General features: G+C 33.5%; 2 protein-coding genes across 36 annotated transcripts; both read left to right on the top strand.

The window, feature by feature from the left end:
- Positions 1-44,712: 44,712 nt before the first annotated feature.
- On the top strand, positions 44,713-57,004 carry LOC145641654 (putative disease resistance RPP13-like protein 1). 25 transcript variants are annotated; one of them, XM_081692553.1, is made up of 14 exons: positions 44,713-45,373; positions 46,387-49,953; positions 50,449-50,545; positions 50,641-50,765; positions 50,975-51,064; positions 51,172-51,429; positions 51,517-51,615; positions 52,265-52,479; positions 53,521-53,567; positions 55,242-55,334; positions 56,020-56,096; positions 56,207-56,279; positions 56,401-56,535; positions 56,639-57,004. In XM_081692553.1, exons 1-2 carry the CDS (start codon positions 44,984-44,986, stop codon positions 49,936-49,938), a joined length of 3,942 nt encoding a protein of 1,313 aa, XP_081548679.1. In that variant the 5' UTR covers positions 44,713-44,983; the 3' UTR covers positions 49,939-49,953; positions 50,449-50,545; positions 50,641-50,765; positions 50,975-51,064; positions 51,172-51,429; positions 51,517-51,615; positions 52,265-52,479; positions 53,521-53,567; positions 55,242-55,334; positions 56,020-56,096; positions 56,207-56,279; positions 56,401-56,535; positions 56,639-57,004. The 25 variants fall into 25 exon arrangements, with proteins under 25 accessions (XP_081548679.1, XP_081548666.1, XP_081548678.1 ...); XM_081692540.1 differs by having other exon boundaries at positions 54,746-55,334; XM_081692552.1 differs by having other exon boundaries at positions 53,507-53,567.
- Positions 57,005-60,995: 3,991 nt separating this feature from the next.
- Positions 60,996-70,922, top strand: LOC145641651 (putative disease resistance RPP13-like protein 1). 11 transcript variants are annotated; one of them, XM_081692520.1, is made up of 10 exons: positions 60,996-61,776; positions 62,095-65,866; positions 65,949-66,010; positions 66,610-66,812; positions 67,681-67,771; positions 68,055-68,151; positions 68,649-68,861; positions 69,427-69,574; positions 70,165-70,271; positions 70,447-70,922. In XM_081692520.1, the coding sequence occupies exons 1-3, from the start codon at positions 61,420-61,422 to the stop codon at positions 65,954-65,956; spliced, it is 4,137 nt and encodes a 1,378-aa protein (XP_081548646.1). In that variant the 5' UTR covers positions 60,996-61,419; the 3' UTR covers positions 65,957-66,010; positions 66,610-66,812; positions 67,681-67,771; positions 68,055-68,151; positions 68,649-68,861; positions 69,427-69,574; positions 70,165-70,271; positions 70,447-70,922. The 11 variants fall into 11 exon arrangements, with proteins under 11 accessions (XP_081548646.1, XP_081548647.1, XP_081548656.1 ...); XM_081692521.1 differs by lacking the exon at positions 65,949-66,010 and having other exon boundaries at positions 60,997-61,776; positions 68,664-68,861; XM_081692530.1 differs by lacking the exon at positions 65,949-66,010 and having other exon boundaries at positions 60,997-61,776; positions 70,194-70,271.
- Positions 70,923-72,089: the final 1,167 nt, after the last annotated feature.

Genomic DNA, 72,089 nt, shown 5'->3' with positions numbered 1-72,089 from the left:
CGAAGTAAATATTTTAATTAGTAGAGAGTAACAAATTAATTAACTCTATTCAATATAAATAATTTAAATTTAATAAAATATGTCCAATCAATAAAATGTTGTTAGTCCAGTTAAAAATAGTACTCCTTCCGTCCTCGATAGAACGACCCTTAACAATATTATGAATTTGTTAATCAATAATAATATTAATAATATGTTATGTCGTAAGATGACATAGCCTTAGGATGTTTCTACTATGGTCATCTTAAATATGACTATAGCTATACTTAAATGTCATTGATTGATTTTAGATATATTTTTTTAGCTTGGTCAAACCTTATTTAAGGGTAATTAAGGTATTTTGCTTCTTTAATTCATTTTCTTATTTTTCAAATTTCAATTAATGAATTTATGAAAATATTATTTTAATTTTCGAATTTATTTTATCTAAATCTAATTTTAATAAAATCTAAAATTAAGATTAAAAAAAAATTAAAAATCAAAAATTTGTTCTTCGTCGTTCTTCGATGTTCATCAATGTTCTTCCTAGTTCATCCAAATTTTTCATCAAATAATGAAATCAACCACGATTTTATGTTCCATGTACCTTAATTTCAATCGCGCATCAATGGAGACCGAAAAAATAGGCCAGATTTATACAGCCATTGCGCAACTTTATGGTACATATAATCGGTTTCTTTCATCCTGTGGGTGGGTTCTTAATCTTTGAATAACATATTTTAATTGTACAAAGTCAAGCATCGGGTTCGAAAATAGCGATTTAAGGTATAAGAAATCAAAAATTTTAAGTTTTTCGGTAATATATGTTCGTCATGAAAATCTGAGAAGAAACTGTAACACATTTTTTTCACAACTTTTTTTGATCCAAAAAATCGAAGGTCGAATTATAAACACTGTTTGTGATATAGGTATTGACCCAAATACAAATATGACATAACCTTAACTGAATTTTATTAATTATAAAAAGATAATGACCAAACGTAACATTGGACATTTCCAATTATTATATAATAGAATTTACTTCGATGGCAATTTATAATTCGATGAACCTGGACAATGATTCGAACTAATCAATAAACAAAAATTACGGAATCGATATATTTTAAGTATAGAAATTGCATTTTAATATTGGAAATCACTTATTCTAATCATGATCTTTTCCTAAATTTCTATCTTTTTAAATTTTGAATAGATTATATATTGGAAATCAGTTACTCTAAATAGGATATTTTCCTAATTTATTATCTTTAAATTGTAAATGATTTTTATCTTTTAAATTTTAAAAAATCTTTACAAACAACAGTGTTAGGGTTCTTTGCTTCACATCTTTATCATCCTCGCATACTCTTTTCAACCGAATTTGTTTCACAGTTTGCACAATTATTTTTGGTATTCAAATCATGGTTAAAAAAGCAAAACCCAATGTAAGTATACTCGAAATTGAATTTGTTTTTTTGCTATGTATTTTTACCAATATTTAAAATTAAATTCAATTTTATTTTTATGCGTTTGTAATTGGTTCAAAGATGAACAAATTTTTATCTTTTTGAAGGAATTATTTATGAACATTGATTTCGTCTATATAGGGTTTATGTTTTAAGCAAATTAAATTCATTCATAATGGTTTAATTCCATTTTTAAATCACTCATGATCTCTGGAATTGATTTATGGTTGCAGAAAAGTAAGGCAATGGAGAAAAAAGTAACTGATATTCACTGCAAACTGTCAAACATAGAGTTGACACTGGCTAAACTCGTTGCCGATGTTGCTGCTAGTATATCACAGAGTTCAACCAAGGTTCCAGAATCAACTAATTGTAGGACTAACGGAGAAGCAGACACTGTTGGTAAAACTCCGCATGGAAATCGTTCGTATTCTCCTTTCCTAAGCTATGATGGCGAGTTGATGGTTAGCTCACATGTCTCGACAACTAAGCGAAAGCTACAGGTTAATGACACTGGCGACGAAGGCGAAGAAGTAGAGGAAAAACACTTTGCTGGCTTCGATGTTAACTCATTCGACATTAGAAATATCCGTTTTACCGAGCCTCAATTTCCACCGGGTCTGGAAACACTCCAAGATCTTAAAGAGGATGAAGAAAAAGCGAAGGAGAAAAAGACAAAAGATAAAGTTAGAAGCCCTGATATCAAAGTGTTGACTCCAAAGTCAAAAGCAATAACAACCACTGATAACGGTGAACCACAAACGAATTCGGAGAAGAGGCCGCTTAGGAGGCCAAGACTAAGGCAATTGAGTCAGATTGATGATAACAGTAATGTGAATATGAAAAAGGTAAATATGTAATCACTAAATCAAATATTGGTCATTACATTACTGTTTTTTAACGACTGACCTATTAACTATTCCTCCCCATTTACAGACACAGGAATCATCATCATCAAAGCCAAAAAAGGGGAATAAAAGCAATTCAAAGGCCCAAGGTGCACAGATAATTTCATCATATTTTCACTGAATACCATTTTGTGTGCCGACTACAAACAAAATGGTTTTCAGTAATATAATTAATTGTAATTACATATTAAATTAGTACTAATCACATAGGCCCAATTATGCAAATCAAAAATGCGGAAGGAATGCACTTCTAATGCAATACCTGAAGAGGATCATACTAGTGATGATGATGAGGATGTGTTACGGTTTAATAAGAACATTCAACACAATTTTTATTTCTTGAATATGTATCACATTTGGACTCCTTGGAGAAACAAATATGTGTGAATGTTCACAAAGATGAGAACAGTGAGGAATTTAATTGTGCCAAAAATAAATCAATTATCAGGTTGACTGTGGGTGAATCTTGGTGTTTGTATCCGGATAATGTGATTACTAATCAGGTATACTATTATTACTAATTTCAAATCGAATTTTTTTTCTAGGACATTATTTGTTTTGTGGAACATGACATGACACTTTTATTTTAACTATTTTAATTGCAGCTTATAAATGTCTATTTGTATGATATACAAATGGGGTTACATGACCCAACTAAGCTGATATTGCCAGCAGCATTCTAGGTACATTGGCTTTTACATAAAATGGGAATAAAAGTTTTATTTGCTAAACTCATAAATTATAAATTATACATGATGCGTGTAGACATTAGTACTGAAGTCAGACAAAAGGTGCTCGCATTACATGACTCCATCTATTCTCAATTACTGTTACAAAGTGTTTGAACCATTTATACCATCTGGGGATCTCAACAAGATTGAACAGGTTTGAGATATTTAACATATACTACAAGTTTTGTCTAAGTGAGCCACAAAATGTTGTTTGATGATCTTTGATGATAAGTGAGCCACAAAATGTTGTTTGTTCATCAGATATTCATACCTGTTATGGAAATAGAAGAAAACCATTGGTTCCTATTGGTGTTTCATGTCAAAATAAAAAAGGTATGGGTAGTTGATTCACTACTGGTCATAGACAATAGATACAATCTTGCTACGGATATGGTAATTGCTTGACTATATGGCAATACTTTTATTGTTACCGATTGTGTGATTAACATGGTTGATAAAATTGTGATTAGATTAAGTGTGCCTGCAATGCAATGCGGAGAAATCCATTGGGTCAATTTTTTAAAGATTTCAATAGTATTACAATTGACGTTTTATCTTTTTTAACACAGTCAAACAAGTATATCCAACAACATTCCTTTTACTAGATTGTTTTCATTGTTCTAATTTAAATAATCCTAATTTAAATAATTTTTGGTATACAGTCATGATGGTGGAATGTTTGTTTTGAAATACATCGAGTGTAGTGATATCAACGCCATGAAGGACATTACTTACAGAGTACGGATCAAATTTTATTCTTTGTGAAACTTATATATCATTTATGGCACAATTAATAACTCTCATTTGTGTCATTGACCAGACAAATGACATGCGTGTTGAACGATTAAAGTACCTAGCAAGACTTCTGCTTAGCAAGAACAATGATGAAAGTAACATCGAGAGGTTTATTGATGCTAAATCTAGCTGAATTTCATGCCAATGTATCTTTTAGTTTTGGAATTGTTTTACAAGTATTTACCTTTATTAACTATGGACAACATAAATAAAAGTTCAAGCCTTACAAATTTCATTAGTGTTTACAAAGTGTTTTTTTTTTTACTTTATTCATATGCAAGTTGTGTAAACTACTTCTATCTTTCCATTAGTAATGAGTGATGTCAAATAATAATTATACATATTACACAAATACAATTGAAGCAATTCTGCAAACGATTTTATACCACAATAGAACTATCAAAGCGTAACTTTCATGCCAATCAATATTTTTTTACTGCTAAAAAAAAAAAATTGAACACGGAACTTTCGTACTTTTACTCTGTTAAACTTTAATAACATATAATACGTATATACCATTCACTTATGTAATGACCAACCTTTATTCTTGCCATAACACAAATATTTTTAATTCCAACAACATTGTAAGAGTTGTAACTTGTAACAATTAACCAAGTTCTTTGTATCTTTCTTTCTTCTTTTTTTTATTTTTTTCCTTTTTTTAACAAAGTTCATTGAAATTATCTCTTGGGTCCAAAGCGTTTTTGTAAACAACTTTAGAGATCAATAGTAACATGTAGTCAATTGAATAGGTTTTTACCTAATGCGATTAATGATATTGCAAAAATAGTCGTTTCCCCAATGTACCTATTTGAGTAATCAGTATTCTAAATGAGTCACAAACACATGTAATGGCCAACTTTTATTCTGGCCAAATCATGTGCTCCATTTTTACAGATATTAATAAAACCTATTCATATAAAAAGGATATGTGATTAATGATAATGCAAAAATAGGCTTTTCCCTAATTATAAAATACATTGATAATTGAGTACTTTACAATGGCTTTAATGATAATACAATGATTAATGATAATGCAACAATAGGATTTTCCCTATTTGTTAATTATGCAAAAATAGGTTTTTACCTAATGTGATTAATGATAATGCAAAAATAGGCTTTTTCCGAATCAGTATTCTAAATGAGTCAGAAACATTATGTAATGGCCAACTTTTATTCTGGCCAAAACATGTACTCCATATTTTTAAGTAAGTCAAATGTTTTTGTGAACTACCATCAAATAAAATTCTAAACATATTTATAAAACACCATCTAAATGTATTCTATTACAAATACTACTTTATATTAAAATTATAAACCAAGTACTACTACCTTGTTCATGTCAGCATATTAAATAACAAACTTGTCCAAAATATTAAACGAAATAACACATCAGAAATACTAAATAGGTAATGTTCAGAAATAGGATTTGTTAATGCCATCACATGTCAGCCTCATGGTCCTTGTTTTCAGTGGTTGAGGACCCACCTTCAGGCTGAAGTTCACTTGCGTTGCCCACATTTGCAGTAGGGTCTTCAGGCACACCCTCATTTGTAGTTGGGTTCACATCCGCAGCATCAGCAGCAGCTTCAGGAGTTGGTTTTTCCTCCGCTCCATCAGCAGGAACATCAAGACTTGGTTCTTCAACCTCAGCAGCAACAGGAGATTTAGGTGTTGATTCTTTAACGGGAACAACTCCCAGATCCTTTTTTTCAGCACCACCAGCAGCTTCTGGAGTTGGTTCTTCAACCGATGATGGAAGACGAGAAATCACCAATTTGATGCTTGAATCAACGTCCTCCATGATCTTGTTCTCACTGTCACTACCCTCTTTTTCACTCTCTCCCTCTCCCTCCCCACTACCATCCTCTTTCTCACTTTCTGTTTTTTCTTCACTCACAATTTGCTTTTTCTTTCCTTTGTTTTTTTTTGGTTGAAACTTCTGTTTCAACTGCTTTGTCCTTTGCTTTTTTTTTTTTCAACTGATACAATTTCAACGTCCTTCTCTTTCAACCCCTTCTGTTTTTTCTTTGGTTTCTTTTCACCTTCTTCAAAAATGATCTTCTTCTTCACCGTCCCTTTCTTTTGGTTCACTTTCTTTTGCTTTGTTTTTTTTGGGTTTTACCTCTTCTTCATCACTGTCTGCATAATCACCAGTACCAGAGTCCTTCTCATCTTCATAATCACTGGTCTCATCCTCTTCTTCTTCAGATTTTGCTCTCCTCTTTTTCCTCCTACCTTCTTCAACATCGTCTTCGCTAATTCCTGGAGTAAAGTCTGCCAAAAAATTAGATATCAGCCTCCACATTTGATTCACGGTTGCACCCCACCTGTCAATCTTATCGTTTATGCGATCAAAGGCTCTCTCAACCATCTCAACATGTGGTTGTGGAGCCTTTGCTACAATAATCGCTTTCTCCTTGTCAATTACCCCCATCATCTGAAAGAAAAACAAATATCCGTTCATACAAGTAAGAGAAAATATGCCTAAAAAAAGCACAAACATGTTTTGGACTCACCTTGCTTGTGAAGTAGCCATCTTTTAACTTGTTGATCAATTCATGCAAATTCTTCGTGTTCACATCATTCCAGTCCCTAATCCTTGGCAGATCATACTTCCAAATGTTGCGTAGTCCATCCTTAGGGGAATACTCACAAAATATTCCCTGCATACAGACCCACAAACTAATTCTTATATACAGGCATAGAATTAAATAGATTCTGCCATATACAGGTAATTACCTAATATGATTCAGGACAGAGACAAATCTATAATTATTTTTCGATAATGATTTACATAAACATTTGTCTTTACCTACATATACTGAAAACACACCAACAGGCTGCTAAAAAATACTCTGCCATATACAGGTAATAACCTATATACAAAGATGTCAACACACACATACATAGGACACTCCGGATAATAAACAGTATATATTAGGAATCACCAACATCACTCTTTGTTAATACTTTATCTGATTGAGGACATACACAATTTTTCATCTTTTTGGTAATGATTTACATAAACATATGTCATTACCTACATATATTGAAAATACAGTACATAATAGCAAAGTCAACACATATGATTTATATAAACATATGTCATTACCTACATATATTGTAAATACACCAATAGGGCCACATCAAGACATGTACTAATCATAAAGATACTCTGCCATGTACAAGTAATCACCAATATACAAATATGTCAAAACAAACAGACATAGGGCATTCAGCATCATAAATAACATATATTAGTAATCACCTATATTTGTTTTTGTTAATACATAAAGAATCAGAAGACAAAAAACATAACAAATATTGTTCATCTGTAATTACTTTCTTAATTACTTGTAATGACATAATAATAAAAACGCTTAAAAAAAAGCTTACCATTAGAAGCAGAGTACATCCTCCCAAATGTGTAGGATTGGTCTCGGACTTGAAAACTTTAATCGCATCAACGAGACTATCCAACACAAATTTTGCAAAATTCCAATGTCTTACATAATCATCTTCAATAACAAGATGTAGCCATGCTTTTTCTGGCTTTTCATCTATGTTTGGACAGATTAGGGCAGTCATAACAAATATTGTAAACATACGTATAAAAAGAGGATTATCATGTGTTATCCTCTTTAGTTCAGCCACCATTCCTTGAACTTTAAGTGTCGTAAACTTCCACATTTTTTTATCTAACACATCTTCATTATCTAACTCTGAACTGTCAATCTCAAATCCATGGTCACTAAACCCCAAAAGGTACTCAACATCCCTAGTTGTAATCTCAATTTTATCCCCATAAGCCCCTAGTGTTCTAGTAGCCGGATCAAAATGAACAATGACCCACTTGCACATTGTTTTTCTAGTTGTTTTAGTGTTGTACAGTAACAAAAAACCAAATCCCATTTCCTCTAGCTTATCTTTTTTTTCTCTTGGAAATCCCTTAACTAGTGAAACAAATTCTTCAAGTTGACATAAAGGTTTCCACTGCGCCTACACAACACAAATTTTCAAATATTTCTAATTAATAAATGAGTGAAGGGCATGTGTAAGAACAATATGAGTAACAAGTACAAAAATTCAATTTACCGTGGTGGTGGTTGAACTTCTAGAAGGGAATGGTTGCAGTTTCGGTTTCTTTTCTGATGGTGCACTACTACTAGTGCTTACTGTTTTCCTTTTTCGTGTATTCATAATTCACTATATATAAAAAACAAAAAAAACAATTGACATTTCAATTTTGACAGTCTAAATCGAATAAATAGTCATGCAACTTCAAATTAACTCACAATTTTGACAGTCTAAATGGAAGAAATAGTCATGATACTTCAAAATTAACTCACTAACATCAGAACATAACCCACAAACATCAGAATAATAAACCAATTCTCATGCAACTTCAATTCTCATGTCATTGCTCCCATATTTTTTAATTGAGAAAATAAAAAAACATCACAACAATAAACCAAAAAATCACAAGTTTGTTTCCAGAATTAAACAACAATTAAGACAAATTCGTAATTAAAAAAAATCAGAATTTCAATTTTAAAATAGTCAAGCATATTATAACAATATCGACTTTATAAACTCGAAATTAAAGACAATTAGTCAAGTACACTTACAACGTATGTTTTGAAAGGAATGGTGTCCTTCGAACAAGTGTATTATTCTGATAGCGGGTTCAGAATTATTAGAAAGCTAATATATTCAGTAAGGTCAAGTGATCGGAATGCCTGGGTGGAGGCCGCTTCCGATCAGTAATATTAATATAATTAATATTACAACTTAATCTTGACTGAACCCTTCGGGTCACACCCAAGCAAAATATACGAACCAACTCGACGAATTAATTCGGAAGAAATTAATTCGTCGCCCGAGTGTTAAACATTTAGACGTAGGAAATTCGAGCTTGGAGCGTCGAAATCGAGCGTCGGAGAATCTCAAATGTCGAGCCAAAATTTAGGATTTGGCGAGACGGGAAAATGCATCAAGTAACAAGTAAAATCCTAGCCACGCAAAAGGCTAGGAGTGCATGCCCAATAGGAGCATGCCACGTGGCAGCACACATGGCAAAACGCCATGTGGCAGCACACGTGGCCGCCGCCAAGTGGCAGCAGCCACGTTGGCAGCCGCCACATTGGCAGTCACCTAGTGGCAGCCACCAAGTGGCAGCGTGCCAAGTGGCAGCGCCATGATGGCGGCGCGCCACGGTGGCGACACATGTGGCAATGGCCGTGGACCTGGGTTGATGGGTCATGGACACGGGCCAAAATAAAATGGGCCAACCGAACCCAACTTGGGGCTCAAGGTTGGGTGACACATGGTTAGTTCACATTGCATGTGAAATGCCTTGGGGACCAAGTGAGAAAGTGGTCCACACCTAAACATGTGACACTTGTTACTTGTTCCTTTGTTTATTTAACTAAGGGTTGAATTCACCAATCTTTCCATGTGGGATCTTTTTGTGAAAAGTCCCACATTGAAAGATGAGTGAAATTCACAAGGCATACTTCCTTATAAATAGTCATGGAATGGCTTGAGAATTCTTTGCTTGAGTGGGAGTTAAAAAGAGCATTCCATAATTTTTGGGAAAACTCTTAAACTCATATAACACTCGGGTTTTGGTCGGACCTTGCTAACCCCAAGGTAGCGGACCTTAAAGTTGTGTTCGCCCTTTTTGTGGGTGGATACTGTCGGAGGCGCGGCGCTTGACGTGCTCGTAGCTTTCAAGTAAGAGCCCCGGGTTTTGGGCAAAGCTCGCTTCGAGGGTAAGATTCGTTATCTTTTCTTTGTGATTATTTATTTATGCTTTATGATTTTAATTATTGCGAGTGGTTCCTCGGGTGGAGTTGTTTCCGCGGTGAGTTGGACTCTCCAAAACCTAACAGTGGTATCAGAGCCCCGCTCGTTTATTTTTATAATCATGTTTTTCAAGGTTTATTTTGGCTTAATTTTCTAGTTTAAGTTGCTAATTAGATTAGTAGCTCGATTTTATTTATTTTAATCCCGTTTTAATGTCGATTTTGGCCCAGAACCCAGATTTTCGCCCAAGACTAGTGAATTTTGGGTGGAAAACGTGTTCTGGAAAGGTTTTTTTCCCCATGGGACCTGTGATTTTAGCCAAATTCTGACCAGAAATGCCTTTTTCGAGGGGTTTTTCGTTTTTGACGAAAAATTTTAAGTCTTTTCTAACCTTGAAATTAATGGCATAAATTGTTGATTATATGGTTGATTATTTGCATTATTTTCTGCATTTTTATGTCCCCTTAAAGCACACTTACTTGGTAGTATTTGATGCTTAAAGGTTGATTTATTTTCACATAATTGCAAACTAATTGTTTTTTAGTGTGAAAGTTTTATTTTTGAGGCTTCCTAAGTGTTAAAGATTCAATCTTTATTTGTGATAAGTGATTGAAACTTTAAAAAACCACTAAATTCCATGTTATTTTGTGTTAAACTTTGATGTTTTAATCATTTTGAGTTGATTGGAAACATAAAGTTTCGGTTTTTGTGATAGAAATTTGGTTATCTTCATGTTGGAAGATATAATTTTCAAGGATTCACAAAATTTAGATGTTGGAATTTTCATTTGAACATTAAAGTTCATATTTTTCCAATTTCCCTTTATTTTGTCAAATTCTCAAGTTTAATTTAAATTGATTAAATTGAAAGTGAGAAATTGCCTCAATTTTATGTTGCACCAAGCTAAACCAATTTAATTAAGAATGGTTCTTGGAATTATTTTGGTTATTTGCACTTTGAAAATTTTATTAAGTTAGACTTGTTTAAAATTTTATTTTGCTCTCTAAATTAGTTCTAAAATTAATTTAGAATTAATTATTGTTGTCTCGCGAAAAGGGATCAAATCCCGAGGTCGTGGCACGCAAAACGAGGCAAGGCATCACCTTGGCGAGCCGGGCTGCATAGCAGCCCATATGTGGCTGCCAAGGTGGCAGCGCCGCCTTGCTTGCGGCCACACGCGCGGCAGCAGCCACGCACGGCAGCAGCACACGCGCGGCAGCAGCACGCGGGCTGCAGCAGCCACGCGCGGCTGTGCCGTGGCAGCAGCACACGCGCGGCAGCAGCACGCGGGCTGCAGCAGCCACGCGCGGCTGTGCCGTGGCAGCAGCTCGCGGCCGTGTGCTGTGGGTCGTGTGTTCGTTTTTTGGCATGTGCGTATGGTTGGTGCGGTGAGGTGACTAGCCGTAGTAAGGCTTGATGTTAATTATTTTGCCGTTTTACTTATTTTAATTAATTTTGTTTATTTTAATTAAAATTTTGGGAGGCTAGGCCTCGGTTTTGACCGGCATTGGCAAAATTTCATTTTGACAAGTTTGGGTGCTACCGACTTAATTAATTAGATTAATTAAGGAAATGCGGAATTTAGTGGGAGCTTCAATTATTAATGACGTAAAATTATATAATCGGTTAAACGACTTTGACTAGTTTTAATTAGGCGTATTAATCGGATTAACCACCTAGATTAGTTACTAGTGCGCGCGTTGTTTAAATGCATTTTACTTTGTTTTAAATTTGTAAATTGCATGGGCCATTCACAAATAGTGAATGGATGAATGGAATATATATATTCTCTCTCACAGGTTTTATGAAATGGCAACTAGTGGGACCCGACTAGGATAGAAAATACGGACTACGTACCGTTATGTATTTTTGTAAATCTAAATACGGTCTACGCACCGTTAAGTATTTTTGTACTTTAATATTTAGATTATTCCTAGTTGTAGACACTAGTTTTTGCATAGTTTGGTTAAGTCTTGAAGACGGCGTATCTTGGAAGACAAAGCCTTGAATTGCAAATGAAGACCTTTTGAAGATATGAAGATCTCAAGGGGTCATGCTAGTTGCCAATATGCATCTATAATTTCGCTTTATATTTTATGCTTATATATATGTGTGAATTATTCGTTAGGTGCATGTTTAGGTTTTCTTGATGTTGCGATGATTAGTTAAGTTCACTTAAATCAACCAACATAGAAATCCTAGGTCCCTAATAATATTGAGTCAAACTTGCCTTTCCAAAACAACACTTACTAACCGGACGATGGTGATGGTAGGCTACGCCAAAGCGAGGTGCCATCACTTCTCTAAGGGGCATAAGGCACACCGGGTGTGCACGTTGGTTTTGGTTTAACTCATCGGTATGAGTGAGGAGTCCTCACATACCGTGGCAAAAGAGATACATCGTCAAAGATGCATTAGATGCGACGATTGTCTAACCAAGAGTGGCTTAGAGCCATTAGCAAGGCAATGCTTACCCTAGAAGATTGAGTTTTTAAGACAAGCCAAAGCATGCTTAACCACTCTTTGTTTCTTCGGATCTTGGAATCGCCTTATTTTCGCCAAATAGGGACAATTATTATGCGTAAATAAGACGTTTAATAAGGTTGAAGTTTGCATGAATGCTATTAAATTTCAAACTTATTATGTTCTTGATAAATGGTTATACTTTGCACTTATATTTATAGTATTCTAAATCAAATAATATTGTTTCCATGATTGGTAAAGGAAATCCTTGAGAATAGTTCTCAAAGAAAGGAAAAGCATTTCTAAAATACAATTCTCATAAATGACTTTTATAATTAAGTCCGAAAGGACGGTTGGACATCATGTATTCAAAATACTAGGTAGTTTTGATAAAACATGAGGTATTGAGTTGCAAACTCAAGATTGTCAATGTTTGACAAACAACGTATCTTTTCGCATCACAATTGAGTAGGACTCATTGATGTAGTAATTCGAGTAAGAATTAATGGAAAAGATGGAACTTTGTTTAACGGCGCACTAGATGCTTGATTATGCCTAAAAAAGTATAAGAGTCAAGGTACTTAAAGAAATGATTCTTAAAGTAAGATTATGAGATATTGTATGATAAGAAATATAGGAAAGAAGGAACGAAGAAAAGGAATTATATTTCATTTCAACTCATGAGTTCATGTTATTGTATTTTACTTAGCAATTTGTTATCTTCACAAGTATCGGATACTGCTTGAGTGTTCCACTATGATAGTGACCTCAAACTATTGAAGTTAAGCTAAGTTATCGACTTACAAGCTTAGAATGAAGCAAGAAGAGCTACATCAGTTGTAAGGTCGTATGTTTTGTTTAAAGACCTTTTAAGCCAAAGGCTGGAACAAGTAATGGTTATTATGTTCCATAATCAGCAACTGATCCGTTTACACACGGAAAGACTCACATTCAAAGTAATGAGCAATAGTTGCGAGAATTATTTGAATGGCATGGTTATCCAAGCATTGGGTCAAGAATGCCTGATTATAAACAAACATTTCCCTAAACATGATAAACTCACTAAGTTCAAGTCATGGGCTTGATTTGCATTCCGAACATCTTTAATAATGTCACATCGACAAGAACGTACTCAAAGGCTCTATTAGATAGACTCTTGATAGTTGCTCGATTTGGAATCGTTCCAAGACAAGCAAGTCTTACTTGTTGAAACCGACAAAACAGAGAGCTATTGTTCTTGGTATAGACAGTTGACTCCGAAGGCTAAAGATGATTCAATTACTTCAACGTTTCACAAAGAATTTGAAAGGATATGGCTATATTCATCAAATGTGAACAAACTTGACTTAAGTAGCTCAAGAGTTCAGTGAAGTACAGAATTGACTTGGCAAGATATCAAAACGTCTAGATTAGATCGAGCGATGTTTGCTTGAGCCAAGCATGACTATCTCAAAGTTATGAATGGAAATTTTCATAAATAACTCCACAAAGAACATGGTGTGTCTTCACGGAGACCTCGGTGTCATTTGAAAATGACTCGAACGATGATGGTTCACAACCCATCCTATAAAGTTCTTAAAGATTTGCACAAATGACTAATGTTACACTAAACAAAATGTCGAAGCTAAGAAAGGACGCCATATTTAGTCATGGATAGAAATAACTTCTAAAAGTCTTTTCAAGTATATGTCTAAGGCTCTTAGTCTCAGTGGGAGTTCACTAGCTCAGTGGAAGCAAAGTGGCTCAGTGGGAGCTAGGTGACTCAGTAGGAGCTGAATGGCTCAATAAAGACTAAGATAGCTCAAGTAGGAGCTAACTGTTTGTTTCACAACGAACTTTTACCCAAAGACAATATACATGTCTCTTTGTAAGCATTCAAGTGAGACTACGGGTATTACCTCCACATCCTAATTGAGAACAAAAAATTGTTTGTTGCTCTAAGTAGTGTCTTTCTGGAAAGTAACACGTTTCCAAAACGACAAGTGGGAGGAAAATGAACTCGATGACCATCGATCTTAGCAACAAACTAGAACTGAGAATCTCGGAAGACCTTAAAGGACTTCGTGATAATGCTTGATCAAGAATACTCAAAAGGACTTTACAAGTGCCTTAAAAGAGAATTCATTACTCACAAAACATTAAAGATGTTGGAGTAAGATCAACATAATAAAAGGGCTTTGAAAGCGCCTTAAAACTCAGTGTTTGATGCCCCGTATGGGTATAGAATTCACCAAAGGCTTGGATTGAATCCTATAAATTTTCTATTAAGTTAGAAACAAACCTAAGACTTACAAGCATACTATTTACTATTAGATAGTAAAGGAATAATGTCTTGTAAGATAGCTACGACAAATCCAAATTCCGAATAATGGTTAAAAGCCATGAAAATCCGAAATAGACTCCATGTTTGAAAATCATGTTTGAAACTTGATTAATTTGCATGAAAGGTGAAAGACCCATCAATTGCAAATAAGTTTTCAAGGAGAAAACTAACAAATGTGGAAATGTATATGCATACATAGCTAGATTGGTTGTAAAGGATATAATTAATTTCAAGGAGTTGATTTTAATAAAATCCCATTCACCAATCGGAATGCTCAAGTCTTTTCGTGATTGATCTAGCAAAATTACGCATATGAAATATGGCAAAATAGATACCAAAACCGCCTTCCCAAAATGGAATTTTGGAAGTGACTATGGAATAGTCTAAGGGTTTTGAAAATCTAAATAATGCTAGATTTGAAAGCAAGCACATGGAATCCGTCATGGGATTAAAGGAAGTATTGCATGAAGGAATTGGAACGTGTTTTCTCATAAAGTTAATAAGAGGATTGACTTATGGAGAAACATAGAAATTCTAATGAACAAGAAGTTTAGTGGGAGCAAAAGTAATGGTCCAACAAGATGTTTACGAACTCTATTGTGAAACAACTATCAAATGCTAAATGCTTAGATTTGAAAGTATTTTCGACAATGGACCAAGCTAAAGACGATACTTAGTACATGTTGGGAATTAAGTTCTATGGTATAGACTTAATTAAAGTGTTTAAATGAGTAAAGGAAATTACCATGTTAAACATGAAGGACTTTGAAAGGCTTTCGACCCATATGTATGAAGCTAAGTAAATGTTTGAACTAAGTATAAGCTAGGCTAAGTACTAAATCAAACAAGAAAGACTCTAGTAAGAGACTTTCAATCATATCATATAGCGAACAATTTGGCAAGACTCAGTGTAACTATATGAGCTAAATGTCACATGGATGGAATAAAATTGAGAATTAAATCCATCATGTAAGGCTATGATATGGAATCGTCAGATGACTTACATGCTTAGAGCATGTGAAGTACGTATATAATACCAATCGACATTAATCTAAGTATTAGATCATTAGATTATAGTCAAGAACATCCATAGAACTTAGATAAGTAGTAGGATGAAGTTCTTGACGCATGGAAACAAATATAATTTGAGTTTTGATGTTGCAAGCACAAACCTTAACAAGGATTAGATCCTTAGCAAGGAAGCCATTTATAAGCACGAGGCAAGAAGTGTCGTGGCTTGAGAATGGTAACATGGATGTGCATCCATGTATAATGTGCGGGAATTTAAGGAAAATTTCCATGCTCACAAGTGATTAGAGTATCCCAAATCGTTGTGAGTCCCTTGGAGTGAAACCCAAGCAAGGCATCATCAGGGAGTCTACTAAAATATATGTTGAGAATATTGTTGCCTTAAAGGCAATAATAAAGAAAGATGTTAAATGGAAAGGTTCGTTGTTGAACATTAATGATTGTAGGTTGTCAAGTAGAAGGTCTCAAATCATGAAAATGAGTGGGAGCCATTGCTTGGACAATAAATCCTGAATCACATGTAATCCATTAACACTCTCAAAATTTTATCATCTTATTATGGAAATGGTGGATAATGAAGGTGCTAAGGTTTGCAAAGTAATTTTAACTAAACCTTTGCAATAAGTGAACGACAACATTCATAATTGCATGAAAGAAATCAAGCATATCAAATATCGGTGTGATTTCTATGAATGTTTTATGAAGAATATTACTCTTTAAACATTTGGGAAAAACCATTTATCATAAGATGAAACATTATGAAGTTTCATAGTGGAATAAAATATTTCTAAATATTCCACAAAACTATTTAATTGTGGTTTAGAATTAAATAATGAGTCCATTCGATTTTAATAAATATTCAAAATAGGGTATCAAGTCAATGGCTTGGATAAAGAAACACCTATTAAGTGAACATTTAAAATTTTAATCGAAAATTATCCCTAATCAAGGTCATATTTTGTGGACGATTGATGACCATCAGAAATTAGTGTGTAGTATGATTTGTAGCACCGTTTCTTGTGCTATGAGGATATAAATCATTTGCACAGGTATTGGTTTAGAACCATACTGGATCGACCTATGAGGATACTTTAAGAGATTTAAAAATCGTCATAAGTATTTTCTCATTATTACTATCGGAACTCTTTTCCTTTGACCATGAGTAGTGGGAGATCTCTTGTTTGAGCACTGGTCCGCTTTGGTATCCACCAAACGTCTGCCGTAACTGGGGATTATAAAGACGGATATCAGGTGGGTGAGTCCTCTTAGTAAGAGAAGCTACATTACAAGACTGGAAATGTCCCCCTACTAACAATAGGGAACATGTCTTGTTGTTTTACAAGGCCTCTCGAAGAGCGAGACTGTGAAAAATGCATGACCGTGCTCAGATGGATTTTAGAAATCATCTGCTTATTAACAGTCAAACTCGGATTTCGAGAAACACTTCTGGACGTAACAGAGATGACTAGTAATCTTACTCTGTAGTTCATGAAGAGACATGAAGAGACATAGGATAAGGGCTATACACTAAATGCACACTTGTCCGGAAGGACAAGTGGGAGATTGAAAGGAATGGTTTCCTTCGAACAAGTGTATTATTCTGATAGCGGGTTCAGAATTATTAGAAAGCTAATATATTCAGTAAGGTTAAGTGATCGGAATGCCTGGGTGAAGGCTGCTTCCGATCAGTAATATTAATATAATTAATATTACAGCTTAATCTTGACTGAACCCTTCGGGTCACACCCAAGCAAAATATACGAACCAACTCGACGAATTAATTCGGAAGAAATTAATTCGTCGCCCGAGTGTTAAACATTTAGACGTCGGAAATTCGAGCTTGGAGCGTCGAAACCGAGCGTCGGAGAATCTCAAATGCCGAGCCAAAATTTAGGATTTGGTGAGACGGGAAAATGCATCAAGTAACAAGTAAAATCCTAGCCTCGCAAAAGGCTAGGAATGCATGCCCAATAGGAGCATGCCACGTGGCAGCACACATGGCAAAACGCCATGTGGCAGCACACATGGCCGCCACGTTGGCAGCCGCCACATTGGCAGCCACCTAGTGGCAGCCACCAAGTAGCAGCGTGCCACGTTGGCAGCGTGCCACGTGGCAGCGCCATGATGGCGGCGCGCCACGGTGGCAGCGCCATGATGGTGGCGCGCCACGGTGGCGACACATGTGGCAATGGCCGTGGACCCGGGTTGATGGGTCATGGACACGGGCCAAAATAAAATGGGCCAACCGAACCCAACTTGGGGCTCAAGGTTGGGTGACACATGGTTAGTTCACATTGCATGTGAAATGCCTTGGGGACCAAGTGAGAAAGTGGTCCACACCTAAACATGTGACACTTGTTACTTGTTCCTTTGTTTATTTAACTAAGGGTTGAATTCACCAATCTTTCCATGTGGGATCTTTTTGTGAAAAGTCCCACATTGAAAGATGAGTGAAATTCACAAGGCATACTTCCTTATAAATAGTCATGGAATGGCTTGAGAATTCTTTGCTTGAGTGGGAGTTAAAAAGAGCATTCCATAATTTTTGGGAAAACTCTTAAACTCATATAACACTCGGGTTTTGGTCGGACCTTGCTAACCCCAAGGTAGCGGACCTTAAAGTTGTGTTCGCCCTTTTTGTGGGTGGATACTGTCGGAGGCGCGGCGCTTGACGTGCTCGTAGCTTTCAAGTAAGAGCCCCGGGTTTTGGGCGAAGCTCGCTTCGAGGGTAAGGTTCGTTATCTTTTCTTTGTGATTATTTATTTATGCTTTATGATTTTAATTATTGCGAGTGGTTCCTCGGGTGGGGTTGTTTCCGTGGTGAGTCGGACTCTCCAAACCCTAACATGTTTAACCTCCTTTGTAGTTGCTAGGGCCGCTGTCGTCACCGTCGTATGCACCGTCTTGAACGTGATTTGGTGTAGAGAAATGTATTATAGAAGATGAAGAGAAGGATGAATGAAGTTAGAGAGAGAAATTTAGAAGAGTAGAGAGAGAGTGAATAGTGAATAGTTTCGATTGCCGTGAAAGTAAAAGTAACCGCCATTAATTTGGTAAAAAATCAAGCGGTTGAGATTGCTTGTTTTTTAAACACTTTTTTAATTTTTTTTTTAAAAAAAATAGTTAAAAACACAACTCCTTAAAACACGTAAACCAAATTCGTGCAATTCGGTAATTTTATTTAATAAAAGAAACAATTTTATTTTTTTTCTTAAAAGGAAAAAAAAAGAAATCAAAAATGGAATCAATATAATCTTATGATATATATCATAACCATAAGATTATATTCTTATGATATTAATAAACTTTATAAAATATTATTTTTAATAGTTTTTTTTTAAGGATAAACATTATAAAAGATTATTTTTTATAGTTTGTTTTATTTTTCTCTTTTTTACATTACCTAAAAAAATTGATTCATCAAAACAAAAATAAAAAAAAATAATAAAAAAATTCAAGAACTAATACTAAAATTTTGTCACAATACAGAATTAATAGTCACAAAATAAAAGTTCAAAACATGAAAAGCTTATAAGATTAAAAAAATAATAAATAAATAAATATTCAAAACATGAAAAGCTTATAAGATAAACATGTGTCGAAGGTATTTTATTCAATTCAAAACTTAGGTAATCACCAAAACTAAAACAGGTAAACTCCAAACAAAAAATCTTCAATAAACCAAATCGAAAACTACAGTACTTGTGCAAAAACTGTAAGCACTTATTTCAGTCTAAGAATTAAGATTTATATTAAAACTAATAATCAGTGTTCGGATCCCAATCGAATATGGTTGGCACTTTCTCGAATTTACTGACTTCATAGCTATCTGTAGCAGTAGCTGCATCTCCAACATTGTATGTCCTTGGCATGAACTTTTTCAAAAGGTCAACAAAACCACCACGTTTGATGACTGGTGGAGCAGCTCCTTGGGATCCAGCTTGGCAATGCGTACCCTGATGGGTAATGTCATGAACAGACTGGCCAATATCATGAACCATTGTGTCAACATTTACATTCCCAGTAGTCTTAACATTCTGTTTAGGTTTACCTCTGCCCTTTTTTTTCTTTTCCTCTCTTATGATTTCCTTCTCCTTAGGATTTTTCTTCTCCTTCTCAATTTCCAGGATCATTTTTGCTAATTTGTCTCTTAGCCAAATAGATCGATCATAAGATGTAGACACCATTCTAGAAAGTTGTGTACTTAGACCACTGAGGAAAGTATAACGCCCATTTGCCGATGCCTGATCATTTCTTTTTTGAAGTTCTTGCTGCTTCAATGAATTTGATATATTGCTCTTTGCTTTTATTGTCCACCTTCGAAGAATGCAACTTTGTGGTAGTTCAACCATACCTCTATATTTCATGACTGCAAACATATGTCGACAAGGTAAACCAACTGCATTGTATTTCATACAACAACAAACAGTTGTTTTAGCTTGTCATTGTAGCACACAATGTAATTACAATCTTTCACTACACAATCATTTAACACGTAAGTAGTTGACGACCCGTCACGATGCCCTTTTTCTTCTTTCACCTTAGTCACAATGTGTCTTGATTCAAACTCAAGCTCCTTACAAAACACTTCGTACACATTCCTTGTGTAGGTTCGGGCTGCTTGAGTTTTTATTTCAGTCAACACACCAGTTATAACGGGAAACGTGTGAGTGGATATGTAATCATCTTTGTCTTCTTCAAATCGGATATATTCAAGCACTTGGTCATACAGCTCCACAAAACGATACAACATTATTTTAGATGTTATAACCGTTTTGAGTATGCTATTCATAGACTCACATCTTTGAGTGCTTCTCATACCTGCACATAACATAGGTAATGACTAATATAACTATAACTCAACACATATTACTTTTCAAAAAACTCTAACTTAATCATGTATTAATGTATAATAATGTGTAATGATGTATATATATGCATATTATTACAAAAAAAACATATTGGTAATGACATATAACTATGTTTAGCATTGCATATAACTATGTTTAGCATTGCATATAAAGTAAACACAATTTTTCAGCTAAGGGACTTTTTTCCTAAAATTGGTAGCCATCTATATAAGAATGTGTCATTACACCTAGAATAAAATAGAAGGATCAAATATATAGGTCAGCCCCAAAACAATAAAGGTAATGATTTATAAAGTTATTGGTCATTGCGTATATACAATAATGTATTTACCTGCATAAAATTGTCCAACCATAAAAGCCTCAGCCCATTTTTCTTTGTCATTATACAGATCTTGTGCCCACGTTTTATCTCTCACTTCATCATATGCCTTCATTAAGTCTTCCCATGCTTGTTCAAACTCAGGCGGTGTCCGAGCGCTGTCTACACATTTCATGATTCCACTGCAAAAGCTTCTGTTTGTATGACCCTTGATGTTGCGCATAATATGCCATAGACATAGCCTATGGTGAGCATGTGGGAACACTTCTTCAATAGCGGTTGCCATAGACTTATCCCCATCCGTGACAACAGTGTAAGGAGCAACGTTGCCTCCCGCCTCAAGTAATTGTCTAAGAACCCATATGTACGTGTCTATTTTTTCATTTGCGATCAAAGCGACACCTAACGGCACGGTCTTCCTGTGGTGGTTTACACCTACAATCACCACAAATGGTTTGTTGTACGCGTTGACTTTATAAGTCGTGTCGAATGCAATTACAGATCCGAAAGCCTTGTAATCCGCTTGGCATATCCCATCACACCAAAATATTTTTTCAATCCCATCATAATCACCACGTGTGTACCTAAAAAAAAGGCTGAATCGTATTAGCCCAAGGGGTGAACCGGATGGAACACGAAAAAAAAATAATCAATCACGTGTGTACCTTAAAAAAAAAGAAGGGTCAGAGGCTTTTTTTCCAAGTAAGTACGCTAACACGGTTTCTGTGTCTCCATCCTTTATCTCCTGTTTTTTGAACTTCTCACACGTATTATACAAATCTTTTGTTAAGAACCCAACTTCACGAATTCCCCCCGTTGTTAGTGCTAAATTCCTCATAGTGATGGATGGTTTCACTCCAGAATCAATTAAGGACTTAATTCGAAGCTCATCGGCTTCGCTGACTTTTCTATGGCTCCTGTCATGTATTTTAATAAAATAATATTATTTAACGAATGTAATATCTAATTAAGTATGATGTATATGACATAAAGTGCAAACCAACCTTTCAAAATAGACTTGGTTCATGGGAACTAAATCATTGCCATTGTGCTCAGCCACTAATTCTTTCACGTACCATGAATCATCCCGATGATCCCACTTGAAACTTATGAATGCTTTGCAACCACATCGTGTTATCGGCCTCTCTTTACGCTTTCTATCAGGTCATTTAAAGTGTTTCGTTTCTCGAAACCCTTCTCTGTTACACCAAATCTTTTGAGAAGTCGGATGACCATCAATTTTGCTCGTTGTTGCATGCTTTAAACGGATTCCAAAACCTTTAACCTTGGCATACATCTTATAAAATTTAATGCAAGTATGAAGGCTTTTGAAAGACAGTTGTTGCATATCTTGAAAAGTGAAGTTTTCTATCTTCTTCCCAATTTTTTCCCACATGTCAGCAAACGAATCAAGAATATCATCATCATCGGTGTCTGATACATTATCAATCTCATCTCCATCGTCACTATCCTATATAACCTCTGGATTTTGCATATCACCCTGAGTTAGATCCTGATGTTCAAACATGTTGATGTACCCATAAACATTTATCGTTAATAAAGTATGAATTAATTAAAAATAAACAAACCACAATCAAAAAATTTTAATTTCACCTACCTCAACTTCATGATCATCAGCTTGATTGGGTTCATTAGCATGCATATGTGAGCATTCTTCTCCATCAACATCCATATTAACCTAAACAGACCACAGACCCGTGGAGGATTTGAATTTCAAAGTTTGAAAGGTTGTATACGGTTACTGAAAAATAAAACCCTAAATGTGCATGTAAATAACCACTACAAAGGATAATAATGAATCTTCCCTTTTTTTGTTAACTAATAATTACAAATCTTTTACGTTATTATTATATTTTACTAATAATTATTTACCATAACTGATAATTTTTTGTTTTACTTATTTATTTATATCAGTATTTTTAAAACATATTTTTTATTTATTGATGACAAACTCAAGCTAGGGGAATAGGTGTTATGGAAGGTAAATCTTTTCAACCTTATTTTATTATAGATTGTTGCTGTATGTAACCAGTCTTATAATTGGTATTGACAAATTTATATTTTGGTTGATACAATTCACAACCGAAATGAAATATATTTTGGTTAATACAATATATTCACAACATTAATGAAATATTTATTTCTCTATATTTCTATTTATTGCACTTGTTTTGGTTTGAAATAAATTTTATTTCCCCTTTTTCATTTTCCTATGAATAAATTGATATGTAAGACTTGAGTTATAATTTGATTAATGAAAGAAATATATAGAACTATTTTATTTAAGGAAATGACCTTTTTGTTTATATGTTAAACCCTTTTTCTCGATTTCTGAAATGAATTAATATATCAAACCCTTTTCTTATTACAAGATTATGCACTAATTACTATATTGTTTAATACTCCCCTATGAATTTGAATTTTATTAATTTAATAAATAATACATAAGGTAACCGAGAATGTATACCAACAATTTTACTAATATTGTAAAGAATTTATATTACGATTTTTTATATTTTTTTTGGTAACATATCTTTACACACACACACACATGATTTTATCCTATATGTAAATACTAAAAATATACTAATATAACATCTGTATAAAATTGTTACCATAATTGAAATAAATTAATAAATGAATATGCAGTACTAATATTGGGTGTAACGATTTTAATTACCATAAACTAAACAGTTTACCATAACTAATTATTCCATATTAAGTGCCTATAATTACGGTGCAAATTATTCCATTACTCTTTGGCGTACTTTATTGGTTATCCCTTCCCTTTTTAAATTGTGTGAAGATATATCATTACTTTTTTTTTTTTTGACAAGAGATATATCATTACTTGATTTAGTGATTTTCGAGTATTATTTTATTTTTTTGTACGGTGCACATTTTAATTTAAGTATTGTTTTTTTTTTTTTTTTTGAAAAGTATAATAACTTAAGTAAGTATAAACTTTCTTTCCAAACAAAATATAAACTACAAAATCACCTATGCATAATATATAGAAACAACAATAAAACAAAGAAATTACTTTTTATTGAATATAATGATTATGACAAATAAATATAAAAAAATATAAAATAAAGCAAAAAGCCTAATGGTTTTATTCGAAATTAACTAGACTCATCATCAAATTAAAAACATAATAATATAAACGTTACTTAATATAATTAAAAACATCTAATCATCCAACGTAAGATCAATATAATCAATAAATACGGTTATCTTGGGAACTTTTTCAGTACGTTTGGTGAACCAATTTGGAGTCCATGTTTTTTCATTTAAAACAATATTATAAAGCGTCTCCGCAATCTCAAGAACACGCTTTCCATTCTCATTCAACGACAACTTGTTGAACATGTATTGCTCTTTGTAGTAGGAGTTCAGCTCGAGCCGAAAGATGTTTTTAAGAAACTCTGACACGGTTACATCATCAATCAAAGACTCGGCTTGTGTTACACCACAAACGATGATTAGTCTTTTCATAAATATGCGTATTTCGATTAAATCTTTTGCATGACTTACATCATCACCTAACATTCCGGGAAGAGGCCCATCATCCAGGTTGTCATCGTAGGGCTATCCGTTAAACATACGATACACCGTAACTTCATCGGCAATAACCATTTCAATCGTAGGTAATTGCCCACAAGCATGCAATATGTCGCATACCTTTTTTTCCCCAATACAATAAAGTAAATGAGTTATAAATAACCTAAATTCAAATATGTCAAACTCATGATCAAATACTGCTTCTGGACTAGGAGGCATTTCAGAAGAAATTGAAATTAAGAAGAAAAATTTAGAGTATTCACTACTATAGTAAATGATTGCGAGTGAATAACTGTGATGCTTTCAATCGGTGATTTAGCTACGAATATAAAGCATAAAATTGGCGCCAAAAGGGTTGATTTTCCCACCAAAAGGTGGCTCCAAAATGTGCATACCGATATCCCTTTAGAGATTATATATTTCAATATTAAATTGTATTTTGTTAAACAGGAATAAATCCTTGCAGATTCTATATCAAAAGATAAATCTTAGTAATGTCAATCTAATCTTAAAATAACCTTTTTTTTTTACCCCCAAATCTTAAAATAACCTTACATAAGATTACTAATCATATTTCTGACTGTAATATAAATTCGTAAGACTAAAAAATAATTGATAAAAAACCAATAAAGTTTTCAAGCTAACCCAAGAAACACTTAAACAAGTTTAATAAGTCATGTCATATAATGTAGTTGGCCATGACATATTATGTCCAATACAACATTGGTTTTCAATTGTTAATAGATTCGAATGGTTTTGAAGAATTAATTGATTCCATTGTTATTATTTGCAACTGATACACAAATTGTTAGAGTATAAATATCCACACACTGTACATGAACACATACATGAATAATTTAGGGGGTATAACATTATGTGTAACATGTAATTTAATTTACTACATCTGATTTCTACCTAATCATAGTTATACCTAGTTTATGGCAGCCCCAAATGGTTAGGTACAAGATTATTAGTTTTTACTTTTTAAATTTTGCTTTGGTTGATTTAAAATTAATAGCAAATAATTAGGTATAGTATAAGTAAAGCTTTAAAATATGACTATAGGTGTTGATTGCTTAATTTTAAGAGCAATTTAAATCTTTGTTACCATACAACTTTAATTGGTATGCTAATTTAATTTATTTTTTGGAAATTTTTTATATTATGATATGTCAATTCATATCATACATTTTGTTAACATTTACAGTATTATTTTCATAATATAATCTATGGCCTTGTTTATAAATAGATCTTTCTGAATTGGTTATGAATAGTGATTGCTTAATTTTAAACAGATATTGTATTGAATAGTGATTGCTTAATTTTAGGAGAAATGGAAAAAGATATATACACAATATCTTTTCTTAAAAAAACAAAAAGGAAACAAAATATATACAAAATATCTCCTTTATGATGATAGGTACTGTATTGGATAGTGATTGCTTTATTTTAGGAGAAATGATAGAAATTGTTACAATAAGATATGTCCATAGCTAATTAGCGATTATAATGTATCTCGTTACAAAATCTAATTCCTATTCGGTTTATTTCTCTCATTACAAAATATATAGTTTAGTTTAGTTTTTATATTAAGAGTGGATATAGATGTATGCAAAATTCATTACGAAATAACGTTACCTCGTAAGCATTTAATATTTAAGAGGTATCAACAAGGTAATGTCCTATCCATATGTGGGTGAATTCCTCTGTATCAAACTAAAAAACGAAGCTTACCATACATATACCATAATTAAAAATTAAAAAACGAAGACCTACCATGGTTTGTATTTTTGTTTTAATAAAAATTACAAAATTTAAAATTTAATAAAAAATAAAAATAAAAAAAATAATAAAAAAAACTGTAACTTGCATGTTCTTATTTACAAAGAACGGTTACACTATGAAAACTGTCAATTGCTTTTGTTTATTATAAATCATTTCATTCTACATGTTAATATCTCATAACACACAAAAAAAAAAAAAAAAAAATCACACACACACATTAATTAATACAGAATGAAGATCAAAGAGATTAATTCAGACAATGTAGAGGATGGGCAAGACAGTGTATGTGTTAGATATTTTTTCATAATTGATATTATTTAATTATTATGAAATTCATCATACTATTATAACACAAACATAAATATAGTAACAGTATCTTTCATTTAGTAATCTCGTATGTGATGCATTTTATGTATTTGATGCATTTCCTGAAGCATATATGTATCTAAATACTATATATAATGATTTCTTAAATTGTTCATAACTTGAATTGATTATATGTTATGCATTTCCTAAAATGTATGGTTATATAGAGCAGTCATTTTATGTTATTACATTTTTTTTTTTTGTGTGATTATTACATTTAATTTTCAAATACCGTGCACAGGGCGTTCGTATTTTAGGCAAAAGGCCATTGGACGATGATGGATGCAATACATCTTCTAACAAAAAACAAAAAGGAAATGATATTTCAAACTATGATGAATGGCAATTAAAAAGACAGAGGATAATTGATGAGCAAAATGGACCATCCGACATTAGGGTTTGCAACTGTTTACATAATATAGCGGAAGATATAATGAGGGACCCTAAGTGGTTTGTTCCTCCGCTTCCAAAAACATTGTACTTTCAATTGTGCACATTTCATGATGTGATACCTGTTGATCCTAAAAGTCCTTGTGTTGGCGGAATCAAGATCGTGATGGAGTTAATTTGGTCAAATATGAGTGAAAAAAGGCTTGCTCAATCAATGGTTGTCTGTCGTGAGTGGGGTAGGGCTACACCGTTCTATGTGAATGATTCTAGAATGCGTCGGAAGTGGACTTGGTTTCATGACAACCCTGGTGGATTCCAAATTAAGAGGCCAAAGCCAGATTATTTTAAATTTATGTCTTTGCGCCGTCTACGTCAAAATAAATAATGTAATTATTAAGTATTACTATTGTTTATGTTGCAAAAAAAAATTATTAAATGTAGTTGTGTTGAACAATTTATATGTAACGAGTAATGTAATGTAATGTATGGTTTTTACTAATATTGATATCTAAATTACATTTCTTTTATTGTATTTGTACTGTAGTTACTTTTTTTTTTTGTAAAAAAAATGAAATTTTATTTTATTGATATTTACAAATTTAATTTCAAGGGGATTGACACCAATCTATATGATTTATCTGTACATGGTTTACTTATGGTTACTCCTTATTAAGCGGCTATAATTATGGTTAAAATGTATTCTGAACATGGGTGAAGATTTTATTTTTTGAATTTAGATAATTATCTTTGGTAACTGCTTAATTTATCTAACAGTTTTAAAAAATTAATAAATACAAGTTAAAATTCTTTATTTTTAGATCGTGTGAACATGTACAATATTTGGTTTAATGATATTTGTATATTATCCTTTTTTAACTTAAAATATATTTATTATTTATTTTACTCTAAAAAATATATAAGATAAATTTGATTCGCATAAGATAATATCATATATTATCGTAAAATTATATTTAAGCTGCACCAAATTCGAAAATAAGTTAGATAGAGAATTAGTGGAAGTGATTTTGTTGATAAATATATAAAAATATATTAGGTTAACAAAAGATGCTAAGGTATAAGATATGACTTAAGTGATGCACATAATATGAACGACATAAAGTTTATCGCTAAACTATGTCATATTTAATGATTTTTTAAGTCAATACCAATAAACTGATAATAGCGGTAGTACATTATTTTTTAATCTATATTTTTTTCATTAATAAGTAGTATTAATTTGAATAATTCCAAAAAAAAAAGGTAATTTGAATTTTTTAAATACTATATGTAATGTTCAATTAATAATGTGATTTTACCTGTTAGATAGGTTTAATTATTTCTTAGGTCATCTGTCATATGTTTATTTTATTTAGGAATAATTTTGTCTTTTACAATATTGTATTTCAATCGTAAATTAAATCAGTATTAATGTTTTGTATAGTTATTTTTTTACATATTTAGTTTGCAAAGTAATGTTTTTTTTTTTTTTATTTATTTTGGTTTGTAGGATTTGTTCCATTTTTAAGCAGTATAATATTGAACCAAATAATTTACACATTTTTTCTTCTTCAAAATTAAAAATAATTAATAAACAAAAAGGTTGCACATTTTGGCGCCATATTTTGGTGGGAAAATCGATGCATTTTGGCGCCACATTTATGCTGTATATATATGGCTACCTTACCACTTCAAAGCACAACGGTTATTCATCACAATCGCTTTCTCTTTTACTACTTCCACGATTTATCTTTCTCTTTGTCATTTCAATTTATTAAAAAATGGCTCCTAATCCGGGTGCTGTCTTTGATCATTTGTTTGACATTATTCATTTTAGTTTATTTATTTCGCATTTGCTTTACACTGTTGGGGAAAAAAAGTTATTGAATTGACATCTTGGATTCTTGTGGGCAATTACCTACGGTTAGAATGATCTTTGACGATGAAGCAACGGTGTATCGTATGGATAATGGGATGCCATACGATGACAAAATGGATGGTGGGCCTCCTCCCGGGATACTTGGTGATGATGTCTCTCAAGCTAGAGATTTCATCCAATTTCGGATATTTATGAAAAGACTAATCATCGGTTGTGGTATAACACAAGCGGAGTCTTTGATAGTAGGTCAGCCAGAGTTTCTTAAAAATATGTTTCGTCTTGAACTTAACTCGTACTACAGAGAGAATTATATGTTCGAAAAGATTCCCTTAAATGAAAATGGAAAGCGTGTTCTTGAGGTTGCAGAAATGCTAGATGATATAGTATCAGATGAAGAAACATGGTATCCAACATCCTTCACAAAGCGTCCCGAAAAAGTGCCAAAGATTACAAAATTTTATGATTTTGTTGATCTTACATTGGAGGATTAGATTATATATATGCAAATATTTAGCTTCCATAACTTTATGATTTTCCCGTCTTAAGAGTTTATTAGACTTAATGTAATATTAGTAGTGATTAATAAAGTATTTTCTTTAGTTATATGTGTTGACCTATACCAATATATGTTATTACTTATCTAAATGCATTATACAATTCGAATAAGAAATGTTATATGAGTGTAAAATTAAAATAAAAATTAACAAAGGAAACAAAATAATGTAGTGAAATAAGCTTTTATAAATATACTATCAATCATTATATTTATTGATTTTATTGTAATTATGTAAACCTTACATTATTGTTTTTTTGTTTCCATTATTTTAGTCAAGAAATAAGCACCGAATTTTGAATTAGTCAATTCTTGACATAAATTTTAGAGGATAATATACGTATCATATAAGATATTTAAAGTAAATATAGCAACACAGTACTGTATATTTTTGCCCATTTTTAGGTTTATCAGATATATTTATATATATTGGAAGATTCTATTAATATATCTAACATATTGTTTAGAAAATCAATCTTCTTAATTGATATAATTGGTTTAGGGGATAAAAAAAATAAAATAAAAAAATAAATGTCATCTATATGTTTACAGTCAAAATGATGTAAAATTTTTCTTTTAAAAAAAGGTATCATGTAAACTGTAATCATTAATTAGACGATGTTATGAAAAGTAGTAACTACAGTAGAAAGGTAAATAAGAGCATTTAGATTAACTATTTGAATAAGGTTTGTATTAAAGTAGGTATTAACCTATACATTTATCTAGAATTACCAACAAAATTAATTATAATAACAGCAAAGTTAAACTCCATGAAACTTCGTATTAACAATATATAACAAATATAGACACGAACTTGTATCATTTGTTTAATGACACCAACGTGCCAAAAATATTATAAAAGTGACATTATAGGCATTAAACATTCAATGCATACCACATGTATGTAGCATTATCTTTCTGATACAGTTAGACCTGTTCAAAAAATCACACATACAGAGTAATGGTTGTTCACTTAAGCAATTTTTATAACTGTTAATTGTTTATGATCCGAATAGATGTTGGTGATTACAGATGTATGATAATGTTTCGTAAATGAAAATTTATTTGGTTTAACACTAGTTGTTAATAACATCTTATTACATAATGTTGTCACACATATTGTTCAACTATATTTTATAAACACTAAGATTTAAAAAATTAATAAATGAAAGATAAATATGTATATACATTAAATCACACCATAAATGTCATCATTACCCCATACCATATCAACCTCTACACTCAATCTCTCCCATCCATTTATTCACCTCGGTTAATGTAGCTTCTTTAAAAAAAAAAATTTAAACAAAATTCACAATTACTCTCCATTAAGTAAACAAAATATATCGTTAAAAAATATAAAAAAAAAATAAAAAACAATAAAAAAAAAAAAACAAAACTGTTTTATTGAACCGTCAAAATGGTTAAAGTTAAAAAATAGAAATTTTGTTTTTGTAAAACCGCCTTTACCTTTCACAACCCTCCCCCATTTTTCAAAAACCACCATTCTCCACAAACACCTCTCAAAATTGGATTCTTCTCTCTTGACAAAAACCTCCATCGAATTCAAACCCGAAACAAAGGTATGTACTTTTTAAGAAATTTGCTTTAATTACATTTTTTTGGGTTTAATTATTATAAACTTTGAGTTTATGCTAAGATCACAACAACTTCCGAATGTAATGTTGTGTTAATTGCCTATAATTTTTTTCAATTGTTCTGATTTTTCTTCATTTCTTTGGGAATTTTTACTCATGATTGTGCCTTTTCCTTTCTTCTTCATGCTTTCTTCCATTATTCGTGCAGCGCAATTCTCATGTTTTTTCGAATCGTCGAGTTCGTGTGTATAGTATGTTTTGTCAGTTATTTTTTTTGCTATGAATTTATATATGATAATAAAGGTTTAACATTTAGACCTAATTGCATATAATATTTGTAATTCACTCCTAAATTTCACAAGTTTCTCTAATTGTTGTTAGTTTATCGATTATTAGAAAACTTATTTAATTTGAACAACTTTATTTGTTACTATATCTAATGTGAATTTTGTAGTTACAAGAGCAATGTATAATAAAGTATTACTTACAAGTGTTGGTTTCTAGGCTAGTTGACTATATTGTACCAAAAATTACATTGTTCTGTTTTACTTTATGATTTTTTCCTTTTTTTGTCTTTGATCTGGATTGGCACTGTTAAAAAAAGTGAATAACCCTTTTGTTTTTATTGGCAATGATCAGTTATTATTTTGGTCAGCACATGTTTGCCCTTAACAATCAATGCTTTTCTGCTTGTCATGTTGGTTATGACCATTTAATAATTAGGTCTATACCTATTTGTCTCTGATTTCCTTGTCCTGCTCTCTTATGTAATGGCCCTTTGTTATTTTAATCTATACCTATTGTCCTTTGGAAGTAAATGCCTAGTTCTGTTCTCTTAGGTAATGGCCCTTTGTAGTTTTAATCTATACCTGGTATCCTTTGAAAGTAAATTCCTTGTGATGTTTTCCTTTGCTAATGATCATTTATTATTCTGGTGTACATCATTTTGCCTTTAAAAGAATATGCCATGTTTTGTTTTTCATATGTAATGACCCTCTGTAGTTTAAGTCAATACATGTTTTTCTATGACAGTAAATGCCTTATTCTGGTAATCTTTGGTAATGATATTTTATTCCATTGGTGTATACATGTATGCATTTGAAAGTGAATGAAATATTCAACTCGTTATTGGTTTTATGATTACTCTATTTGGTTGAATCATTTATCTTTAAAATCTACACCAATATGTCTTACAAGACTTTATGCTTCTTTTTTTTTCCAGAAAAATGGTTAAAGTAAAGCAACAAGCAAGGCGAGCGAACAAGCGACCAAGAAAAGGGGCTCCCATGGTTGGGTTGGAAGAAACTTCCCCTCCTGCAAAAAGAAAAACAAGGCAAACTGCATCCACTCCTACAAGACCTTCTCATGCTGCAGCAGGTGTTGACACTGACCAAGCACTAGAAGCTGATGAACGGTTCCGGTCCAACCTGTACCGAGAGTTGTTCTACAAGACATTCAGTAATCCAGAAATTTGTGATGGGCGACATGTAGACTTTAAATCCCTCGGCGAAGCCCATGCTGGTTTTATACATCAGTGGTTTAAACTCCAAGGATAGGAGAAGTTGCTAACAGAACAACATCCTATATACCCTGACCATGTTCGCCAATTCTACACTCACTTTGATCATGCTAACAAAAAGAAGGGAGTAATATACACTTGGGTAAAGGGAAAAGAGATTAAGTTGGATGAAAGTGTATTGGCTAGAATCTTGAAAATCGCGCGACATGGGGTGCACGCCGCTCTGCCAGGTAAGAGATGGAGTACTCTTGAGGCATTTGATCGACAAAAATGTCTCAATCTTGTGCTAATGGAAGAGGACGCTGGTAGACAAAAGAAACCAGAAATTAATAATCTTCCACTGCTTACTCGTCTGCTGCATTTGATTCTTTTCTATACGTTCAATTGCCGCAATGGTAGACTGTCTTCCTTAACATATCTTGACATGTTGGTCATGTACTTTATACTTGCCGGCGTGAAGATGAATATGCCAAGGATGATGATTGACTACATGGTTGCAACTCAAAAGGGAACAAAGAAAGGTTTATTCCTTCCTTATGGGATGTGGTTAACCAAAGTTTTTGAGCATTTTGGTGTGGATTTTTCTGATAAAGTAGTGCAATCTGGACCAAAAACACCATTCGACAAAAAGACGGTTAGTAATGCATTGGGTTACAGGTATGATGAGAAGGCAAAACAGTGGGTATATAAAGAGGTTAAGCGCGCTCGAGTTCGTGAGCGAGTTGATGAAGAAAATGAGGATGATATCGGTGAGGTAAAAGGGCATGGAAACCTCAAAGCTGTCATGTTTGAGAGCATTGTTGTACAAGAAATGCTTAAGCGCATTAGGCCGAAGATCTTCACTGATGACGTTATGAATGAGATTCAAGAGATAGCAAAGTCTAGAATGGACGATCAAGGTGTTGATTCAGGTGATTATAATTGCTTTCTTGACCTTAAACTCATAACTGTCCATATTTGTAATGACCTAATATGTTTTTTTACATTACCATTGTTGTCTTGAATCATGTGCTCTGTTTTTATAATTTGTAACATTTGTTATCTGTTTTATAATTGGCATTCAATTATCATGTTTTTGGCTATTACCTATTTTTGTTTTTTATTGAATAAGTAAAATCAACTGATGTTATATTTGTTATCTGTTTTATAATTGGTATTCAACTATCATATATTTGGTTATTACCTATTTCAGTTTTTATGAATTCAGTGGAACTTATAGGTATTCTATTTGCTATCTGTTTTATAATTGGTAATCAATAATAATGTTTATGGTAATTACCTATTGTTTCTTTTTTTTTTTTTTAATTATTCTTTATTAATTGAGTAAAACTAACTGGAATTGTGTCTTCGATAAGTGCAATTACTAGATATATCAAGGATCACTATTATGGAGATAATAAGTTCGTTCTCTTGGGGCGTCATCATCTGTTGCTAGACTATGAGAGATGATCTTTGGGCTAGTCAAATGGTCCAAAGCCCGCTAGAATGGATCCTATGAGGTCACACACAAGGGTATTGGGTTAAGCAAGTAAGAGGCCCATTAATGGGCCTCATGAGCAACTAACTAATCATGAAATGGATTGGGCTAGCATAGTTAGATGAGAATTAGGTTTTGGGCTTTTGACATGGGCTCTTATTTAGAGATGAGATCTATAAAAAGATCCATGCCTAGGGTTGCTTGTAAGCAGTCATAATTCACACACAGTGTATTTTGACATCAAGGCAACCAATCCCAAAGACCCTAATTCCTCTCTCTAACTCACGGCTTTCTCTCTCCTCCCCTCGTCCGTACGGCCGGCCATCCTTGGTGGCGCGTGTAGTGGTTCGTGGTGGTTCATGGCTGTTCGTTGCTCGCTCTTCTCCATAGAAGGTCAATTGAAGGGTTCAATTGCAACTAACTAGCATTAGTGGAGGTCTTAATCTGTGCCCGTGGACCAAGTAGAGGAATCACGCTTGAGGTTCTTTATCTCCCATTGTTCTTGCTCGATCGCACGTGGAATCACGCTTCAAAGGTACGATTATATGTTCTTTATGTGTTATGCATTAGATCTTAGGATTAGGTAATGTATGAATATGATTCATGTTTATTTCCGCTGCGTAGTACCTATAAATCCCTACAGTGGTATCAGTCAGCCTTTTGCATTTACGCATATTGACTATAATTCTTTGATAGTCCACAATTTTAATTCAATTAAGAGGGAGATTAATTTAATTATGGTTCAATTATTATATTTAATGTGATTAAACTTTTGGAATCGATTAAATGTGATTTAATTATGCTCAAAATAGCCATGAAGAGGACCGATTTAAGCCCTAGAGCATTCGAAATTTTCGAACCCTAACCCTATTTTTTCGAAAATTTTGAACCTAATTAGCCCTAAAATCTGATTTTTTGTGCTTGATTTTGTTCGATTTCGTTTGTTTTATGCTTCATGAATTTAATCCAGTTGATTTATGCATAAAAGTGTTTTATGTATGATGATCAATTTAATTTTAAAAGTTAGAATTAAATTGGGATTAATTTTATGATGAACCCTAATTTTAAAGTTGAATGTGATTTAATTTTAATCTTATGGACTGATTTAATTTAATTTTAATAAATGTTATTTTAATTAAATTAAAAACAAAAAAAAAAAAACAAAATTATTATTTTGGTCGGCAACCGCGGCTGGGTGGCGCAGCCACGGCGGCTGCCGACCAGGTGGTGGTCCAAGAGGGAGGGAAGGGGAGGGCGGAGGTCGGGGTGGCTGTGGGCAGCAGCGTGCAAGTGTTGCACGGCTGCTGCCACGGCTGCCAGAGCAGCTGCCCGCTGCTGCCTTGCGGCAGTGGCTGCTGTTATGGCAGCCAGCCACCGTAGCTAGCTTCGGCTAGCCAACCACGGTGGCCGGCGGTAGTGGCTTGCGGTTTTTTCAAAAAAAAAAAAAAACTATTTTGAAAAATTATTTCAAGATAATTACAAAATTATTTTGGGATAAAATCAGTTTTATTTTGGATAAATATTGTTTATTATGGGATAAAATCAAATCTTTCAAAAGTTGTTAAGTTTGATCTTATCCATATTTAAAGTTGTTATTTTAATAATTATCCATAATTAAAGTGGTTAATTTTGGATAAGATTTGTTAGGATATTCTGAGAATATTCCAAAAGGATAATAATTGATTTAAATCATGTGATTATCCCATAATTAATTTTGGATATAATTGATTTAAAATTTTGTGATTGGCTAGTAATTAGGATAGAATTTCCTAACTTTGTTAGGATAATCTTTGAGGATAAATATGATTTATCTTTTAAGATTAAAATAAGATTTGATTCTATCTCATGACTAATTTAGAATATATGATATTTTATTGATGGTCATGAATAATATATGATATTATCTAATTACATTAATTAAAAAATATGAGATATTTTTGGTGTCATGTTTCCTTAATTATGATCATTCGATGTTGTAGTTTAGGAAAGCATGATGAGTGATTTATTATGTGGCACTTTATAATATATGATATTATTTACTGCTATATAATGACTAGTATGGCCCAGTAGATTGCTAAATATGATCTGCGCATCGTGATGTATTTTTGTAATCTAAGTACGGTCTACGTACCGATGAAGTATTTTTGTAATTTTATTTCATTTTATTTAAGTAGTAGATAGAATATAGTAGAATTACAGGTTGCAGTTAATCCAAGAAGCCCATGAAGTGAAGGCCCAAAGGAGCAAGGTGGATGAGATCCATGATGATTCAAGTGGGAGCTTTTTACTTTGTTAGTTTTCTTAGGATTAGGGGCCATGCTATGTCTTATTTATGCATTCAGTATTTTATGCATGTTAGATTTTATTGATGTTTTGTGATGATGCGCTAGAGTTCACTATTTAATCACAACATAATAAATCTAGATCCCAGTAATATTGATGCAGCTTTTCCAATTAAAAACCCGACGAAAACCTTGATCGTTTATGATGGGTCGGCCCTCAGCAGAGCATCATAATATATCTTGGGGAAGTGGGGGTAGGACCGCATATCTACACTTTTAATTGGTTATATTCAACAAGGTTACCTAAAGCGTTTAGAACCTTGAAGCTAAGAGTAATAATTAAACATGCGATGGTTAATTATTCAACCAAGAATTACAAGAGTTGTAATCAGTAAAGAGTTTACTCACCTTGAAAATGTAATGGTTGATTGCAGAGCCTCACTCTGGTTAATTATTGCACAAATAAAGGATCTTGGAATCATTTTATTCAATAGGGATCAATTTAAAATTGAATGAAATGCTTTAAAGTTACCAATAAATTTAATAATCGCTTATGGTACTTTAAATTTAATAAACATAATCGAATTTTGCGTTTACTTATAAGTAACATGTCGTTCTAATTTTATTATTATATATAATCTCCTCGATTGAATATAAAGTTGAGAAACGTTCTCAAAAAGGTTTAAAAGATAATCCATAAACCTATATTCCAATTTTGCTAAGATTGTTCTAAAAGGCAAGTTTTAGAACTTCATGTCACATGTCTAGGGTTGGTTTTATTCAAAATGTTTGAGCAAAATGCCAACACATCTTCATTTTGAAAAGTTTTTCAAGGGATATAATGAGATGGGAGGTACAAACCCTCTAAAAGACAAGTATAGAAGTCCAATAAAATTTCTTATCTTCAATATGATTGAATATAAGAAAGTGATTGGAAATCTCTATGATAAAAAGTTGATCAAATGACGCTATTCTTCATCCACTTTATATAAGAGTTAAATAGTTGATTAAACTCTATTATAAATAACGATTGAATAGACTTAGCAAAATCATGAAAAGTGCTTAAAGTAGTTAAGCATAGCATCATTTTGAACCTAAGAGAAGTGTTCTAAGTGGCTCAAATGGGAAAGGTTTAGGAATATATGAGGATTGTATTAAGAAGTTATGGGCCAAGAAATGCAAACAAGTTGCTACCTCTCAAACCTAGAACCACTTATATGCTAAAAGTTGTTATGAACAACAAATGTTACAAATTAAATGGACCAATTCCAATTGATTAGAAACTACCTCATATAGTTGGAAGGTAAAAGAATGGAAATGTTCCAATTTAAGAAGTATATTATAGAAATTGATTTAGCACATTGATACTTCTTGGACATATGATGTCTTGTTTAGATCACTCATTGCACAATGTGGTTGAACTAAAGGAAGAAGTTATGGCTAAAGGAGAAATAAATCTACAAGTTTAGAAGCAAACGTTGCTACTTCACAAGTAGAATCTACGAGTCTAGAAGCAAAAGTTGCAACTTTACAAGTAGAACCTATATTTCACCTTACCTTGTTATTGGCTAGAAATAAATAAATGTTATTCATTCTTGCCATTATCAAAGCACCATTCAATGTTAGTAAATCTAAGCATCGAAGATTCAAAAATGTGGAATAAATGTTATTCTATGCTTCATTGAGTCATAATGTGTTTTGAGATTGCTAAATAGGTTCAAAGTTCTATATGATAGAAATAATTAAACCATTTCTATATATGAATTGTCTCTAAAATGTCTTAAATTCGAATGAAAATGAACATTGCATACAAAAGATCTAAAGGGATGGACTTTCAATATCATTAGATTATGAATCCATTGATATATGTAATTATCATTCTAATTTGAAATTTTGACAAAATCACCATTTAGAGAAATGATGATGTGAACTCAAGGTCGAATACATATTGATGTAAGAAAACCAAAGGTTCAAAGACTAGACACGCACAATAAAACTTCATTTGTGATATGATCACACGTGCTTAGTTGAAGCATAAGAGTGAAAATTTTGAAAAGTTCAAAATGTTCATGAAGTGTTTATGAAGGGAGCTATCAATCTATATAAGATATATTTTGATAATGGATGTAAATTACCTATCTTCCAACCATTTTTCAAGGGATATACTTTTAAGATAAGCTACAAAACTAAACAAAAAATTACATAGGTCAAATCAAAATGTAGCAAAGGCTTCATATGTGATATGGTTAAGAAAAGTTCTTATAAAGTTTTTCTACAAAGCAAGGAATAAAACATGTATTAAACCGTTTGATGCACGTTCGATTCCTATATAGAGCATGGGGTACTACTACACAACCATACTTAGCACAAAATGTTTGTTGCTCAAGTAGGTGCCCTTATGGAAATTGTTCCAAAAGGTCAAGTGGGAGTAGTGTAAATCTCAAAAGAGTTTGATAAAAGCAACAAACAAACGTGGTTCAAACCATGATTGGTTCACCCTATGCTAAATATGCCTCCTCAAAAGGCAAGTGGGAGTATAAGAATCTCGAAAAGTTCGAGAGCCTTGAAAGAGTTCAAGAAAAGTGATTTCGAAAATCTCGAACAAATTTGAGAAGTTATCGAATAAAAGCAACAATATGAGCTTGATTCACCTCATGTTACAAATGACAACGCGTGGTCTCATTAAGTGTAATGGGATTAATAACCATGTGTCGAAGGTAGTACATTCCAAGTGCACATCCTCAATTGTCGTTTCTCATTGAAAGCTAAACAAAGTTGTTGTATGAGTTTCAATTGTTGCATAAAACCCACAATGATGACTAGCATATGTAAAACTTAGTCAAAGAAATATGATTTCATATTGACTAAGAGTTCTAAAACATTTATTTTGGAACATTATGTTTATGCAAGTAATAAAGATGATTTGACAAGTTATGACTCCAAGTGGTTTAAAACCATGAAATCTGAAATAGATTCTAAGTCTGTAAGCAAGTGTATGACACTTGAATAGTTTGCCTAAATTGGGTGAAACCCATTGTAAGCAAAGTAGACAAGAAAGAAAAATGTTTTCTAACTAAAGCAAAGACTTCTTAAAGGATTCAACTAATTCATAGTATGACTATGATTACGATGAAACCTTTACATTAGTCATGTTGCAAAGATCTATGAAAGATACTTTAGTGATTTCTACCTTATAAGATTTGGTAGATGGATTTCAAAACACTTTCTTGAAATTGTTCATGAAATAAGATTTGTATATGGTACAATCAAAAGTTTGAAGATCCAATAATCCTAGGGATGCATAAAAGATCCATATTGGATTGAAGTTAACATCAGGGAGTTAATGTTCTTAATTTTATGAGTTATTCAAATCGTTTGATGTTCTCGTAAAATGAAGAAAAGGTCTTGTGTGTACAAGATGTTTAGTGGGAGCTATGAAATCTTCTTGGTCTAGTATAAAGAGCAATTATTCATTGCTTGAAGAGTCAAGTGGTGGGTAATGCATTTTGTATGAAAACCTTGAAGAAGAAGATGAGTACATTTGGGATTCAAGATCTATATAGATAGGTCTCGAAGGATGTTTGAGTTTGATTAAGGAACTTATATTGATAAGATTCTTATAAGGTTCAACATTATATTGAAAAGAGCTTTCAATCCCATGTGACATGTCACGTTAATTAATGATTCAATACCTTGAGAAAGGTTGATGAAATTAAGACTTTGAGTGATGACCCTTATGCAATTCGCAAAGGATGCATCATGCATGCCATGGACTATACTCGTCTATTTGATTCACATGTTCTAAGAACAAGTGATGATAGATTTCAATCGAAATCCAATGTTATGTTGGAATACAAATTAGAAATTTATAAGTTCCTTGTGAAAGGACGAAGGAAAATTCTTAGTGTATGGAGATGAAAATGATTATAAAATTTAGAAATTGCAAAACTCATGTTTATGAGAATGTCTCATGAACTCTACTTACTAAACCCCTTCCATTTCCAAAGCATGAGAAACATGCTAATGAAATTGGATTGAGGCAAATGATGTAATTATAAGTTGTATTTGTTTTTGGGGAAAGACAAGTTACATGTGTAATACATTCATCTGCAGAATTATGTTTATCAATTGAAACAAAGTTTCAATCTTATTTAATCGTGGTTTCAAGATTAAATAAAATGTCCAAAATAATTATGGATTGATGGGCTCATCATGTTAGTTTATTTAAATAACCTGGTGAATGAAACCCCACAGGTGAACTAAATTCATACATTATTTAAGTTCCTAATTCGAAATCATTAAAGTGGACATAAATGATTTCAATTAATGGACTAGCATGTAAGATTGATTGGATAGCGCAGTTTCATGGGCTATAGGAGCGTAGTGAAGCTCGGTCAATCACATGGATATGCATGAATGATGCATGATCGAACTATAGACCTACTTTGAAGTTCAAGTATAGAGCTTCCGGATATATTAGTGGATTCCTTTGACATGAGTGGAACATTGATTTCATTCAATGGATGTTATGGCTGTGGTACACTCAAACGTCTGCCCGTAACTGGAGATTATAAAGGGTGTTTCCCGGTTATTTCAGAAGTTGAGTGGGAGCCTTGGTTGCCACAAGATTGGATTGAGTCTACCTATTAAATAGGAATGTGTCTTGGCCCCTTGAAGAGGGAGAATTTAGAAAATGCATGGCCGTGCTCAAATGGATTACATAGTAATCATTTGTTTTGTAATTCTAACTCAGTTTTCAAGAAAAGATTTGTAGATTAATATGATCACGACATGAGATGCAATCATATTATCAAATCGACACACATTGACTTAAGGAATTTGAATATTGCGCACTTGTCTCAGACAAGTGGGAGATTGAAGGAATTGTGTCTTCGATAAGTGCAATTACTAGATATATCAAGGATCACTATTATGGAGATAATAAGTTCGATCTCTTGGGGCGTCATCATCTGTTGCTAGACTATGAGAGATGATCTTTGGGCTAGTCAAATGGTCCAAAGCCCGCTAGAATGGATCCTATGAGGTCACACACAAGGGTATTGGGTTAAGCAAGTAAGAGGCCCATTAATGGGCCTCATGAGCAACTAACTAATCATGAAATGGATTGGGCTAGCATAGTTAGATGAGAATTAGGTTTTGGGCTTTTGACATGGGCTCTTATTTAGAGATGAGATCTATAAATAAGATCCATGCCTAGGGTTGCTTGTAAGCAGTCATAATTCACACACAGTGTATTTTGACATCAAGGCAACTAATCCCAAAGACCCTAATTCCTCTCTCTAACTCACGGCTTTCTCTCTCCTCCCCTCGTCCGTACGGCCGACCATCCTTGGTGGCGCGTGTGGTGGTTCGTGGTGGTTCATGGTGGTTCGTTGCTCGCTCTTCTCCATAGAAGGTCAATTGAAGGGTTCAATTGCAACTAACTAGCATTAGTGGAGGTCTTAATCTGTGCCCGTGGACCAAGTAGAGGAATCACGCTTGAGGTTCTTTATCTCCCATTGTTCTTGCTCGATCACACGTGGAATCACGCTTCAAAGGTACGATTATATGTTCTTTATGTGTTATGCATTAGATCTTGGGATTAGGTACTGTATTAATATGATTCATGTTTATTTCCGCTGCGTAGTACCTATAAATCCCTACAATATTTTGTTAATTGTTGTGAATATAAAGATGGCAGTGATGATGATTTGGATGCAACCTCTAGCGGAAAAACAAGTGCTGGTGGTGGTGAAGATCCATCTGGTGATGATGAACCATCTGGTGATGATGATGATGATGATTCTGGAATGCTGGATTTTAACCAAGATTAGGGATCCTGCTTTTGGTGTAAAACTAACTGGTGTTATATTTTGTGTTTTGTTGATGAAGACGATAGTGTTTTTAAGGAACTTTTTGTTGTACTCTAGGTTAGCCCTTTCATATGTGGCAAAACTTTTATGGTGGCATGTCACCTTTCAAGTCCTTTATGGCAAAACATTAACTTTCTAGTTAAATTAACTTATGATAAGTTAGCTTGGATTAGTCAAGACCATTTGAAGTTTTTTTTCTCTTGCTTAATATATATATTCAATTGTTAAGTTGATTACTATATTTACTGTATTAATTTCTTTAATTAAAAATTATCATATAAAAACAATGACACAAACAAATAATAATTAGTAATAACAACTTTATTAATAAGTGATTCAATTCTACTGTGTATTTTATTCAATTATGTTTAGCATCAACTAAAAAATTCAAAAATAATTGAACATAAAAAACCCAACCCATGACATAAGTAACACTGGAAAAATCACTGTTGTGTAAGCAATATGTTTGTTCTTCTCCATAGTTGATTGACATAATTGGCCTTTCAAGTCACCAATTTGCTCCTCAAATTGTGATTTTTTAACCTTCAATTTGTCTAGCTTCGTAGTTAGAGATTGAACTTCTTTCTCGATTTCATCCAACCTCTTTGACATCATCTCACACTCGACGCATCCACCGACATCATCATACAACCATTTGAAAAAACCACAGTCAGCCTCCTGCAATTTGCAAGTATTTTAAAAACCCTAATTGGTTTTCCAAAAATAAATAATAATATATAAATAAACTAATTGGTAATTAGAACCCTAATAAAAATTTATGTCGTTAATTTATATTTATTGAAATTAGAGCTATTAAAAATTGAGTATCGCCATTTTTTAATTTTGATATGATAAATATATGAAAGAAAGCTATGTTCCTGTGGTCACAAATTAAGCACAAGGATTTAAAAAATTTACCGGATATTTACCACAACCACGAAATTTTCTACCCCTGTTGTGGTTACGCTTGTTCACAGTTCGTATCTTAGAGGGAACACCACATCCACATTTCACCATGAATCCCCCAAAACTAGAAGATGAACCTCCGGAATTTAGTGAATCCCCCATTTTATTTTTTGTAATTTGTAAGATAGAGAAGGGTGAGAGTTGGACAAGGATATAAATTGAAGTTTAGTAACTGACAAGTGAAAAATAAGGGCGGTAATTTAAAAAATTTTAAATTTAGTTTGAAAAATGCAATGCAGTATTAAATGAACATAAACCGATTAATTGACTAAGCTTTTACAAATACTTATATCCGATTTTACCATACTCATACTTATGTCATTACCTATATCAAAGGTAATTGTGCAAACTATGAAACAAATTCGGTTGAAAAGAGTATGCGAGGATGATAAAGATGTGAAGCAAAGAACCCTAACGCTGTTGTTTGTAAAGATTTTTTAAAATTTAAAAGATAAAAATCATTTAACTTTTAAAGGTAATAAATTAGGAAAATATCCTATTTAGAATAACTGATTTCCAATATATAATCTATTCAAAATTTAAAAAGATAGAAATTTAGGAAAAGATCATAATTAGAATAAGTGATTTCCAATATTAAAATGCAATTTCTATACTTGAAATATATCGATTCCATAATTTTTGTTTATTGATTAGTTCGAATCATTGTCCAGGTTCATCGTATTATAAATTGTCATCGAAGTAAATTCTATTATAATAATCGGAAATGTCCAATGTTACGTTTGGTCATTATCTTTTTATAAATAATAAAATTCAGTTAAGGTTATGTCATATTTGTATTTGGGTCAATACCTTTATCACAAACAGTGTTTATAATTCGATTTTCGATTTTTTGGATCAAAAAAAGTTGTGAAAAAAAATGTGATATGGTTTCTTCTCAAATTTTCATGACGAACATATATTACCGAAAAACTTAAAATTTTTTATTTCTTATACCTTAAATCGCTATTTTCGAATCCAATGCTTGATTTTGTACAATTAAAATCTATAATTCAAAGATTATGAATCCACCCACAGGATGATAGAAACCGATTATGGGTACCATAAAATTGCGCAATGGCTGTATAAATCAAGCCTATTTTTCGATCTCAATTGATGCGCGATTGAAATTAAGGGACATGGAACATAAAATTGTGATTGATTTCATTATTTGATGAAAAATTTAGATGAACTAGGAAGAACATTGATGAACATCGAAGAACGACGAAGAACAAATTTTCGATTTTTAATTTCTTTTTTAATCTTAATTTTAGATTTTATTAAAATTAGATTTAGATAAAATAATTTCGAAATTAAATTAAGAATTTCAGAAATTCATTAATTGAAATTTGAAAAATAAGAAAATGAATTAAAGAAGCAAAATACCTTAATTACCCTTAAATAAGGTTTGACCAAGCTAAAAAAATAAATCTAAAATCAACCAAAGACATTTAAGTATAGTGATGGTCATTTTGAGAGTGACCATACTAGAATTTTTACATAGCCTTAACAATTGAAATGTAGTGAATTTGTGATCGAAAGTAATCAATAATATTATGCTATGTCGTAAGATATAAGGGGTTGGCTAAATAATAGAAACCCTTAAACTTTGGTATTAAATTGTCAGTGATAATGGGTACCAATATTTTACGTCAATAATTCATTTATTTCTTCCCTTGTTTCACCCTTTAAACCACAAAGTAGGAGAACCATTCATGTCATTTACAAATCACAATCACTTGTTATCCGAATTTCCAACTCTCGTCTATCATATTTCTCCACTTGTTTACACATTATAAACCCCCAAAACTAAGACAACCATTCATTTCATTCACAATCACTTGTTATCTTAATTTCCATCTCTCATCTATGATATTTCTCAACTTATAAACAAACAAAAGTAATTAAAAAAGCCATTCATTTCATTCATAATCACTCCTCCTCTGTTATCAAAACTCTCATTTATAGTACGTTTTCAACTTCATTTCCCACAAAAAAAAAAAAAAAAAAAAAAGGCAAGTATGGCAGTAGTAGAGATGGTAGTTTCAGCAATGTTTACAGAAGTACTGAATAAACTGGTGTCCGAAGGAGTGAAGCAGTTCATAAAGCTGATTATCAACAAAGGAAATAATTCTAAAAATAAAATCAACATCGAAGAATGGAAGGATGAGCTGGAGATGATTCAAGCCGTGTTGAGTGACGCTGAACGGAAGCAATGTGATGAGCAACACGGAGCAGCAATCAGATTGTGGCTCGAGAATCTTCAAGATTTGGCCTTTGATTTGGAGGATCTTTTGGATGACTTTGCCCTTGAAGCCCTGAAAAAAAATAAGGGTAGTAATGATGATTTTGATGCTGATCATTTCAAGAAGAATGCCCGCGGATTCCTTCCAACTTCCTTCCATAATATGGTTTGTACTTCTATTTCTTTCTACTACTCTCTACGTAGCATTTTTATGCAATCATACTTAGGGCCCGTCAGTGTTCAGTTCACCTTAAAAAAAATATTTAGTAAAATTAATTTCAATTCAGCAAAAATAAGTAAAAATAAGTAGATTTAAAGAAGAATTATAACAAATAATCTAAAAAATAATTTCAGTTCAGGAAAAATAATTTTAGTTCAATAAAATTAATTTCAGTTTAGTAAAAATAATTTAAGTTCAGTAAAATTAAATTCAATCCAGTAAAATTAATTTCAATTAGCAAAAATAAGGTGAAGTGAACGAGGCCTTAGACCTGGTTATTGGGTGGGTCGGGTCAAGATCGGTGTGAGACAATTGTGGTCTTATATTGACCCTATCCAATAAGGGCCCAGTCCGTTAAAGGCCCTATCCATGTTAGACCTTCTAAATTTGGCCCTCACCCTATCATTATTGGGCTATATACACCCAATAATCAGCTCTAATCATACATTCATACTTACCTACAACAACCATAATTTTGGGGTATCGTCATGCAAAACACTTACAATTATGTGAATACATACGGTATATGTACTATAGTAATTGTTAAGAAAAAAATGAAAGGAAAATACTACTTATACATTAATATTGAAAAAAATTAATGAAAGGAAAATACTTCTTAATAATAATAATAATAATAATAAATGATTTTAATAATCTCAACTTTAACCGATTTTAAAAATAATCTCAACCTTTTATTATTCTTGAATAATCCCAACTTATATATGTATCTTTCTAAAATAATCTCTCATGTCCATAGCATTTAGGATTGAAGAGATATTTTTCTTTTACTAAAATACAAACCCTTACTCCCTTCGTCCCTAAATTACATTCTTATTTCTAGCATTTATTCCTCACATAATAGAGAAAAGTAAGAATGTAATTTAGGGACGGAGGGAGTATTATATACTAAGTTAATTTTAATTATTTTTTGGCATTATCTTACAAATCAAATCAATCAGGTTAGCAATATTTTGGCGTGTGGTTGTAGAGCTACCCGGCAAATTGGATACTCTGGTCCAGACTTTTCATCTAGAATTGATGAGATAAGCAACACCTTGAACAAGATTAACTCTCGGGTTCCTACTTTGGGTCTCATATCCAACAACTTGAGGCTACCAACATACGCAGTAGAGGAGCAGCATAGAAAGACGCCAGAGACCTCTTCTTTGATAAGTGAGCCTCATGTTTACGGGAGAAATGATAGGAAAGAAGATATCATTTGTCAATTGTTGGAAGATAACCCAAGTTATGAGAATTATGTTGTGATCCCAATTGTTGGCATGGGAGGCATTGGGAAGACTACTCTTGCTCAGTATGTTTACAATGATGAGAAGTTAAAGAGTCACTTTGATCTTAAGGCATGGGTGTGTGTATCAGATGTGTTTGATGTGAAACAGATAACAAAGGATATCATCAATTCGGCTACCCTTAACAATTTTGATTGTAACAACTTGAATGAAGCACAACAGAAATTGCAAGAAGTGGTAAAAGACAAAAAAATCTTAGTTGTTCTTGATGATATTTGGAGTGAGGAATATGAGGAGTGGAACCAGCTACAAATACCATTTCTTGATGCAGCACGAGGAAGCAGAGTAATAGTCACAACAAGAAAGGAAGTCACAGCAAGAGTGATGAATAATCAGCATTATCCCAACACCATCCATTTAGATCGTTTGTCTGGTGAGTATTGTTGGAGTATATTTCAACAGCATGTCAATACTGTGTATTCAGACCTTGCTGAAAGGCGGGATGATATTATCCGCAAATGCGATGGATTACCTTTGGCTGCAAAAACTCTTGGAGGTCTGCTACGAAAGACGGTGGAGAAGAGTCAGCGCCAAAGGATAATAGATAGCAGTATTTGGAGCAAGACATGTGAAATTTTGCCGGTTCTAAGGTTGAGTTATCACCATTTGCCATCTCTCCTGAAGTGTTTATTTGCCTTTTGTTCTGTATTTCCCAAAGGTTATCAATTTAAGAAGATGGAGATTGTCCAACTGTGGATGGCTCAGGGCTTCATACCAGAAAACACAAATGAAAGAATGGAAGATAAAGGCCTTGATTACTTCAATAATTTGGTATCAAGGTCATTATTTGAAAAATGTCCATTTAAAGAAGGAATGTTCGTCATGCATGACCTCATACATGGTGTGGCTCGATTTGCTGCGGGCAACCTGTGCAACGTGATGGATGGCACGGATACACAGACGGATTTCAAAAGAACTCGCCATTTGTTTATCACCGAGCATGTTCAAACCTTGGGAAATCACACTATGGCTTCTCATTTGCGTACTTTTCTATGCAAATATGGTTTGAAAATTGACTCTTTTGATTTCTGTAAAAAAATTCGTTACATACGCACTTTATCTCTATGTTCGGATGAAATTGAAATTTTGCCAGAATGCATTGGTGATTTAAAACACTTGCGCTACCTTAGTCTCGAATTTACAAGAATAAAAGAGTTGCCACTTTCGATCAACGATCTTTGGAATCTCCAAACACTTTGCTTGAAAAGATGTTATAAACTTGAGAAGGTTCCATGTATTGAATCGCTTCAGAAACTGCGCCATCTATATATTCGTTATACCTTTTTAAAGGAGATGCCGCCTGGAATCGGGAAATTAACAAACATGCAGACTTTGGATAAATTTGTGTTGGCAGTTGGAGGTGGGTCCAGGGTAAGAGAGTTGGGGAAGTTGAATCAGCTCCGTGGAAGATTAATAATCGTTTTCGGGCTTGAAAATGTGATAGAGGTTGAGGATGCAAAAGAAGCCCAGTTATGTAAAAAAGAGCATCTAGATGGGTTGACTTTGGAATGGAGAACTTGTATTAATGATGAGGTCGTTGATGACAAGATTAGGAGAGATGTGGTTGAGAAGTTGCAGCCTCACTCTTCCATCAAAAAGTGTGAGTTGGATGGGTACATGGGCTCGACATTCCCAAGTTGGTTGAGAAATCCCACTTTCATCAACATGGTGGACATAAAGTTGAAAAAGTGTCACAAATGCGAATGGTTGCCCTTACTAGGGAATCTACCCTCATTGAAGAGTCTTCTAATTGAAGATATGAATGGTATTAAGAAGGTTGGTCTTGAATTTTATGGTAATTGCTCAACTCCTTTTCCATCTTTGAAGACTCTACGTGTTTCGAGTGTAAAATCCTGGGAGAAGTGGGTGCACCCACTAGTTGACAACAACAAGGCATTTCCCAATCTTGAAGAGCTTTCTATTAAGGATTGTCCATCATTACAAGGTGATCTACCTCCTCATTTGCCTTCTCTTAGAAGGTTGGAAATCAATGGTGTTGAGCAACTACAATCCTTGGAATTGAAGAATTCGTCTTCCTCAACTTCTTGTCTTGAAGAATTCATTGTTTCAGGCTGCACATCTATGGTCTCTATTGGTCAAATTCCCTTAACTCTAAAATTGCTGGAAATTGATTGTTGCGAGAAACTAGGGTATGTAAAATTTGAGGAAAAACCTACGCATTTGTCTCCTGGAAGTGACGACGAGAATGGCCTAAATAGTGTAGGAAGCATAAAAGTCTCTCCAAAGGCTTCATTGAAACTTCCTCTTCTCACCGAATTGAAAATAGAAAGTTGCCCAAGTCTAATATCGTTACAGCAAAGCCTGCTTTTCCCTACTTTACAAAATCTTTGGTTAAAGAATTGTAAAAATATGGAAAGGCTTCCCGGTGAATTGAACAACATTACCACCCTCCAAAAGTTAAAAATTGAAAAATGCCCTAAATTACATAGCTTAGCCGAAGGTGGTTTACCTAGAAACCTAACATACCTTGCAATTGAAGAAGTGAACTTAAGTCAGGCGATACAAGAGTGGGGATGTCCAATAATAGAGTGTATTCCGTGCCCACACCTTTCTCTCCCTTCTTCCTTGTCCACATTAGAAATCAAGGGTTTCCAAAAAAAGGGTTTCCAAAATTTGAAAACCATATCATTCAATAGCAGAACCCTTCCTAACCTCTCTTCTCTTTATGTTAGGGATTGCATAAGGCTTGAATCATTGTTTAGCAATTTTACCTCCCTTACACATTTATCAATTAAAAATTGCCCAAAACTATGCTACTTTCGAGGAGGTTTACCCTCAAACCTAAGGTATCTTTCAATCATAGGAACCAAGATAGACAAACCAATAAAACAGTGGGGATTCCACCTTCTTACTTCTCTTGGTGATCTTAGACTTAGAAATGTAGGTAGTTGTGTTGATACAGTAGAGTGCATTAGCTATCCTGACTTTCCCTCTTCTTTGGGTTTTTTATCCATCAAGGGTTTCCAAAATTTGAAAACAATATGTTGTTCCACTCTTCCCAACCTGCGCTGTATGGATATCAGAAGTTGCCCCAAATTGGAATCCTTTGGTGACAATGGCCTTCCGAACATTGGATTATTTATAATTAAAGAGTGTGATATGATAGAACAACATTTGACAAGTGATCCCAATGGCCGTATACAAACAAAGAATGGGAGATTCTCCTATGTGGAAGTCAATTAAGCTCTGCTCATTCAAGTAAGTTTACTTTAATAATGGTCTCACATACATTGTTTGGGAAATCTAGTATAGAACTCCCATTCAACCAGAACTTTAGTACTTGTACATCATTTTGCCTACTTATATTTTGCATTCTTATTAACAGATAATTAGTATGGAGCTCTACTTTAGTACTTGTACATCATATTGATTAGTATTTTTGCCTACATTATAACGAATATGCAAATAATACTGGTGGGAGGGAGAACTTGATTAATCTTAATCAACTAGCTATACATATTCATGTATCTTTCACGACATACTATAGTTAAACTTCAGATCAAGTTTATATTTCATTTCGTTGTGGAAAGTAATGGATATTGTTGTCACATACCTTCTCTATGCATTTAACCTGATTGATACAAATTACTTTTATTAGATGTTTTCCTGATGAGTTGAAGATAATAATCTTATTATTATGTTGTAACATATTATAGAATTAATGTGCAATGTTCTGTTATATTGTAATATCAGGTACACGACCTTCAAATGCAGCTAAATGCTCATGTTGGTGCTAAGGACTAAAGAAACTGAGAAGCCTAGCAGCAGTAATAACAATTACGATTTTAAGGTATTGGAAAAGCTTGCCTTGCTTGGTTTCAATTTTAATTTAAGATGTATTCTCAAGCTTTCCTCGCTTGGTTTCCAACATTACTGTTTTGCAAGATGATCAGATCCCTGTCAGAGTGTTTTTGTTATGCTGCAGCCAAATAGAAGCTTGTCAAAGCTAGAATGTTTCAACACATTATGGCCAAGATACAGTATAATTCAAGGAAGCATCATATACACAAGTATGTCTTTCCTTTAATAAATGATGGTAACATCTTACCGAGAAATATTTCATTACTCGACCCCAATAGACATGTCCTTTCACACTACTATTGCCCATTTGCTATTTTCTGCTATCTTTGCATTATACAAATTACAATTTACACTTCTCATATAAAAAGACTACTAAGAGTCTAAGTGTAAGATTATATCATCATACATTTTCCCTCAGGAAATCAAAATAGGTCTGCAAGAAGTTCCTGTGTACAATAACATATAGAGAAGGCCAAACTTTTGCATACAATTAACTAACATTAACTTTGTAAGTTTATTTGAGTTTCCAGTTTATTGTTTTAATTTATTTATTAATTTATCTTGTAATGGTTTCTACCATGATTCTAAAACCTATGCTATTATATCATGTCTCAGACTCTCAGTTCCATTGAAACATCTAAGGACACGTTATGTGAGAACCAACATCCTAGATGAATTCGGGTTCATTAATAAAGATCTGACATCTGATGAGCTGATGTATGTAAAACTAGCTTTTGAGGGTTTTCGTGATGATGATGGCTTGCGTGATAGAAAATCTGCATAAATGATCTTGAAAACATGGTTTTTAGATTCTGCCTTGCTTGGTGTGGGAAATGTTCAACTTCAAAAAAGTATATACTCGTACAATTTAAGGTTTGTGACTGCCTTGAATTCTTGATTATTGATTCCTTCATCTGCATAATCCTTACTCATTTGCTGTCATTTTCACCTGTGATTCAGGGACAAGTCAGTAGGGTGCGCCAAAAACTAATATGGACCGAAAATTTAATGATCTGTTCTTCATCTGTTTTCGGCTTATAGTGGTTCAATCACAGCCAGGTTTTCATCTTTAGAAGTGTAATATTGCTTATTTATTTTAATAATTTGCTGATCATTACAAACTGTTATGCTTGTTATATTTTATTGCCACGCATAGCTGATAAATAGCAATTACTTTCCTTTCTTTGCTCTGTTGATAAAATCCCCTGCTTTCGTTTCTCACCTTTAGTAATTTGTCCATCAATGCCTTTAGGAAGAACCAGTGATAAGAATAATTTTCTGGCATTTGGACATTTTAGACTCTTGCAAGGTGCTTTGTGCCTATCGAAGTTGTAGTGTTCATTTATGTATCTAACTTAAAACTCCCTGGATGATGCTTGTTAGTTGTTATTTGTTACCCTTTTTTATCTGATCGTATGTCTTTTTTTTCTTTTTTTTTTTACACAAAGAAAATGTCAAATTTCAGCAGTAAATCGGTCTTGGTCTTTTTACTGTACCATTTTTAAGTTATGGAGACCTAATTTATTTAATCTTTGCTTAAAAACTGTGTATTGTTATCTCATAAATTGCAAGTTAGTAAGAAGTGTAAATATTTTTTGTTAGCATGCTGGTTAGATTGGCTTCTTTGCATTTTATTGTTATGTTGCCCAAGAATATTCAGTTGACTCTTATGTTCCAGATAAATTGATTTTCAGTCCTGATACTCCAGGACCAAAGGAGAGTATCTGGTCAGCAAGGCAAAATAGTTCCAACTTTCGACAAACCTCTGATAGTTTGATGTCTCAGCTTGCTCACTATCAAGGCAAGCACCAGTTCCAAATGATGTTGGAATCAGGCAGTCAGTCCAGTGGCCATCCTCCTTTTGGATTGAGAAATTCAAATCCTTCCTTGACTCTCAGGAACGTGGTTCTTTCTCGTATACATGTAATCCCCCGTATTTTTAAATATATTATTAATGAAATTATATTTTATTCATAATATTTATTTGTATTTTTTTCGGATTTAATTTCAAAAGTTTCAAATTATTTTTGGGGTTGATAAACGATTTTATTACAAAGAACTTTTTATGAACCTTTCTTCAATAATTTATGTCCAACAAACAAACCAAACCTACTTTACTTTCTTAATTGGCCCATTAATTTTATGAGGCCCAATCTTAAAACTAACCCTACACCACTCTCTCTCCTATAAATACCCCATACATGCCCAAAATTTTCCCACACAAAAGGTTAGTCTTATTTTTTTTCTCTTTTGTTTTCTTAATTTGTGTAATTATAATTATTGATTATGGGTTTTGATTTTATTGTTTGAAATTAATTTTAATTAGTATCAAATTGTATTTTGATGATTAAACTTTATAATTTCAGATTTTATAAATGTTATAATTTTCAGGTTTTGTAAATTTAATAACCTAGGGTTTTAATTATTGAAAATCATGATTTTAGGGTTTTTATGAACAATTGATTTAGGGCTTTTATAGTAATGATGTTTTGAAATTTTGGTGATTATAACTACTAATTAGTTTAACTTAATTCCAGATTATTTTGAACACGTAAATTCGTGTTTTAATGTTTAGATTTCGATTCGTTAATATTAATCCCGTTTTAATCCCGATCAGGTTCTGAACTCATCCGATTTTGACAAAAAAGTAGTGTTTTCCATGTGGAAACAATGTTTTAAGAAAGACTCACTACCTTTGGTAGTGAGCACCACCCTCTCGTGGCCAAATTCTGCCTCTAAACATGATTTTCGGGCAGTTTTTCATTTTTAACGAAGTTTTTTTATGCTTAAAATTTTATCCTTGAGTTTGATTAATAAAATTAATTATGTTTAAAGTTAATTAAGCATAAATATATGTTTTTATTGAAGTTTTAAAAGGTTATTCATCATATTAATATTGTTGGAAGTTACTTGGGTTAGTAATATTAATTGTTGGTTGTTTTCTAAGAAGTGATTATTCCCTAGGAGAATTTTAAGTGATTAAAAGTGGCACAAAGGATTATTTATACGAGGTACGTACATGTCTACTTCGTTATAAGTAGTATCATGTTTATGTACCAAAAGGAAAGAACTTAGTTTCATGATTAGGGAACACTTGGATGGAAATTGTTTGGTTACACATTGATTAATTCATGTGCTTATATTTGTGAGACATGTTTTGGTGAATTGATTATGTTTGTATGGAATTATGGATGCAAACATGTTGAATTATATTGGATTAATTGTTTGTATGGAATGTCGATACAAGCATATTTTTATTGGATTGGTTTATTAACCATGTTTGGATTATTAAAGGGTTGGAATTGAATGGTTTAAGTGGAATGAATTTATTAATTATTCCACAAGGTTATTATTTATTTATTTATTACTCAATCATAACTTGTTAGTATGTTGAGTAAAGGTGGATTAAGCCGAAATGGCTAGGTGGGCTGACTATGTTCAACAATTTTGAATAATTTGGAAGTTTAATGGAATTAAAGGTCAATTTGTGTTGTGATCACCATTGTCCTAAATAAGATTAAAAGTGAATTGATGTATGAATGTTATGTATGGTCTTCTTGAATGAGTCGGCTATTAATTAAAATTGTAATCACGTAAAGTGAAACATGGATGAGCAATAAAACTCTGGAAAGCGTGCACTTCTAGAGTATTGACAATTATGGGTTGGGGTACACGGTGGTAGCCCGTGGCTTTTCGAGGCTTGTTTGATCAACATGTCCTCTTCTCTTTTGGTATTTACATTTTATTTTATAATGAAAGTTAGATGGGATCCTAGACTAACTTTGTGAGAATGGAGTCGCGCCCATTCTTGCATCGCGCTAAACTTTTATTTCAAATAGTCATTTGGGACTAAAATGATTTGGTGGATTGGACAACCTCGTCTATTGCTTACTCCAAACTAAATAAATTAAATTAATTAAATTATATATAAAGAGTCAAGTGTTTGGAATTAGTTCATAAGTATGTTGAGTCAATTGAATTGTTTAAGTGTGGAGTCTTGATTATTGAATTCACATTGTATGTTTATCTACTTTAATTAGTTGAGCATGTTAGGTTTTGTGCGTTGTAGCTGGTATGTACTCAGCTTTGCTGATTGCGTGCTTTTGTGTGTCTTTCTTTTGGTCATGGCCTTCGCCTTTTAATGACCCTGTGATGATCCAATTATTACACTTGTATTATTGGGGAGCAGTATTGCACAGGTTAGCTTGATGATGTGAAGTTCGGGGATTTGACATACGCATTGTCAAGGGATTGGTGTGATTGAGAGTATTCGTTCTTTGTGTTGAACTTATTTATGCTTTGTAATTTCATTTATGTTTTAGACTTTGATTATTGGTTTGGTTTTAAATAAGGGTCTTACATGGTTCCAATTTGTAAGCTTTGACTTATTCGTTTTCTAAACTATGTTAATATGTTATTTTAAAGACTTAAGTTTGTTTTTCCGCTGCGATACTTTGATAAAGCCTTAACGTTTTAACACGTGGCGGTAGCACGTCAATGGTTCTCCACTATTTTATTTAAAGCAAGTGGTTTGGAAAAGGGAGAATTATTGGGGTGTTACACATGAAGTGGCCTCAGTTATCACGTAACTGCCTACATCTTCTCACATAAGTGATTTGTACTTTCTAGATAAGAGTAGGCAATGCCTTATCTGCTGTATAATTACATTATGGTGCTATGTTTAGGATGTGATTGGAAGGAAAGCTCGTTATCTTGCTGTTGCTAAACTTGCCCTCAGAAGTCTTGAGCTACAATTTAATTTGGAGTATATTTTCTGAGTAAGTTGAGATCTTTTCTGGCTATTCAACATTTCAACACAATGATAAATTCTTGTGAAGAAGTTTGCATACACGACTGATGTTACAGAAGTAGAAGCTGGTTCAAGCTCTCCTACTTCGCCCCCTCTTTTGCTTTCAAATTGATTATAGACATACTTGGCAGTTGGCATCAAGCTGAAACGAGATTAGATAAATGTTAAGTCTGTCATGACTCATGAGCTTGTAGTATTAACATTCTACATAAGTAGATGAGGTTGTATTCTTTTCTTTTTGGACCTTTGATGCTTGTTGAGTTTTAACACTGATTTTTTTGGAAATTGTTTGTTATAATTGCTAATGGAAGTCTGATGCTTATTTTATCTGAACTTTAGTTGTGAATCAATTTCTAGCTTGCCAGCTTGGGATGTCTTTGCCTTTTTTTTTTTTTTTTTTTTTTTTTGAAAAAAAAAAGGTGATGTTCGTTTACACTAGAATACTCTTTGGAAGTTTTTACCTTTTGGTATCTCATTTTTCTGATTAGATTCCCTCAGTCAAAAGTTGAGATGCATTATTATGATGTTGGTTTTATTGTAGGAGTACATGCGCAACAAAGTAGTATAAAGATCTATACATAATTTCATGAGATATCAGAAATAGAAAAATCTTTATATCATTCTAATAACTTGTGCAATGATCCGTTTATCAGGTAGATACTCTTCAAGTGCAACTGTCTGCTCAGTCATAGCATCAAGACTTAAGAAGTTAATGAGAAGCTTAACCATGGTAATAACATCTACCAAAGCTTCCCTTGCATTTAACAGGAATGTGTTGAGTAATGCCTGTTTAAACTTTGACTTCTGAATTTTGTTCTTTCAATTGCATATCTCCCTCAGTTTGAAGGCGGTTTATGCTTGTGATTGTCCTTCAATGAAATTCAACTGTCTATGATCATCTGGCTAGCTGCTGGTAAAGACGTTAAAATTTTCAATTATCTTTCTTACGTTACACAAAAGGGGTGCAACCCTGCAAGTAGTAAGCTTTGTGCTTTTAGGCCATTACAACACAGAGAATTTTTTTTTTTCCTCAGGAAATCAATATAGTGAAGTTCCCGTGAAGACAAGCCTTTTGCTTATGATTGAAGTATGGTTTTGTACTGAAATCAAATTGTACAAAAGCATTCTCAAGATCTGCACTTTTGATTATCAGACATAAACTCTGTAAGGTTAGAGTGCCTGATTTATGGTTTAATTTTATTGATTTATCTTGTAGTTGTTACTATCATGAATTTTAAATTTAGGCTTATCATGTCTCACATTCATTCTTAGTTCAATTCCAACATCCAAGGACACCGGGATTGTCAATGAAGATCTGACATCTGATGAGCTGTAGTTTTGCTGCTGCTGCTGCTGCTGCTGATGGCTCACGTGACAGAATATCTGCAGAAACGATCTTGAAAGCATGATTTTTGGATTCTGACTATAGCTTGGTTTGGGGAAACATGAATGAAGGTTTATTATTGCCTTGAGTTGTTGTGTATTGACTTCTCCATCTGCAAAATACCTACACACTTTTGTAAATTTTCACTTTTGATTTTGGAACAAGTCATCTAGGTGCACCTATAACTTTTGTAGCCCGAAAATTTAACAATCTGCTTTTAATCGCAATGAATATGCCTTTCATCTATTTTTGAATTTTGGCATTTCAATAACAGCCAGGTTTTCCTTTTTAGGCATGCATTATTGCTGATTTAATTTTAATGATTTGTTTATCATTACAAACTAACATATTTTCATATTTCATTGCCACTCATAGCTGATAAATAACAATTACTTTTCTTTCTTTGCTCTATTGATAAAATCCCCTGCTTTTGTTTTCTCACCTTAGTAATTCCTCCACGATTACTGATTATCAATGGCTTTAGAAAGCACCAGTGCTATGAATAATTTTCTGGCATTTCGATTTTCTTAGAATCTTGCAAGGTGTTTTGTGCCTATCAAAGTTGTAGTGTTCATTCATGTATCTAGCTTAAAACTCCATGGATAATGCTTGTTAGCTGCTATTTGGTACCCTTTTGCATCTGATCTTATGCCTTTTTTTTTCGAACTCTGAGGCCATCTCAATTTCTTAATAGTCCCTAAGTGCATGCAGCTTCATTTCTTAGGTTGTTTTCTACTTCTTCTGTCTGCCCACCTTCGAGATAAAAACAAGCACTATAACGCACAAGTACATCAAGAAAATACCCCCTAGCTCTCATCAGCACTCATTTTGCAGATGTGTACTCTTCACTTATCTGTAATGATGTTATAGTTATGACCTTTTAAACAACAGTCAATTTTTCACATTATTCACTTGCTACATGGATAATGTTATAACTCATGGCTGGTCATAGATAAAATATTTGTTCTGCTTGGAAAGGGAGAAGGCCAAAGGCTAAGGCCCCTAGCCTTCTCCTTCCTTCGGCTAGTGAAGCATTAATAATGAGTCAAAGTGGCATCCAACAAAATATGGAATCATACCTATAATGTGCTAATTAGAGTTGTCAAAAGCTGACCTGACCCGAAGTACCGGCCCTAACCCGACCTATTAACCGACCCGTCTAAACCCGAAAAAAATGGTGACCCGAACCCAACCTGAAACCAACCCTAGAACCGAGTTGACCCGAGTATTTGAGACCCGAACCCGAACATTAACCGACCTAGAGACGACCCGACCCGAATGTAACCCGTGAATTATTGACCTAAACCGAACCCGACCTGAACCGAAATTGACCCAAACCCATTTTAACCCGTCAAAACCCGAATTCAACCCGATCGGTTCCTAACCCGACCCGAATTTAACCCGACCTGCTACAAACCCGACTCGAATTTCAACCCGACCAGATACAAACACGACCCGAATCAACCCGACTTGTTATTGATCTTACCCAAATTCAACCCGACTTGTTATTAAATCAATATGTATAGGTTGTTATCTCATGTTGGTATTGGAACGGAAATTGAATCCTAACTCTATTCCTTCAATATTTCACTTTGAATTTTAAGAGGTTAGTTTCACAACATTTTTTTAGGGACGAATTTCAGGGACGAAACATGTTTTTCACAAATTATTGACTTGAACCGAACCCGACTCGAACCCGAGAATGACCTGACTTGGAAATGACCCGACTTGATTATAACCCGCAAATTATTGACTTGAACCAAACCCGACTTGAACCCGAGAACGACCTAACCTGATTATAACCCGTAAATAATTGACTTGAACCGAACCCGACTCTAAATCGAGAACGACCCTAACTCGTTTAAACTCGTAAAGACCCGAATTTAACCCGACCTAAATTTCACCCGACCCGAATGTAACCCGACCTTTTACTAATCCGACCTAAATCCGATAAGATGTATGACCCGACATGACCCGACTCAAGCATGACCCAACCCTAACCCGACCCGCATATGTTATGACATTAACCCGTATTGACCCGACCCGAGATGACCCATTTACCCGAATTGACAGCTCTACTGCTAATGATGAATAATGAAGGATAAGCCCATCAACATAAGGGATGCCCAGTTTCTCAAATTGAGAAACATAAGTTGTTTCTCAAGGGTCAAAAAGGTAACTTCCACTTGTTATTGAAGGGTACAAATGTAATTTGTGGGATGCTTGAGTTAACTCTAGTTATTTGGTGTTAACTCAAGTAAACAGATCCTACCTTCCTCCTTCCTCCAACACATCTTCATCCTCATCCTCCAACCCATCACCAAGCTGTTTCAACGTGCATTACCACCGCCACCGGTTTGGTGGCTTCGCCGCCGGAATTAAACAAAAACCCTAATAAAACGGAGAGAAATTAAGGATATAGTTAACCCTAGAGGGCAATTGAGTTTTCCTTCCTCCATTAATTTCTACATTGAAGCTAAGCAAGCCCTTCATCTCCATTGAAGCTGAGATCAATTTGAATTGATTTAACTTTTTTTTGCATATTAATTAGATAATTTGGCAACCACAATTCAAGCCATATGTAAGATCTATAGCTCGTCATCATCATCCGGCGAATTGGCCTTCGTCTCTCCTAGCTCAACCTGTACAATCCCCCTTTGTCTCACACTCCAGTTATTTGATTAAACTTTACATTGCAAATTGCATGGTTTGTAAGTCGTTAACGTCGTTACCGCTTCAATACTAGTTGGGTTAAGTTTTTTAACTCAAGGTTAGATGTCAGGTGTAGCTGGAGCAATTTTTTATTATTTGTCACGAATCCCAAAGCTATTTATTTACAAAAGTTGACAGTTGACATTTGATAAACAACAAATGTTTATCAACCTGATAAACTTGAATTTTCTCAATAGTAATTGAATTTTGTGAGTACCCACATTTAGATAATACATCTATCTATCAGAGTTTTTACTTAGCTAGAATGTCTCATTCATTCACACCAATAATTCATTTTGCCTATAATCAACGAATTTTTCACCAAATACAACTGAATTTTAACATAATTCACCAAATACCGTCGAGGCCATGTTGGTGGTGATTTTTTTAAAAGAATTTTTATAAAGTTAATATATTAATAAGAACCAATTACAAGCTGCCATGTGACATAATTAACGTTAATGACTAACGTAGTTAACAGAAATGGCATGTTGTGACATTTTCATAAAACTGAATGTTATATGGTGAATTTGAAAAATGTTGGTGGTATTTGGTGAATTATGTTAAAACTCAGTGGTATTTGGTGAAAAATCCATATAATCAATAATACTACGTTGCTTGAATCATGTGTCAAGATCAGGTTAAATTCGGATTCGAATTAATTTCGAGTCGGTTACAAATCGGATTAAGATCTTGAATTACTCGGGTCAAATTGGATCGGTTGCAGTTCAGTTAGGTTTTGACACCTCTAATGTTCACTGTAATAATGCAGTTCCTTAATTTGTAAAAAATCTTCCGGCTCAAACACGACCTGAATTAACTTGTCAAATATCTTTGGAACTCAATATGAATTTATTTGAATCAAATATGAACCAATCTGAACTTGACCTGACTCAAACACGACCTTAACAAATCTTAATCCGACTAGAAATTAAACTAACCCAATCAAGACGTGTTAAAAGGATAACCTTGACCCAAACAGATCCGAATTCATCGCAAGTCAACTCAAACTCTATCTAATTACCCAAATTATCATCCTAGTAGTGTCAACGGTAAAAAAATCATCAACATAAGTATGGAGAGTACATAGTACAATAATAATTGAATTTTGTGAGTACCCACATTTGGACAATAGCTATCTACCAGAGTTTTTACCCGCTTTAATGTCATTCATTCACACCAATAATTCATTTTGCCTAGAATCAATAATAGCTTGAACCATGTGTCAAAAAATATATACTATAGTTTGAACTAATTTGATTTTTACATTACCTCCATTTCTTTTTAGTTGTAATTTGTAACAAATAAATTTTTTATGTCGCACAAAAGTACCCCTTTACTGCAACTAAAAAAACGGAGGTAGTACTAGAACATATTTTAAGTTGTACTCCGTAATTTGTTAGTGTAATGGATCAAAGATTCACCCATAGTCTCTCTGATTTGAACTTGCTTAGGACTTTATAATTCATGACTTTGAAATGACCTTACCCAAAATAAATTGATCTCAACTTGACTTGACTCGAATTTGACTAGAAGTCCAACCCAACTTAATTATATTGACACAGATAAAATAAATTACAATTGTAAGAAAATTAATATCTATAACTTTGTATTCGAGTATTTTCTTTGTTAAAAATAATAATAATAATAAATAAATAAATAAATAAATAAATTAAAAAAAAAAAAAGAAGTAATGTTTGAACGGACAACAAATGAAAGATTGTCTATTTTCTCCCATTCAATGGAGTACACACTACATAGTACAGTAATAATTGAACTTTATGTCTTTGTGAGTCACACTTATTCATTCACACCAATAATTCAGTCCCCCCTCTTTCCTACCCTTAAACCCCAGAAAAACCAGTCTTTCATTCACAATCACTTGTTTTTGCAAAAATCATAATTTTTTTTTTTAAAAAAAAAAAAAAATTGAAAATAGTAGCAGATCTGATCAAGGATGGCCATAGGCGAGACATTTCTGTCTGCATTTCTGCAGGTGTTGTTTGAGCAGCTGTTAACCGGAGGGATCGAGTTCTTGAAGCTGATTGGTGGAGTTGATCTGCCCAAAATAATCAAGAAATGGAAGAAAGATCTTACTTTGTTGGAAGCTCTGTTGGAGGATGCTGAACTGCAGCAGTTTCACAGCAAACCTGTCAGGTTGTGGCTTAATGACCTCCAAGATTTAGCTTACGACATGGAGGATATCTTGGATCATTTCGCAATCGAAGCCCAACGTTACCAGTTGAAAAAGGCGGAGGAAGATCAAGTTCATGCACTAGATGATCACTCTCACCATGGGATTCTAGACAATATGGTTTGTGCTGCTACCTTTTTTATTTACTTTTCTCCCTAACTGCCATAATGTTAGTTAGATACTACTTCTTCTTATTTTTTTATATATATACATTGTTTACTTGCAAGTTGCAAGTGATGAAACAAGTTCAACTTTGAGACTAATTAAGATGATATCTTATAACATTTACTTAACCCTGTTGTTCAATATAAGCTTATTGCTGTACAGAAAATTATTAAAAAAAATAATCTTGAAGTTTATGTTGTTTTAATTTATATGAGGGGAAAAACAAAGTTTGAATAATAAGTTTCAATAATAACTCTTGAATTCAATAATCAGGTGCAAACCATTTATTCAAGTGGCTCAAGAGCCGCGGGTAGTCTCTCCACCTTGTTCAACCCTGTTGATCAAGACATTCGGAAGAAGATTGATGAAATTACAGAGCGCTTGCAAGATATAAAGGACCAGACCCAGAGTTTGAGCCTCACTGCAGCACACATGTTGCAGCAGCAGACCCTCCAAACAGAAACTATTCGACGCCTGAGAGAATCCACTTCTTTGGTTGACAAGGTTTTTGGAAGGGATGACAAGAAAAAAGAGATAATTGCAATGCTACTGAAAGATGATCAGAGTGCTGAGAATTATGATGTGTTTTCAATAGTTGGAACGGGTGGCATTGGGAAGACGACCCTTGCTCAAGATGTATACAAAAATGAGCAACTGAATGGTTACTTTGATCTCAAGGCATGGGTGTGCATCTCAGATGTGTTTGATGTCAAACGTGTCACCGTAGATATTATTAACTCGGCAACCCAGAGCAATTTCAACTGTAGCAACTTGGATCAGGCACAAGTGAAGTTGCAGGCAGTGCTAAATGGCAAAAAAATCTTTATTGTTCTTGATGATATTTGGAGCGACAAATATGATGATTGGTACAAGCTGCAGCAACCTTTTCGAGATGGTGCAGAAGGAAGCAGAGTGATAATGACAACCAGAATTGAAAGTATTGCAATGATGATGGTTAACAATCCTACTCAACACAATATCATCAAGTTAGAAAGGTTGTCAAAAAATGATTGTTGGCTTATATTTCAGCAGCATGCAAAAGTAGATTCTGACCTCACCGACTTGCGGGATGTTATCATAGAAAAGATTGATGGATTGCCTTTGGCCGCAAAAGCTCTAGGAGGTCTCCTCAAAAGTATTCCAGACAAGCGCCAACGTAGAAAGATATTAGAGAGCAACGTTTGGGGTGAGAAGAGCAGTGTTTTACCAGTTCTCAGGTTGAGTTACCATCATATGCCATCTCATTTGAAGCGTGTCTTTGCTTATTGTTCTGTGTTTCCAAAAGATTACGTGTTCAAAGAGATGAAAGTTGTCTTACTATGGATGGCTCAGGGCTTCCTGCCAGAAACCCAAACTGAAAGTATGGAAGATATGGGTCGCAAATACCTCAATGACTTGGTATCGAGGTCATTATTTGAAAAAAGACCGTATTGTGAAGGTGAGTTCATCATGCATGACCTCATCCATGATATGGCTCAATTGGCTGCGGGTGAAGTTTGTTATGTGGCTGATGCTGATACACTGAGAAATGTTAAGAGAATTCGCCATTTAAATATCACTAGAAATGTTCACACACTGGGAAATGATGAAATCATGGTTCCTCAATTGCGAACTTTCTTATGCAAAGAAATTTTGCTATTTGGACATATAGATCTCTTTAAAAAATTTCATTACATACGCACTCTGATTTTATTATCGTATGGAATTGAACCTTTGCCAGAATCTATTGGTGATTTAAAACACTTGTGCTACCTCGGTCTCAAACTCAAAAGCATAAAAGTCTTGCCACATTCTGTTGGGAATCTTTGGAATCTCCAAACACTGCGCTTGGAACATTGTAACAAACTTGAGAAGATTCCATATGTTGGGTCACTTGTTAGACTTCGTCACCTATACATTGATGCCACATCTTTAAAGGAGATGCCTCTTGGAATTGGAAAATTGAAAGACCTGCAAACTGTGGAAACTGGAGTTGGGTTTAGAGTAAGGGAGTTAGGAATGTTGAATCAACTCCGTGGAAGATTAATAGTTTGTGAGCTAGAAAATGTGACACATGTTGAGGATGCAGAGGAAGCCCAATTGCATAAAAAAGAGTGTCTTGATGGGTTGCATATGAAATGGGGCACTTGTACGGATGAGGTTGATGACACGACTAAGAGAGATGTGATTGAGAAGTTGCAGCCTTACACATCCATCAAAGAGTGTAGATTAGATGGGTACATGGGGTCGACATTCCCCAGTTGGTTGGGACATCCCACTTTTAATAACATGGTTCACATACAGTTGGAACAGTGTGAGAAATGTGAATGCTTGCCTCCACTGGGGCAGCTATGCTCATTGGAGAGTCTTTGGATTGAAGAAATGAACGGTATTAAGAAGGTAGGCCTTGAATTTTATGGGAAGTCGTCAACTCCTTTTCCCGCTTTGAAGAGTTTGCATTTTTATTGTATGAAATCCTGGGAGAAGTGGGTACACGCACCTATTGACAACAATTGGGCGTTTCCTCTTCTTGAAGAGCTTTCCATTAAAAAATGTTTGTCATTGCAAGGCGATCTACCTCCCCTTTGCCCAAATCTCAAAACACTAGATATTATAGATTGCAAGGAGATGAGAGTGTCATTTCCAAGCCTTCCTTTGATGCAAGACTTGAGGGTTGATGGATGCAAAGCATTGTCTTCAACTGCAGATGTCATATCCTGTTCAAAAAGGATAAAATTTCAGAATATATTAGAGATAACTGGCTTTAATTGGCGTTTTCAACACCTTAATGAAACGCTCTCCATTGTCAATTGCTCCTTTCTTCCCATTACAATTGACCAGATAACGGTGACGCTTCAACAGCTAGAGATATCTTATTGCAAGCAACTACGATCCTTGGGATTTGAAGATTCATCTTCCTCAACTTCGCATCTTAAAGAGCTCTCTGTTTATAAAAGTGAGTCTATTGTCTCTATTGGTCATATTCCGTTGACTCTTGGATCGTTGAAGATTTTTGACTGTGAGAAACTAAGGTGTGTTGAATTTAATGAACATCCTCCAAATTTGTCTTCTGGAAATGACTACAAGAAAGCCCTAGAAAGTGAAGAAAGCAAAGGAGAGAATAAACAAAAGTGCCCAGCTTTAAAAATTCTTCACTTACAGGATTGCAAGAATATGGAAAGGCTTCCTTTGCACAATTTTACCTCCCTCCAGAAGTTATGGATTATGAAATGCCCTAAAATACATAGCTTAGCTGAAGGTGGTTTACCCAAAACCTTGACATCCCTTGTAATTCAAGATATGAACATAAAACAGGCGGTAATAGAGTGGGAATTGCACCTCCTTCATTCACTTTCTTACCTTAGCCTTGAAGATGTGGGCAGCTCCGTAGATTCAGTAGAGTGTATTCCATGCCCACAGTTTCCTCTCCCCTCTTCCTTGTCTACGTTAAAAATCAAGGGTTTCCAAAATTTGAAAACCATATCCAATGGCAGCACCCCTTCCAAACTCTTTCGTCTTTCTGTTGGTAATTGCCCAAGGCTTGAATCATTGTTTAGCAATTTGAGCTCACTTGTATTCTTAGCAATTTATAATTGCCCAGAATTACACAACTTTCCAGAAGAAGGTTTATCCACAAACCTAAAGTTTCTTTCTATAAGGGAAATTAAGATAGATAACCCAATAAAAGAGTGGGGATTGCACCTTCTTACTTCCCTTGAATATCTTTTACTTGAAAATGTAGGCAGCTGTGTTGATACAGTAGAGTACATTAGCTATCCTGATTTTCCCTCTTCTTTGAGAATAATATGGATAAAGGGTTTCCAAAATTTGAAAACAATATGTTGTTCCACTCTTCCCAACTTGTTCAGGATGGATATCAAAAATTGCCCCAAATTCGAATCATTTGGTGACCATGGCCTTCCTCCAAGCATTAACCGCATATATATTAAAGAGTGTGATATGATAGAACAACAATTGACAAGTGATCCCAATGGCTGTATAACAACAAAGAATGGAACATTCTCATGGCCTCTGTCTGGAAGTCAACCAAGCTCTGCCAATTCAAGTAAGTTTACTTAAATAATGGTCTCTCATACATTTTTTATGTTTACATCAACTTACATTTTTATGTATCTCACTTCTGACAGCTTGTTGATACAACAATCCCAACAGTCAATGATACTTTACTTGAGCAAAAGATCATAAACTTGTTAGTATAAATTCAACCATCTCAAGCTAATTTAATTTGCAATTTTTGTTTCTTATGAGTCTAATCAATAATTCAGTAATAACATAGAACATATTTTGACTTTTTTTTTTGGGTATGCAATGGATCAATAAGTTCAGACATATAAAGGGTTTTTCTTAAATGACATTTTCTTTGTCTGATTACTAATTTCAGATATTCCTTGCAGTGGCTTAATATCTAAACTAGGGTTCTTGATGATTAGTAGGGTCCTCAAACAGAAAAGTGGAGGAACATTATAGCGATGTTGCTTCTGTTTTCTTTCCTAAATAATGCTAATAATAATGGCAGGAGGGAGAACTTGATCAATCAACTAGCTGTACATATTTAAATATCTTTCACGACACGCTACATTTTAACTTCAGATCGGATTTAAATTTTGTGTCATTCCGGAGATTAATGAACATTTTAGTTATAAACACTTTTTCTATGTAGCTTGATAGTTTCAAATCTTCCTTTTTAGATGTTTTTCAGATGAGCAAAAAATAGTTTTACATAGTATTATTATTGTTTTGGAAAAGTTATAGAACTATTAGCAATGTTCTGATATATTGTAATATCAGGTACCTGATCTTCAAATGCAACTGTTTGCTCATTTTATGGTGATAAGAACTCAAAAGGCTGAGAAGCCTAACAGTAGTAATAACATTTACCATTTTAAGGTATGATAGAACAACATTTGACAAAGCAATCCCAATGGCCTTATACATACCGAGAATAGAACATTTTCGCTGCCTTAGAAGCCAACCAAGCTCTGCCCATTCAAGTAAGTTTATATATACATTTTTCATTTTTGCACCGACTTACATTTTATTACATCACACTTCTTTAACAGCATGTTGATGCAACAATCCTGGCAATCATTGGAACTTCCCTAAAGCAAATTGTCAAGTGAATAAGAATATGTATCTGCATTTTACATTGCAGTTGCTGTCAATTTTTAGTCTAATCAATCATTCGGTCAAAGATAGAATATATTTTGACTTTTTTTTGGTATATGATTGTAATCAGGAAAACTTTTACTATGCAATGGATCAGTATGTTTAGATAAATGAAGGTGTTATCTTTAACGACATTATCTTGTACTGATAATTATTTTCAGATTTTTCTTGCAGAGTTGCAGTGGCTTCGTGTATCTAAACTAGGCTGATCTTGATATTTCAGCATGCATTCTCTTTAGGCTTGGACATTATATTGATTAAGAGATACATTGATTAGGAATTCTAAGAGCATGTAAAATCTTGATCAGAACTTTAGTACATCGTATTGCCTTTATGTTTGCCTACTTTTATTTTTACGCTTTAGTTTTCTTTTCCTCAAATTATAGTTGCAGGAGGGACAACTTGACCAACCAACTAGCTGTACATTTATGCATATCATTCAAGACATATTGCAGTTTAGCTTCAAATTGAATTTAAATTTTGTGTCATTGAAAGTGATAGACATTGTAGTCATTATGTCATATATACCTTTTCTATGTACTTCTATTTAACTTGATAGTTACTTGTACATATTTACCTTTATAGATGTTTTTTAGATGAGCTAAAAATAATACTGTACTTCATAATAATATTATTATGTTGGAACATTAATAGAATATAAATGTGCAGTGTTCTGATAGATTGTAATAGCAGGTACATGACCTTCAAATGCAACTGTTAGCTCATTTTATGCTCAAGAAGCCAAGAAAAGCTGAACAGTAGTGATAACATTAGCCATTTTAAGGTATTGGAAAAGCCTTTCTTGCTTTCATTTCAATTTAAGAGGTATATTCGAGTGTTGTTGATGGTGATCTGTAAAATTATGATACCTGATTTGAATTTCAACTCATGGCATGTGTTCACTGTCTAGATTTTTGGCTGTCTCATCATTATTAATGTCTAAAATTCTACTGTTAAAGTAATTTCTTTGTTCTTTCATTTTTATTATTCTGATTACTTTGTAATTATTATTTTTTTTTTTATTGAACAAAATTTGACAAGTGATTAGAGCGGCCTTATGTCTACAGAGAACGAAACATTCTCTCTGCTTTTGTCTGGAAGGCTGGAAGTCAAGTAGTCAACCAAGCTCTGCCAATACAAGAAGCTCTCTGAAGCAATCATAAGGTGACTTTTATAGAAATTTTTATATTAAATCATAATTTTACTATTTCCAGCTGATTATATATGCGTTTAATGTTGCAGCAGTTGTCAGTTTTGAGTCTAATTTAGTCATACATTTTATAATTCCTAATAAGTGTGGCTTTTCATTGAATATTTTCCTATTGCAAATATGCCTCATTATTTGTGTATAAATTATTTATGCAAAGAGTTGATTGAATTAGCTATACAAAGATGTTTTCTTAAGCATTTTTCCTAAGGAAGCTGATCTGATTTTGCAAGAAGTTCCTAAGCACATAAATGTGAAGAGATGGCTGAACTTTTGTATATGATTAAAGCATGGTTTTTTAAAACTGAAATCACATGTGTAAAAGCATTCATAAGATCTGCAATTTTGATGCAAGTTAGCAAAGGTCATGAACTATGTACGTTAGAGTGTCTAATTAACAGTTTCAATGAAAAAGTTTATCTTGAAATTGTTTTTATCATGATGCTATAATCAGGGCATCATGTCTCAGGCTCTCATTTCAATTGAAACATCCAAGGACACTATATGTGAGCACCAACCTCAACCAACATCAAGGGCCTGATGTGATGACCTGCCGTGCAAAACTCTTTTTTGAGAATTTTCTGATCAATATGGCTTGCCCAAAAACAACCTTCAATGGAATTTAGGCACAGTTTGACTGTAATCAGTTACAGTACAGATATTTAAGGTATGTTATTACCTTGAATTGTGGTGTATTGGTTTTCTTACTTCACTTGCATAATTCTTACCAGTTTGTTGTCAATTTTCATTTTTGATGGACTAATCATCAGGGTGTGCCTATAACTATGACTATTATAGACTGATAAATTGACGATTTGCTTTTGATTACGATGAATTTAACTTTCCTCTGTTTATGACTTTTGGTTTATCATTCCAGACTAATATGGTGTGGATTTTCATTGTAACTCATAACTTATTAATAACTCTGACTCTCCTCTCTATGCTTTGCTTATAAAAGCGCCTGCTTTTGTTTCACACCTTTACTTATTTCTCCTCTATTACTGATGGTCAATGGCTTTAGGAAGAACCAATGCTAAGAATAATTTTCTGGCGTTTTGACTTCCTAGAATCTTACGAGGTGTTGTATTGAAGTTGTAGTGTTGATTTCTGTATTCGACGTAAAACACCATGGATGATAGTTATTATTCATTACCCTATTAATATGCATCTGATCTTATGTTTTTTTTTTTTTTTCATAAAATGCAAACTCTGAGGTCATCTTAATTTCTTAGGTTGTTTTCTTCTTCTTCTGTCTGGCCACCTTGGAGATGAAAGAGAGCACTTCATCAAGTAATACACCTGTATCAAGAAATTTCCCCCGTCATACCACTGCAACAGTACTCATTTATGCAGATATTGTGCACACTTCAAATTTATTTGGTAAGGGATCTTTGAGTTTTGAGCTTTAGAAACAGTCAATTTCATCTTGTTCACTACATGGATAATGTTGTCACTCATTGCTGGTCATAGATAGTTGTTTCTCTTGGAAATTTTTACAAACTTTACATGTAAAAAGGAAGAAAAAGCCTCAATCTTCTCCTTTGGCTATTGTAGCAGTAAGAATAAGCATTAAGAACAAATTAAACATTGTATCAACCTATAATATGTTACAGGTGAACAATGAATCTATCCAGCTTTTGAATATTAGCCTATGGCCCTATACTTCAGTTTTAAGTTTATTCTTTTGGCAATGAAATCTAAAGTGAATTATTTATATTTGTTTAAAATATGATAATTTCTTTTTCACTTGTAAATTCATCTCTGTAAAACTTATTGCATAATTACATCATAGCAACCGTGCTACATATCATTCTTTTCCATATACTGATTGAATAATTTAATCAATTGGTGATCTAGCTACCACTTATATTGCAAGTATGCACTACAAAATTTACAAAATGGGAAACATTAATGTATGACTATGCCTTATTTTTTTCCCTAATAATATTGCTTGCAATATCTTTTATCAGGTGACGCATTTTTTACTCTTGAGCTGCAGAATGTCTCTCCGCATTGCTGGCTGTATGTCAAGTCTGCACTAATAGATGGTTAAACTTCTACGTGTTAAGGGATTAGGGTGAGCATTTATATAAAAATACTGCTTTTTATCATTGGCCATGTATCTTATTTGAGCATCCAAAAGATAATATGCCATTAATTAACTGGAAATGTGTATGAACTTTAGAATCGTCACACTCCAAGGCTACCTCAATTTTCTCCTTTCTAACTTTAATTACTTGGTTCAATTGCAGTGTCCATGAAAAACTGAGAGCGATGGATCAGACATTAGCCAAGGGCAAATCAAACAAATTTTTGAGATGATTGTGCGTGCAGTTATGCTGAAGAAGCTCAGTGCTATCTTTCACTCAACAGAAGAGTAGACAGAAAGCAGTCAGCAGACCATGTTATTGACTTAGTTATCTTCCTTTACGCCCTCTCAACTGAATTTAATGCCTTAAATTATTCTTACCAGCAGGCGGCAGTTCTCTTACTAAAGGAAGTTGGATGACCCTCAGCGGTGTCATTTGCACTAATTTCGGTTAATGTGTTGGCGGCTATAATTGTAGAGTAAATTCTACTGTATTTCATGCTAATGTAATATGTACCAGAGAGATTGCTCTGTTTAGTTTTGCACCTAATTGCTATTACAAAGTTTAATGGCAAACAAAGTCATGGGGGAAATACACTGAGCTTTTGACTATTTGAAAGTATGTTTGCTTTGTGCTTAGTGGTATTTGCTCAACTATTTTCTGAATGTTTGTTGATTTCTTAGCAAATGTATGTGTTTTCCTGGTTTGTTTGTCAAACATTGAGGTGTTAATTCGGGTTTAGGTCACAAATCATAATTAAGACAGTGTTATGTTGGGTTAATCTAGCCTCCAGGTCGGGTTTAGGTTCGAGTTAGGTCAAGTTTGGCTCGAGTTTTATTTGAGTCACATTCGAGTTGAGATAGATTAAGTTCGGGTTTGAAGAGAGTTTGTGGCATGTAAATTCATAATCGGGTCAAGTGTGACCAAGTATTATCAAGATAAGTAATCTTCAACTCATGTAAATATAGGGTTTGGGTTGGATTAATATAAGGTCCAATCGAGTAATACCTATATTATTCATTATGCTTTCCATGACTTAATCTAACATTTATTTATTAAACCATTTACATTAATACAAAAAAACTTTATTGATAATGTTAATTTAATTTTTTAGTGTTTTAATATTGTTATTAAATTAATTAGGGCTATTTTGTATTTAAAAATTAAAAAAAAAAAAAAAAAAAAAAAAAAAGTCAACAACTACCATTTAAATAACCACTTTTGAAAACAACCTATTAATTTACTTTTTTGAAAAATTAACCTAAACACACAAAAAGTTTAAGTAGCAACTACCACTTTTGGTTTTGCGGCAAGAATCTCCGGATCCGGTTGGTGGGGTTTACTTTACATAATTTCAATCAATTACGGTAGAGATGATATGTCCATTTTATATAGTGTTTTACTCCCGTCCCTTGGTCGTTATTAGTAGTGTTTTTGGCTCTTTCGGACCACTTTTATTACTAATTTGTGTATTATAGTGTTTTCGTAATTTTAGTTGTATTTTACAGGAAATTGCACTCTTGGAGCATTTTTCCGGGCTTTATGGATCAACTACGGAAGCTAGAAGGACGCGACCACTTTTGGAGCCCAAGATCGGTGAGAGCCGGTGATTAAGGGCTCGGTAATTGGGATCCCGAGGCATTTGGACCAAGTACTCAAGACCCGAGGAGGAAATCCGGATTGGGCCGAGAAATCAAGCCCAATCGAAGTCCAAGCTCAAGGAGAAGCAACTGCCCGATCGGGCTACCTCTAGCACGATCGGGCAAGGCATGACAACTAATTTTGCAGGTTTGTGTATAATTATA

Source organism: Chenopodium album, chromosome 8 (assembly GCF_948465745.1).
Source record: "Chenopodium album chromosome 8, dcCheAlbu1.1, whole genome shotgun sequence".
Taxonomy (NCBI): Eukaryota; Viridiplantae; Streptophyta; class Magnoliopsida; order Caryophyllales; family Amaranthaceae; genus Chenopodium; species Chenopodium album.
The sequence above is the reverse complement of the archived record's forward strand: the minus strand, read 5'-3'. Positions and strand labels throughout refer to the sequence as shown.

Excerpts from the sequence above, each read along its gene's own strand:
- LOC145641654 (XM_081692550.1), top strand. The coding sequence starts at position 44,984 with ATGGCAGTAGTAGAGATGGTAGTTTCAGCAATGTTTACAGAAGTACTG. Across the intron at positions 45,374-46,386 it reads CAACTTCCTTCCATAATATG|GTTAGCAATATTTTGGCGTG; the intron begins GTTTGTACTTCT and ends CAAATCAATCAG.
- LOC145641651 (XM_081692520.1), top strand. The coding sequence starts at position 61,420 with ATGGCCATAGGCGAGACATTTCTGTCTGCATTTCTGCAGGTGTTGTTT. Across the intron at positions 61,777-62,094 it reads ATGGGATTCTAGACAATATG|GTGCAAACCATTTATTCAAG; the intron begins GTTTGTGCTGCT and ends TTCAATAATCAG.